General features: G+C 45.3%; 1 long non-coding RNA gene across 2 annotated transcripts; it reads left to right on the forward strand.

Annotated features, from left to right (window-relative positions):
• The first annotated feature begins 12671 nt into the window (after positions 1 to 12671).
• LOC138829930 (uncharacterized) lies at positions 12672 to 23335 on the forward strand. 2 transcript variants are annotated; one of them, XR_011372793.1, is made up of 6 exons: positions 12672 to 12754; positions 13166 to 13390; positions 17185 to 18252; positions 18679 to 18794; positions 21637 to 21790; positions 23241 to 23335. It is a non-coding gene; the product is annotated as an uncharacterized lncRNA (long non-coding RNA). The 2 variants fall into 2 exon arrangements; XR_011372792.1 differs by lacking the exons at positions 12672 to 12754; positions 13166 to 13390 and having other exon boundaries at positions 16905 to 18252.
• Positions 23336 to 72089: the final 48754 nt, after the last annotated feature.

The raw sequence follows: 72089 nt of genomic DNA on the forward strand, positions 1-72089 counted from the left end.
CCCATCTTTGCAAATTTCTTACAAAAGACTTTTGCAAGATGCAGCTGGATGTTTCTGTTTCTGCATCTCCTTTCTGTAATGTCTTGTTTTGGTGAATAAGCAGTTGTGGTAAGTTTCTCTGTCTGATACAGAAATCAATAAAACATAAATATGGAAAAAAGAACTTTGCCTCTTAGTAGCCAACAGCCTAGATTAGGAATTACAGATATAAACCATCAAGTGAGTTACAAGGTAAGAGCATGTTGTTGACTCACAGGCTGAGCAGACAGTTCTCACTCATAAGGATCAAGACTCAAGGATCTCTTCATCTTCCCCTTCAAAGAGTCCTTTCTAAACTTTGTCCACTTCTTTCAGATTCAGGGGTATGATTGCCTGGAGTCTATGAGATCCTTGCATCTACCTATGACCCTTGAATTTAAAATCGATAATTACATAATTTAATTATTACATAAATTAGTGCATAATAAGTAAGAAAAAATAATATTACCTTAAAAAGAAGCATCTAAAGCCAAGAGCTATGGACTCATTCCTGCAATCCTAGCTACCCAGCAATCTGAGATCTGGATGCTAACAGTTCAAGGCCAGCTTTAGTGATGAAAAGTCAGAGGTACTGTGCCTCTCATCTAAAATAAAACCAGGCCAGAAGCATGGCTCAAATGGTAGAATGATACCCAAGCAAATACAATCAGCAAATATTAGACCCAGTACCAAATAACACAAACAAAAATAAGCTTCTAGTTAAAAAAAATATGTATAGAGAAGAGGCAATGTTCAGAGACTGGAGAATTTTAGTATTACTGTAGATGCATTTTGCATCTAATATGAAGTAAAATGCCTTTTATAGTATGTTTATCTTTGAAAGTTCTACTTTAAGTAAAAGGTTTTTTTTATTGGGGGGGCAGTCCTGGGGGCTGAACTCTGGGCCTGGGCTCTGTCCCTCAGCTCTTCAGCTCAAAGGGAGTGCTCTACCACTTGAGCCATAGCGCCACTTCAAGCTTTTTCTGCTTATGTGGGCTGAGGAATCAAACCCAAACTTTGCATTTCAGATATTCAAGTGACTGAATTAAAATATGCAAAAACAAGCTAAAATTAAGCTATTCCAAATATGACCATTTACTTTCATAAATGTAAAATAATGAAGATATAAGCTGAGTGCCGGTGGCTCACGCCTGTAATCCTAGCTACTCAGGAGGCTAACATCTGAGGATCGTGATTCAAAGCCAGCCCGGGCAAGAAAGTCCATGAAACTCTTATCTGTGATAAACCACCAGAAAATCAGAAGTGGCACTGCAGCTCAAGTGGTAGAGCTCTCGCCTTGAGCTGAAGAGCCGAGGGACAGCACTCAGGCCCAGAGTTCAAGCCCAATGACTGACCAAAAAATAAAATAAAATGCAAATATGACACTGGGGCACCTGTAGTTCATGCCTATAATCCAAGCCAATGAGGAGGCTCAGTGCGGAGGATCATGGTACAAATCCACTTTAGGCTAACAAATCCAAGAGAATCGTACCTTTAATTAAATCAATTGGACTTAATTTAATTAATTAAAATAATTAAAAGACAGATATGATGATTATTTGGCTTATTTATTCTTTCTTCAAGAATTGTCCACATTATGTAATAGCTACCAGCTGTCTGTGTGTGTGTGTATGTGTGTGCATTCCATCCTCTGTTTCCTAATTTCATTTCCAAGTTAATTTTGGAAGCTAGAAAACAGACAAATTCTTTTCTTCTAATTCAGTGTTCATGCCAATTTCTTTGAATATTTTTAGATCTACAGACATTTGGAAGAACTAATTTAGAAAACTTCTTTTTTTCAAAACATCGAACTAAAATGTTAAGAACTTTGGTACCAACTTCCTTTAGTAATGAAGTCTAGAAGTCTAGATGGAGGGACTTACCTAGTGCTCACATTTTGAATGAGGGCTGTGGCCACCAATGAAATATCTTGTGCTTTCTTTGCCTTGATACCTTTGTCATTTCTCTTCATTTGTGTCTGGAGTCACAGATTTTCTGGGTTATTTTTCACCATTTACATAAACCAAAGTTTCTAACTTCTGAGGCTTCTTTCCCCCCTCCTCCAACCTCCAACTTGGGCTTCTTTTTTAGATAAGCAAATGTTTCTATATGAACTACAAAGAATGACATGTTTCTTAAGTCCCATAAATGTTAAGACATTTTAAAAAATTCCTCAGATGAAAGCCAAGGACACTGCCATATAATGATCCTTATTACTTCCTAATGAAAGTTCTGACTTTTCTCTAAGTCTCAAGAAAGAGATCATTGTCTTTGGTCTCCTTTTTTATTTTGTTCTTTAAATGGAGAGAGGATTCTACTGGAAGAGAAGAAAGTGTTTATCAGACTTTTGATTTCTTTTTTAAAATTTATTGTGAAAACACTGTACAGAGGGGTTACAAAGGTTACAAGGTAATGAGTGCATTTCTTATCAAGCATTGTTGCCTCCTTCTTTGTTTCCCCTTCCCATCCCTCCCCATCTCCCCAGCCTCCCCACCAAAGTTGTGAAGTTCGTTTTTGACATAATGTCTTGTACATCTCATTGTTGCAATGGGTCCACCTGTATCCCTATTTAAACAATTTGGTTTTTCCGTTCCCCTCCACAAATTATACCAACATCAAATACAGTGAAAACAGGGATTATACCTTGTGGAAGGGACATACAAAGCAACAAAGAAATTATAACTATGTTAGAAACAATCTCAAGAAAGAAAAAACATTTGAATCCTTATCTTGGGGTTCATTTCGCCTAACATCAACTTATCTGACCTTTTCTGCTTGTCTCAGATATATACTAGTAATTGCAAATAAGGGAAACCATGGGACTTATGTTTCTTTGGGCTTGGCTTACTTCACTTAATAATATTTTTTCCAAGTTTTTCCATTTCCTAACAAATGGGGCAATGTCATTCTTTGTGATGGAGGCATAGAATTCCATTGGGTATACATACCACATTTTCTTGATCCATTCATCTACTGGGGGGCATCTGGGTTGGTTCCATATCTTAGCTATGGTAAATAATGCTGCAATAAACATAGTTGTGCTGATAGCTATAGTAGGGTCTTGTTTGCGATCATTTGTGTAAATGTCCAAAAGTGGGATTGCTGGGTCATAGGGGAGCTCTATGTGGAGTGTTTTCAGGAATCTCCATACTACTTTCCAAAGTGGTTGAATAAGTTTACTACAAAGTGTTATCAATAGCTTGCATCTTGAAATTATTCTGGCCCTATTTTCTCTTATCAGAGAGAGCATTTTAAACCTAAATAGTACAGTATTTATGTAGTACTGAGAAGAGGGCAAAAGTGGGAAAGAAGTGGTATCTTTATGTACAAAATGACCTGGGACAAGGGCTGCCTAATCAGCATATCTGAGATTTTAGAAATAAGGATAATGAGAAGTGGGTATCGAAAAGGAGAGTTTTGGCTAGCTGAAATATATCTTTTTGAGTAGGCTAAAAAACTACAGACCATAAAAAGTACAAAACAACAATTAAGCTCTAGAACTTGATGTCCAGTATCCCAAATGATAGATAGTCCCAGTGCAGAAAAGTTAACTTCTTATAGACAGCTGCTCAGAGGCATTAGACTTGTGAAATGTTTGTCATTAAAAAACCTAGAGACCTGAACCAATTATTAAAATGTCATTGGCAATTTCATTCGTAAATTGTGAAAAACTGGGTTTACAAAGTATGGATTTGTAGCTGAAGCTTAGGAGGTACTGTAATACAAGATGAATTTGAAAATTTGTTCAAAGATATCAGGCTTAACGGGAACATTAAAAAAAACAAAACCTAACAAGTTGGCCTATCATGAAGAGTCTTCAAAGGTGTACACATATTCGGTTTAGGTAGTATACTTTTAAGGGAAAATTCACTGCAGAAGACTTTCTAAAAATAGAATACATGGGCTGGGAAGATGGCTCAGTGGTAGAGTGCTTGCCTTGCATTCAAGAGGCCCTCGGTTTGATTCCATAAGCAGAAAAAGCTGGAGGTGTTGCTGCAGCTCAAGTGGTAAAGTGCTCGCCTTGAGCTGAAAAGCTGAGGGACAGCACCCAAGCCCAGATTTCAAGCCCCACCACTGACACCAAAAAAAAAAAAAAGGAATGCATTACTGAATGTGGATGACTGAACTAGATTCTGCTTCCAGTGCTGTCTGCCACCAGCTCCATTTCAGAGCTATGAACACATACATGGTAGTTTGTGTGTTTAGAGCAACAGAGTGTATGGGTATGAGTAGTAAAATGTTTCAAGCAATGCAACATCTTGCATGTTTTTGACAGAGAGGTATTACCCTTTACATGTTTGAATCCTAATCAGAAAATGTAAATTCTAGATTTAAACACTAAAAGGAAAATAGAAAATGTTAAGTATTCAGGTCAACTAACACAGGTTCCTTATATTCTATCATTAGCCATGGTATTTAGGTTCTATCTTGCCAAAAGAAACAATATGTAGACTAATAAAACTACAATATTAGACCAGAAAATAAAATAATTGTGCTGATATTATATTTGTTAAATGAAAGGGTGAGTAAATTCATACAGCAATGTTATTAGTATTTTGATTAGTTTCAAGACACATCTAAACTTTAACCTTTTCTTTCCTCTCCTTTCTCTTCTCCTCCCTTCTCTTCCTTTTCCTCTCTCTTTCCTCTCTTTCTTCCTTCCTTTTTTGCTTCCTTCCCTCCTTCCCTCTTTCCCTCCTTCCCTCCTTCCTTCCTTCCTTCCTTCTTTCCTTCCTTCTCCTTCCTCTTTTTTATTTTTTTGTGTTGTCCATATTTTTACATTTATTTATTTTAAGGAATGTTAATGGTATTTTATTTTATTTTAAAACATGATCATAGTGTATAGTATTGTCATGCCTATTATAATTATTTACTCATAATTAGAAGTTACCATAAAACCATAAAATATTTTATTGACTATTTTTAGACTTGATCATTGTACTTGTCTCTAGTTTGTCTTGATAAATTCCTATCCATAAAGTTTAGATCAAAGTATAAATATTTAAAGCCCTGAAATGTACTGAAAAGAAACCGGCCTCACTGGTTATACATTTCAGAACCTTTATATAGAGATCAAAGTATTCTTTAAAGTCACTCTTACTGAAAGTTAGTGTATATATTTTTTTAAAGTCTACAGATCTGTGTTCCAATCAATTTTATCTTATTTAACTTGCTCAGCTGTAGTTTACTGATATGGATTATTTTTTAAAAGATATTCAATATAAAGTCAGTTTTGAGAAATGAATACATTAGCATAGAACAAGAAATTGAACTTTCCTTTCAGAAATAAAAATTGGAAATATGGCATCAAATTTAACCTGAGGACAAACCAAAAGAGAATATGAATTTGTAATTAATTTACTAGTTAGTGCCAAGATGGCATTCATAAATGATTCTGTTTAAGTTTAGCACTGTTGGAGTGTTTCTGCATACTCACATATTCTTGAGATGTAAGAAGCACTGAAGTGTTTGAAATGTTGAGACTGGAACATAGAAAATGTGTGAGAACCAGCTTGACAGGTGTCAGAGATTTCCTTATGAAAATCTCACTACTTTTCCCCCAAAACTACTGCAAAGAAATAGCATATAGAACTCCTTCAGCAAGGTCAGAACAGATCCTAAGAAAGGGAAGAAAGGGGGAGCTAAAAGTGTGCAAAAAACAAGGTTAATCATTCCAAAGACATAATTTTAACATTACAGATATTTGCTTTTAGTGCTGAACAAAGGTATATGTGTGTGCTTAAGGATGGGTAGTGCGCAGGTTTTTAAGAGACTCAAGACATGATTAGTATCTCTGTCTAGTGAGCATGCCACCCTTCAAAATAGCTTGTGCTATTACTACACTATGATTAACCTGTAATGCAACAGAAAAATAGACTCACACCACATTGCTTTCTATCATTCTCTGAAATCATTTTTTAGAAAGTGCCATAAGAAAAAATTACACTTCAGCTTTGGTAGTTGGGTGGATAGTTCAGTGCGTAAGGTGCAGGTATAGATTATTCGATCTAAATTCTATTCAATACATCTATTTTATTAGTAGATTATATCTGCTTTTCATATATGATGCAATGTAAAACATTTTTTTCAAAATAACAAATGGAATTTAATTTATGTTAAACATAAAACAATGTTGGGTGTAACAATGTTTGACAAGAAATGTCCTTATTACCTTGTTTATGTAACTGTAACCCCTCTGATATCACCCTTATAATAACATAATATTAAATTTTTAAAAAGTCTCTACCTCTCATGCTAAAAAATAACATCAGACCTGAGCACTTAGAGATTTCTTACAATCATTTATAAGGCAAGCGTATATTTGTAAAAAAAAAAAAAAACCAGATTGGGGAAGGTGGAATAAACAGGCATCTTATGGTAACAGGAAAGTAATTTCATCTTTTCTTCCTTAAGAATATTAATCATAACTCTTCAGGATACTATACCATTTGCAAAGAACAGATAAAGCAATGATATAATCCATAGTCCTCAAGGGATTTATAATCTCATTAGAGCATCCAAGCATAAGCATAAACAAATATATGGCAATAAAAAGAAGCCAAGGCTCAATGCCAAGAGATTTCTGTAGACAGTAAGGTTATCTGTGGCATATCAAACAGAGTGGTGCATTTAAATATAAATGAATATTTAAATGTACCTACAGTTATATCTATTTTAAAGTTCCTTGGATAGTACAGATACATATACTGAAGATAAAATTATCTTGAGTAACAAGAAAAAAAATGAAGCTATGTCTATCCAGTGATAACTTAGAGATAGTGGTTTCAGATAAGCAGGTATTTAAGTGTTCAAACCACTCTCCAAAAATGATGTCGATTACCTTTGTATAGTAATCAGAGTGAGTTTCTAGTATCACCCAGGTAGAATCCATTTTTAAAGACTTCTGTTGGAAGTGGCACTGTGGCTCAAATGGTAGAGTGCTTGCCTTGAGCTGAAGAGCTCAGGGACACTCAGGTCCAGAGTGCAAGTTCAATGACTGACAAAAAAAGACTTTCATATATAATAACATATTTATTTCAAAACTTAGACTTGTATTAATACCACTCACCAGGAACATTGTTATAAACACCTCAATCTAAGTGTTGATTTGGATTTATTTTCTGATGCTGGTACTGGGCTTTATAAGCATGTTTGCTGAGCTTTTTCTGTTGAGGCTGATGCTGTAAAAATTGAGCCATACTTCTACTTCCCAACCTTTTAATGCTTTATATTATTGTTTGCTATTTTCATTTCTCACTCAAGTCAGTTTTTAGAAGTACTGCTATTGACAGTACTATGTAGTTGAGTTCACTTTTCCCCTTAAAGACTTTGTATCATGGCCACCAATTAATTGCTAATAATTACTACTCATTCATGCCATTCAGCATTCTTTCACATCTAGTCCTTGTTGCTTTTTACCAACCATATCATCCTCTACATTACTTGAAAATGGTTGTCTGAACAACTTTCCATGTTTGCTGTGAACGATTCTTTATGGTACCATAAATAAATACTACTATCTTTTTCTTCTTTTTTTTAATGCTAGTACTGGGGCTGAACTCAAGGCCTAGGTACTATCCCTTAGCAGCCATGTTTTCCCCCAAAGCTGGCCCTCTACCTACCATTTGAGTTACAGCTCCACTTCTGGGTTTTGGTGGTTGATTGGAAATAAAGAGTTTCATGGACTTGCTCAGGCTGGCTTTAAGCTCCAATCTTCAGATCTCAGCCTCCTAAGTAGCTAGGATTACCGTGAAGATCCATTTGTGTCTGGCTATAGTCTTTCCTCTTTCCTGTTGTCTTTAGCATTCTCATGACATTTAAGAGGGCAGTAATATGAAGTTAATTGAGTTCTTTTTTTCCTAATAGTTCACTGAGGGTTGATGATATTTTTCCTAGTCCTTTTATATACTGCATATGTGCCCAGAGTCTAAAAAGACAAATAGTTCAAATTGTTTATTGAGATAGATTTAGTGCATAATTTTTAGTCTGTTAAGGTTTTGGATATCTATAACAGAGAACCAGAAATCAGATGTTTTAACAACAAAAAAAATTACCGTCTCTGTCCAGAGACTACAAGTTCAAGGTCAAGAGGTCACCAAGTAAGGCTGGTTGCTTCTGAGGACTTGGAAGACAGTGGCTTTAGAGTATTCCTTGCTTTTATAAAGCTTTTTTGGTCTGTTGCAGGATAATTTCCATCAACGCATTTTTTTACCTTCATCTAGCTGCCTAAATTTTCTCTATTAATACTACCTTAAATATTTTATTGTAAAATTCTCCTTTGATATCTCAGCTTGAAGACTTTACTCCTCAACAGAGTCTATTTTTGGATGAGGTGAGCCCAATTCACAATGATGATGTTGATGCAATAATATAGATCAATGGCTATTGAAGAATTTAGTTTGCAGGTTATTTCCTATGTTGCTATTTTTTCTCTTCCTGAAGTGCTCCTATGACCCTATAACATGCCTATAAAATGTCTTACTTTCCTATTTTTCCATACCCCTCTTTTAGCATAGACTTAAGAAACACTTGACACCAAGTTTCAATCTTGTTTTACAAAGAGCTTGAGTGATTTGAGTCAAGAGGATCTAACAAACTACTGAAACATTTCCAAGTTTCATACTGTGTATTTGTTTATGTTCCAGTTAGCCTGGTTCATGGCTCTGAATGATTATCTAATCACATTGCTACACAATATTGCAAAGTAGACAACTGCATAAGTTTTCCTTGATCGGTCATCATGGAAAATAGAATCTTGATTCGATGTGGTTCCAGATGGTGGTTTGCTTACAATAGTTCAGATTTAATCATGGTCATTATAAAGGAAATGCAAATAAATTATACAACCTTTGTGAGAATTTTTATGTTATGTGCAACTACAGGCTTTCATTAAAGGCATTGTAGAGACAAAAGTAGATTTTCTTTAGGATTTAAAAAAATATTTCTGTTATCTTCACCGTATGAATAATTTAATTTTTAAAACCAGTACCTCATAGTTTTGATTGTTATTTACTTGCTGTTCATTGCTTTGAGCATGTCAAGATGCAATATTTTTTTCAGTGTTCTTAAACCTGCTCTCCAGAAACATGACAAGTGGGTTAAGATTATTACTAGCATTGTCAATTTTTTCTGAGAAAATATTTTTAGTATATATTAGTATAAAATCTCTGTAGTTTAAAAATTATTTATATAAATTCAGTATGCAACATTTTATGCTAGCTGTCCAGAATCCTGCTCTGTATGACTTACAGAACATTTATTTTTACCACTGAAGTCATAAAAGTTGTTTTCCATATCCTCTGTCAAACTTAACTACAGGCAAAAAGCAGTAAGAAATTACCTGTCAAGGGTATAAAGTTAACCCCCCAAAATCAATGGCTTTTCTGTATGCCAACAAAAAGTATGCCAAAGAAAAGTGTGGCTGAATTTAGGAAAGTAACTCCATTTGTAATAGCCCCACAAAAAATAAAATACCTAGGAATTAACTAAACCAAAGAAGTGAAGGACCTCTATGATGAAAACTTTAAAATCTTGAAAAAGGAAATCAAAACAGAACTTAGAAAATGGGAAAAACTCCCATGCTCCTGGATTGGAAAGATTAACATCGTGAAAATGGCAATACTTCCCAAGGCTATCTACAAATTCAATGCGATACCTATCAAAATTCCAACCTCATTCTTCAAGGAAATAGAAGAGGCAATCCAAAAATTCATATGGAACAATAAGAGACCCCGAATAGCAAAAATGCTCCTCAACGGAAAGAACACTGCTGGAAGAATATCAATACCAAATTTCAAACTCTACTATAAAGCCATAGTAATCAAAACAGCTTGGTATTGGCATAAGAACAGACCTCAGGACCAATGGAATAGAATTGAAAACCCAGAAATGAACCTACAGACCTATAGCCATCTAATCTTCGATAAGGAAGCTAAAACAATAGAATGGAAGAAAGACAGCCTCTTCAGTAAATGGTGCTGGCAAAATTAGCTAACAACTTGTAGAAAACTAAAGCTAGATCCTTATATATTACCTTGCACCAGAATCAACTACAAATGGATCAAAGACCTCGAAGGCAAAGCAGACACTCTGAAAACATTACAGGATGGAATAGGAGAAACCCTAGGTCTCCTTGGCTCAGGCCGAAATTTTCTGAATAGAGACTCTGAAACACAACAAATCAAAGAAAGGTTGGACAAATGGGATTGCATAAAGTTGCAGAGCTTCTGCAAGGCAAAGGACATAGCTAGCAAGATCAATAGAAAGCCCACCGATTGGGCGAAGATCTTTAATAGCCATACAACAGACAAGGGTCTCATATCTAGAATATACCTGGAACTCAAAAAATTAAATCCCCCAACAACAAATCTTCAAAGAAACAACTGCCCAATAAATAAGTGGACTAAAGACTTACAGAGAAACTTCTCTGAAGAAGAAAGAAGGATGGCCAATAGACACATGAAGAAATGCTCAACCTCCCTAGCCATAACAGAAATGCAAATCAAAACAACATTGAGATACCACCTCTCCCCAGTTAGAATGGCTAAAATCAAGAACTCTAATAACAACAGATGCTGGAGGGGATGAGGACAGAATGGAACCTTATTGCATTGTTGGTGGGAGTGTAAACTTGTTCAACCAGTTTGGAAAGCAGTATGGAGGTTCCTCAAAAGACTCCACATAGAGCTCCCCTATGACCCAGCAATCCCACTTTTGGGCATTTACCCAAATGTTTACAAACAAGACCACACTAAAGCTACCAGCGCGACTATGTTTATTGCAGAATCATTTACTATAGCTAAGATATGGAACCAACCCAAATGCCCCTCAGTAGATGAATGGATCAAGAAAATGTTGTGTATATATATATACACAATGGAATTCTATGCCTCCATCAGAAAGAATGGCATTGCCCCATTTGTTAGGGAATGGAAAGGCTTGGAAAAAATTATATTAAGTGAAATAAACCAGGCCCAAAGAAACATAGGTCCCATGGTTTCCCTTATTTGCAATATCTAGTATATGTCTGAGTCAAGCAGAAAAGGTCAGATAAGGTGATGTTAGGGAAATGAACCCTAAGATATGTATTCAATTTTTTTTCTTTCATGCAATTGTTTCTAACACATTTATAAGATGATTTCTTTGTTGCTTTGTATGTCCCTCCCCCACAGTATAACCCCTGCTTTCACTGTATTTGATGTTGGTATAATTTGTAGAGGTGAAGGGGAAAAACAAATCATTTAACTAGGGATACAGGTGGAACCATTGCAACAATGAGATATACAAGTAGTTGTGTCCAAAACGAACTTGACAACTTTGGTGCCGGGGGGGGGGGGGTGGGAGGGAGGATGAGCAGGGATGGAGGATGAGAAGGGATGGGAAGGGGAAACAAAGGCTACAATGCTTGATAAGAAATGTACTCATTATCTTGCCCATGTAATTGTAACCACTCTGTACAATATTTTCATAATAAAAAAAAAAACCTGTGAGATATCTTGCCAGTGCTAGGTCATGCCTGCAATCCTAGCTACTCAAGAGACTGAGATTTGAGGATAGCAATTGAAAGAATGTCCAGACATGAAAGTCCATTAGATACTTATCTCCAATAAACCACCAAAAAACTACAAGTGGCACTGTGGCTCAAGTGGTAGTGTGCTAACCCATAGCTGAAGAACTGAGGGACAGCGCCCAGGTCCAGAGTTCAAGCTCCATGACCTATATATATATATATATATATATATATATATATATATATATATATATATATATATATATATATATATATATATATATATATATATATATATATATATATATATATATATATATATATATATATATATATATATATATACACATACATACATATATATATGTATGTATGTATGTATACATATATACATATATTTATATGTATGAATAAATGACCTCTCAAGTAGAATAAACTTCAGGTCCATAAAATCGGAGTCTGCTTCTGAGATACTTATATTTCATATATGGTTTTTATTAGAACAGTTATATTAAAATTTGACACAACTGTACTAAAGATATAAAAGCAAATTACTTTTTTTCTGACCTGTGAGGGACAAATAAAGATTGAAAAAAAAACATGAAAAAAAAGTTACAAAGAAGCACAGGAAACCATACAAACTAGGAACAGAAATGAGAATGACAGATCTGGATAAAACTATCATTTAATCCTGGGTGTCTGGTCTCTTCTCATTTAGAAGCTGAGTTGAGTCATTACAAAGTCTCCAATCTCAGGGTAGGTTGTAATTAGATATAGACCATGTTAAGTGAAAAGGGCAGTGTTTTCACTTCTGCCCAAGGATAGGCTCCACTGAGAGATGTCCCCACCGTGGCCATCCTAGAATGCCTAGTCTCCAAGTAGGACAAGGGCCATTGGCCAATGTCCTCGTGGTCCTCACATGGTTGCCATGGTAGCAGTAGAAGCATCTGTGGATGGGCCCAGAATTCCTTGACAATGATCCTCCTGGCCCAAGTGCATAACTGCCGGTGGGTTTGCCCTGGGCTCTGATTGGCCCATTTTCTCACTGATGTCAATGGCCTGACTTCTGATTGGTCCAGTTCCTCCTGATGTCACAGGCCATTGTGAGGTATGCCCAGCAGGATACATAAGAGGCAATTGCCCTCCAACTCTGTCAGTTACAGCACTGGGAGCTTTTCCTTGGTGACCCGCTGGACTAAGTCAGAGCTACTTGGTTGCTTTCTTTGGGTATGGGGGTTGTGTTTGTCTTGTTTGGGTTTGGGGATTTCATTTACTAGTCTGGGGGTTGTATTTACTTGTTAGTTTACCTTTTCGTAAGATTTATTAGTTGGCAACTTCATTGAGATCATCTTAGGTAATAGTTAAGCTTGATCACTTGTCATCTCAGCTGAAAGATGGTAATGTACAACAAAGTCTCCTTTAGCTCTTCCCCCAAGAAGGAGTTGATCACTGTACAACTTGACAGAGATCATCGACTATGGCTGCTATGGCTATGTCAATCTGGCCCATCACCGCCTCACAGACACCACAGTGGTGGTCAAAGTTCTCTGAAAGAAAGAGCTGGAAAGCCATGAGATAGAAAATGAGGTGGCCTTTGTGAAAACTGTACGTCACCCACACATCATCTGATTATTCCAGGTGATGGAGAATGAAGACTGTGTGTACCTTGTCACTGAGCTGGCCACTCGGGGTCATCTCTTGAGGTGGATCAAAAAATCCTCCTCCAGCTACCTTTTAGAGTTTGAAGCCAGGAGGCTATTCAAACAGATCACGAGTGCTGTTGACTACCTTCATGAGAATGGAATTGCACACCTAGACCTGAAGGCCAACAACATCCTATTGGATGCCAATCTCAATGTCAAGGTCAGTGAATTTGGGCTGAGTGACAGGGTGACCTACACAAATGTTCCTACACAAAATGTTCGATGGGTACCAGGTGGACATTTGGGACTTAGGCGTGCTATTGTATGTGATGACAATGAGAAAGTTCCCATTTGAGGGGAGTAATATGGCTGACATAGGGTTACAAGTCCTAGAGGCCAGTACACTGTTCCCCTTCACCTATCTGCAAAGAGACAAGATCTCCTTTCTAAACTGCTGACTGTGGACTTCAATCTGAGGCCTGCTATTGAGGAGATAATGGAACACCCATGGCTGGCTCTAGGTGTGGGATTTGGCCTGCTTCCTGATGAGCCACTGCCTGGCAAGCTGGATCGCATTGTCAGAGTCATGTGTGACATGGGGTACAATGTAGCTGGCATTGAAAAGGCAATCCAGGACAGAGAATTCAATGAAGCCATGGGCACCTACCTGCTCATCCAAGAAAACTTAAAAGAGAATGCCAGAATTGTGGAATCAAAACTGATGCTTTTGGATAGTCCATCTGGCACAACTCCTGAGGACAATCCCACCACAACTCTCCCTCCACAAAGGAGAGCCAGCTTTTTTGCAGGACATAACGCCTTCAGCTTGTCCTCAGAATTTCAGTTACACAATGATGATGATCAGTTACCTCTCAATAAAACCCGAAGTGCCAGTCTGCTTGTCTTTCCTCTCTACTCCCTGCAGAGCTACAGTTCCAGCTTAATGTTGGGCCAGGATTCTTTTAGCTGCTTGACAGAATGGAGCATTCACACTCAGTGGAAAATGCCCTTCCCTCTGGGCAGCCTTAGGGGGAGGCCACAGCCCCCAGGTGGAATATTAGACAGGGCTGGAGGAGGGTGGCTAACAGGATAGTCACCATATTTCGCAGAATCTGCTGCTGTGTGAAGGCCCCAAAGTAATGTCCACAGATTGAAAGTAAAGCTGTCCCAGAGAAAGTGGTGCAGAACTCTGAAACAGCACAATTGAAAACCACCAAACTCAGACTTTCAGGGTGACTCTAACTGGGTTGTGGAAAATCTGAGAGGTGTGGATTTGAAGAGCTGCAGGAGGAGAAGGAGTCATGCAGAAAGTTCACACTGCAGAAGTCTCTGGCCAGCATGGCCAGGTTGTGTGACAAGTGCTAGGGGATTCTCCAGCTGGGATTCCTTCCCAAGAAAGGACACTGCACTGGCTTTCCAATGCTAAAAGATAAGCTGAAAGGTGATCTCAAGCTGCCTGTACTTTCTGAGCTGGCTAATTCCACATCGATCCCTTACTTGAGTATTGTCACTTCATTGAACAACCTTTCACATTTGTCCCTTGAACACTAAAGATGCTTTTGTCCCAAATGCTGCAGCAGGTCATCATCTCACCTTTTATGTATGTTGCTTGTCTGCCTATTTACTTTCTAGTTCATTTATTTAGGTTTAAAGTGAGACCCTTGATGCTATAGGAGCCCATGGATCTGAGGGGCAAGAGGCATCCTGGACTCTGCTTCTCTTTCAGCAGTCTTCAGGTGAAAGGGTACAACTCCTGAGCACACTAGGTACACTGGCTGGGTTGGAACATAAGAGCAAATCTTCACTGGGAATGGAGAGGGACCTGTCTCCATTCACCCCATACACTGTCAGTGGTTTCTGCCCCAACTTTCCTCCTATTCAATGCAGTTTTCTGTGGGTGTGATTTCTATCTAAACCTCATCATTATCCCAACATAATACCATCATCCAAGAATCCCTTATTTCAGACTTGTTTATTTGCTCACAGTCAAAGAGACCCTATTACCTAGACAGGTTGTTTGATTTGCAACTTCTCCCCCTCCCCAGGAGCCCCCATTTTCTTTAAGGGGAACCAGAATGTTGGGTTAGCTGTGTTTCAAATAAGAGAACAGTCTGAACAACCAGAGTTCCTGTTAGACTGGCAAAATATATGAAGTAGAATGATACCCCTTCCTTCAAGGTAGAGGTGAAGAAACCTGTGAAGGAGCAGGATTCCTGAGAAAGTATGGAGATACAGTGGTGCCTGTGGATGGATGCCTGGGTGGGCTTTGCTAGTGGGTGGACCTTGGCTGGGCTGACTGTTTCTGAGCATGAGCAGAAACTCGGTAAGATTGGATGTGGCCCTCGACCACTGCGTTATATGTGTTGGCTCAGCTACCGGGGGGGGGGGGGTTTAACAAGGGAGTGATGGGGAGCAGTTGGGCACACGTGGCCTTTGCTATTTGTGCTCTGAGTCAATAGGCTGAACCTGCAGAGCACACATGACATTTGTGGAAGGAAGTGAGCTGGAGCTCCTGGTAAATCAGATTCAGCTCAGGGCCATTTGGGAAGCAAATCTCCCCTCAAAGAATGAGATGGGATTCTGGTGGGCCAAAAGGAGGGGCCAAAGGACAGCCCAAGGAGGGCCAAAAGAGGGTAAAGGATGGGCACCTTATTGAAAGACAGGACTGACACTGATGCTGTATTACAACTCAGAGGAGGATGGCCAGGAAAGGAACTGAGGAATCCTGAACTCCACATGGACCAGTGTTTAGTGAAGAGGGTGGGTGGGGAGGGAAGTACTGTGAATTTCCTTGATTTCTCAATGCTTTTTCTTTTCTCTCCATGTTTGTTTGTTGTGTGTTTGTGTCTGTGCACCTGTACTGGCTCTGGGACTTGAACTCAGTGCTTTTCTCTCTGTCTCCTTTACTCTCTCTCCTTATCTTCCCCTTCTCAGCTCTCCACCCCATTCCATCTACCTTCCCTACTTTTCTTTCTCCCTCTTACATTCCTCGTATTCTTCCCCTTTCATTCTTCCCTCTCCTCTTCTCTTCCTATTTCCTCCTCCTGAAATCTTCCTGTTCCATTCGGTCTCCCTCTCTTCCTGCTCTTGAATCAGTCTCTGACAATGTTTGTTTCTCTGTCTCTCCTCTCTCTGTCTCTCTCTTTCTCTCTTTCAGTTTGTATGGTCATAGCTGGTTCTCTACCACTTGAGTCATACCTCCCGGCTTTCATTTCTCTAGTTAATTGAAGATGGAATTTCCTAGAATTGCTGTATCTGTAATCTTACAGGTGAACTTGTGGGATAGCTAGGATTACAGGCAAAAGCCTCCAGCATCAGGCAAACACATTAGACTTTGTTAGTTTGGTGTAGCAGAGGTTGTTTTCTCAGTTATTATGAAAGGGATTTGTGTACTTATGTAAGGGACAGCTGTGTGAGGGACACCTTACAAATGGTTGTGGAAGGAAGGGGGTGGTGGCATAGTGTGCAAATGGACAGGGAGGAAGGGACATGTGCACTGCACAAAGGGTCAGCGCTGAATGTTCTATTTTGGTAGAGATTCTGGGAGTCTCCTGAGAGGCCCCCAGCTGACACCCGCTTCCCCAGAGCACAAGGTTGTGGGCATGATGCTTCCTTTCCCCTGGCAGTTCCAAGGGGAAGTGTCTAGGCCTCATGGAAGAGTAGACCCTAATTTTTCTGCTGAGGAAACTGGCATGCTGGGGGAGCTGATGTTCAAATATTCAACTATTCTTTTTTTGTGGGGGGGGTCCGGTCGTGGGGCCTGAACTCAGGCCTAGGCACTTTCTCTCAGCTCTTCAGCTCAAGGCTAGTGCTCCACCACTTGAGCCACAGCACCACTTCCGGCTTTTTTCTTTTTGCTGAGGAATCGAACCCAGGGCCTCATGCATGCAAGGCAAGCGTTCTACCACTGAGCCACCTTCCCAGCACAAATATTCAACTATTCTAAATGTCACATCTCCATTTTAGGAATCACAAAGTGAATGAATTAAAATAAATTCCCTTCCTTTCACCTAGAGGTGGTGAAGGAACAGGAGACCTGAGAAAGCATGCCTATATAATGGTGCCTGTTGATGGACCCTGTCTGAGCTGACTGCCTTCCCACATGAACAGAAATCCGGTGAGAGTGGATGTGAGCCTTCATCACTGTGATGTTTGTTTTGGTTCAGCCAGGGCACTATATTTGCACAGAGAGTCAGTGCTGAGGGCCCATGCTGCCCTTGGGTGACAATGTGGGATGGGGAGGACTTGGGCACAGCAGGCCTTTGCTATGAGGGGACTGGACTCAGAGGGCTGAGCCTGCACTGCATAATGATGAGATTTGCAGAAGGAAGGCTGTGGCTCCTTGTAGACCAGTGGTGCCGCTCAGGGGTATTTAGGGAACAGAACTCTTCTCAAAGAATGAGATGGGTTTCTGGTGAGAGAAGCAGTGAGGCCAGAGTGGTCATATAGCAGGCATCTTGGTGATAGACAGTGTTGACATTGATGCTGAAGGAGAGCTGAGAGGAGGAAGCTAAGGACTCTTGTACTCTGGATGGAACCATCTTCAGTGAAGAGGAGGGTGGGCAGGGAAGTAATGTTGATTTCCATCTTGTCTCAGTCCTTTTGTTTTATTTACTTTCTTTTTGTTTGTTGTATGCATGTGTTTGTGAGTGTGTGCTGGTACTGGCACTTGAACTCAGTGATTTTCTCTTTCTCTGTCTCCTTTGCTGTCTCTTTTTTCTTTCCATTGCCTGTCTCTCTCCCCTTTTCCAGCTAACTTCCCTCCAGGTCATTCATCTTCTCCTCTTCTTCCCCTTTCCCTCTTCTCTTGTTCTGTTTCCTCTCTCTTCCTCTGCCTCAAATCTTTTTCTCTCCTACCCCTCTATATCTTTCTCTTTGAGTTTGCATGTTCATAGCTGGTGCTCTACCACTTGAGTCACTTGAGTCCAAGCCAACATTTTTCTTCTTAATTGAAAATGGAGTATGCCCAGGATGGCTTTAACTGTGATCTTCTGAGCATCAGCTTCTGGGAGAACTATGATTACAGGCATGATCCACCATCAGCAGCAATGCTTCTGACCTCGTTAACCTGGTGTTGCACAGGTTTGTTTCTCTGATTGAGAAAAGGGATTTAGGTACTTATCTGAGGGCTGTCCATCAAGGTGTAAGAGACAGCTTGAAAATGGTAGGGGAAGGAAAGGGTTGATGGATTTTGGGGCAGAATGGACAGGGAGAAAAAAACGTGCATGGTGCAAGTATGTCAGCACAGAGAGAAGTCAGAGGTTTTGTAGAGAACCTATGCATCCGCAGAGTCCTCCCACTGACACCCCCTTCTCCAGAACACCAGGCTTTGATCAGTTCTTATTTGAGGTCTTTAGGCCTCATGGAAGAATACCAGAGCCCAATTTTTTTCCTTAGCGAATCATCTTGCTAGGAGAACAGAGTTTCAAGTCTGAGAACATTCTGAACATCCAGAGCCCATTCTGAATGACAAAAATGTATGAATTAAATACTTTTCCTCCTTGTCAGCAAGAGGTGGAGAAACCTGTGAATGAGCAAGAGACCTAAGGAAGTATGAAGATATAGTGGTGCCTGTGGATGGACCCTGCCTGAGATGACTGCATCTGGACGTGAGGGAAAATTCGGTAAGATTGGATATGTCCTTCCAGCACTGGGTTATTTGTATTGGTTTAGCCAGGGCCATGAGATTTCCACAGAGAAGGTTTGGTGCAAGCTCCTGCTGTCTGCCCTTGGGTGACAAGTGTGTGATAGAGAGGATTTGGGCACACCTGGCTTTTGCTATGTGTGCACTGATGTGAGGAGGCTGAGCCTGTAGAGAAAACTGATGAGATTTTCAGCAGGAGGTGGACGGGAGCTCCTGTTGGATCAGTGGTCCAGCTCAGGGCTATTCGAGTGCATATCTCCCCTGAAATAGCAAAATGGGATTCTGGTGAGAGACCAAATAAGGGCTCCATGAGGGAAAAGATGCGTACAGGGTAAATGACTGGGTGGACACTAAATGTAAAGGAGAAGTGACAGGAGGCAGGTTAAGAAGGGAGCTGAGGAATCCTGAATTCCACATGGGCCGTTCTTCAGTGAAGAAGGTGGGTGGGAAGGAATTACTGTTGATTTGTAAGATGGCTTTAATTTTTTCCTTTTGTATGTTTGTTGTGTGTATGTGTTTGTGAGTGTGTGCTGCTACATCTCAGTGCTTTTATTCTTATGCTGTTTCCTTTCCCTTCTCTGTCCTCTCTCCACTTTTCTCACCTTCCCCCTGCCTTGCCCCGCCATCTCCCTTCCCTTGTTTTCATTCCTCCCATACCTACTCCTATTCTACTTCTCCTGTCCCTCTACTTGTTCTCCTACCCTCTACCATTTCCTCTCCCTCTCTTCCTGCTCTTAAATCTGTCTCACTCTCTTTCCCTCCCCCTCCCTCACTCCTTCTCTCTCTACACATCTCTCCCTCTTTCCCTTTCTCCTTCTCTGTCTTTCTCTTTCTTCTCTCAGTTTTCATGGATATGTCTGGTTCTCTTCTGTTTGAGTCACGCTTCCAGGCTTGCATTTCTCTAGTTACTTGAAGATGGTATCTTCCCAGCCTTGCTGTAAATGCAGTCTTCAAGTTGTCAACTTGGGAGATAGGTAGGATTACAGACAAGAGCCTACAGCATCAGGGAATGCAATTGACTTTGTTAATCTGGTGTGGCAAAGGTTGGTTTCTCTATTTTGAAAGGGTATTTGTGTATTTATGTGAGGGACAACTGTGTATGGTTCACCTTACAAATGGTTGTGGAAGGAAGGCAGTGATGGGTTGGTGTAAATGGACAGGGAAGGATGACTTTTTTGGAATCACAAAGTGATTAAAACATACTCCCCTCTTTTCAGCTAGAGGTGATCAAGGAACAGGAGACCTGAGGAATTATAGAGATAAACTGGGGCCTATGGAAGGACATAGCCTGGATGGACTTTGGTTGTGGATGGACCACACCCATGGATGGACCCTGCATGGGATGACTGCCTTCCCACAAGAAAAAAAATTGTTAAGATTGAATATGAGCCTTCACACTACAATATTTGTATTGGTTCACCTAGGGCATTTAGAATTGCACACAGAGGCAGTGCTGAGGACTGATGTTGCCTTTGGGTAACAAGTGTTTGATGGGGAGGAGTTGGGAAAATCTGGCCTTTTCTATGTGTACAATAGGTCAGGAGGCTGAACCTGCAGAGGAGACTAATGAGTTTAGCAGCAAGAGGAGGGCTGGGGCTCCTGGTGGATCAGTGGTACTGCTCAGGGCTCTTTGGGGAGAGCAGATCTCCCATGAAAGAACAAAATGGGATTCTGGTGAAAAATTCAATGAGTGCCACAAGAGGGAAAAGATGGGTACATGAGAAATGACAGGGTGGACACTAAATGTAAAGGAGAAATGACAGGAGCTGAGGAATCCTGAATTCCACATGGACCATTCTTCAGTGAAGAAGTGGGGTGGGAGAGAATTACCATTGATTTCCATGATTTCTCAATCCATTTTCTTTTATTTTTTCAGTTTTGTTTGTTGTGTATATGTGTTTGTGAGTGTGTGCTGGTACATCCATGCTTTTTTCTTATGCTCTGTTTCCTTTCCTTCTCTGTACTCTCTCCACTTTTCTCACCTTCCCCCTTCTGCCCTCTCTCTTAACCTTGTTTTTATGCCCCCCATAACTACTCCTACTCTATTTCCCCTGTCCCTCTTCTTATTCTTCTCATGCCCTCATTCTCATTCCCTCTTCTCATGCCCTCTTCTCATTCCCTCACCTTCTCTTCCTGCTCTCTGGTGTTCCTTATCTCTCCCCTTCTCCCTCTCTGTCTTTCTCCCTTTTTTTCTTTCTCTTTCAGTTTTCATGGTCATGTCTGATTCACTGCTTGAGTCACACTTCCAGGTTTGCATTTCTCTACTTAATTTTCCCAGACTTGCTGTAAATGCAGTCTTCTAGGTGGCAATTTGTGGGATAGGTAAGATCACAGGCAAGAGCCTACAGCATCAGAGAATGCATTGGGCTTTGTTAGTCTGGTACGGCAAAGGTTTCGTTCTCTCATATGAAAGGGATTTGTGTACTTTTCTGAGGAACCACTGTGTGAGGGTTACCTTACAAATCGTTTTGGGAGGAAGAGGATGGTGGGTTGGTGTAAATGGACAAGGAAGGTTAACTTGTGCACTGTACAAGTGCATTGAAAGGTGTTAGAGTCTTAGTAGAGATTCTATGAGTCCCCAGAGAGGCCCACAGATGACTCCCCATTTCCCAAAACAGCAGGCTTTGGGCATGGTTCTTCCTTTCCCCTGGCAGTTCCCAGTTAAAGACTAAGCCACATAGAGGAATTCAGAGCCCAGTTCTTCCCCTTACAGAACCAAAGATCTAACTTAGCCAAGTTTTAATATTTGAACATTCTGAAATCAAGAGTTCAATTTTGGAATGACCGAGTGTTTGAATTAAAATACATTCCCTTCCTTTCAGGTAGAGGTGGTCAAGGAACAGTTCAACTGAGGAAGCATGGTGATCTACTGTGCATGTGGATGGATGGGGCTGGATGGACTGGGGTTGTGGATAGATCACACCTGTGGATGGACCCTGCGTAGGATGGCTGGCTTCCCACAAGAACAGAAATTCAGTAAGATTGAATATGAGCCTTCACTACTAGGATATTTGTATTAGGTCAGCCAGGGCATTAGATTTGCACACAGAGGCAGTGCTGAGGAGTGATGCTGCCTTTGGGTGACAAGTGTGTGATGGGGAGGGGTTGGACACACTTGGTGTTTTATATGTGTACACTGGGTCAGGAGGCTGAGACTGCAGAGCAGACTGATGAGATTAACATCAAGAAGGAGGGTTGGGGTTCCTGGTGGATCAGTGGAAATGCTCAGGGGTATTTGTGGAACAGAACTCTTCGAAAAGAATGAGATGGGTTTCTGGTGAGAGAAAAAATAAGGGCCAAAATAGGCCAAATAATGGGTACCTGGTGCAAGACAGGGTTGATACTGATGCTGCAGGAGAGCTGAGAGCAGGAATGTAAGGAATCCAGAACTCCTCACCAATCAGTTTTCAGTGAAGGGTGGGTGGGGAGGGAAGTACTGTTATGTCCATTATTTTTCCATACTTTTTATTGTCTTTCTTTTAGTTTATCATGTGTATGCATTTGGGAGTGTGCTGGAAGTAAGGCTTGAAGTTTGTTCTTTTCTCTTTCTGTCTCCTTTCCCTCTGTGTCCTTTCCTTGCAGCCTCCTTCTACTGTCTGTCATCTCTCTTATGCCCACATTCCTTGACTTCCCCTACTCTCCTCCTTCTAATCATTTTTTCTCCATTTTCCATTCCTTCTAACGAGCTCCTTTCTCCTGAATCTGTTTCTCTGTCTTTATGTATGTGTGTATGTATGTATTTTTCTCTGTTATTCTCTCTGTTCATTTGAGTTCTCTTTCTCCATCCCTCTCTCTCCCTCCCTCAGTTTCTCTCTCTTGGCCATGGGCATGTTTCTCTCTAGTATTCTCCCAGTGGAGTCACACCTCTAGGTCTGATATTTCTACTGCGTTGGACATGGAGTCTGCCCAAGCTGGCTTTATCTGAAATCTTCTCAGTGTCAGCATGTGAAATAATTAGGGTTACACACATGAGCCTTCAGCCTTCAGTTGGTTTCTTTGTTTTTACAAAGGAATTTGTGTACTTGTGTGAGGGACAACTTACAAATGTTTGGGGAAGGAAAGGGTGTTGGTTTGGGCTGCAAGTGGAGAATGGACAGGTAGAGAATTACATTTTCACAGTGCTAGGGGGTCAGCCCTGAGAGGTGTCTGATCTTAGTAGAGATCCTGTGAGTCCCCAGAGAGGCCCTCAGCTGACACCCCCTTCCCAGAGCACCAGGCTTTGGGCATGGTGCTTCCTTTCCCCTGGCAGTTCCCAGGGGAAGCCTATAGGTCTCATGGAAGACTAGTAGGGCATGATTTTTGTCCTCATGGAACCACAGTGGGGAGAAAACTGAGTTTCAAATATTAGAACACTCTAAACTTGCAAAGGTGATGTCTGACATTACAAAGTATACAAAATAAAACATTTTTTCTTCCATTCAACTAGAGGAGAGAAGCCTTGGAAGGAAGCAAGACACCTGAGAAACCATGGAGTTACAATGGTACCTGTGGATGGACCCTTCCTAGGACATAGAGAAATTTGGTAAGACTGAATATGACCCTTTGCCCCAGGATTATTTTGCTGATTCATCCACAGGCATCAGACTTTCCACACAGAGGTACTGCTGAGGGCTGATGCTACCCTTGGGAGACAAGGGTGTGATGGGGAGGAGTTGGGCACACCTGGTCTTTGCTATGTGTGCACTGGGGTCAGGAGGCTGAGCTAGCAAAGCCAACTGAGGAGGAATTCACGAGGAGATGGGCTACAGCTCTCGTCAAATCAATGGCCCAGCTCAGGGGTATTTGAGGAGAAGAGCTCAGATCAAAGAATGAGATGGGTTTCTGGTGAGGGAAGCAATGTAGGCCACATTGGGCAAAGGATGGGCAGCTTGCTGATAGACAGAGATGGCAGTGATACAGAAGGAGAGATTTGCGGAGGAAGCTAAGGAATCCCGAAGTCCTTAAGGAGCAGTGTTCAGTGAAGAGGCTGGGTGGGGATGGAAATATTGTTGATTTTCATAATGTCTCAGTGTTCTTTCTTTTCCTTTTTCCTTTTTGTGTGTTTTTCTGAGTATGTGCTGGTACTGGGCTGGCTATCAGTGCTTTTTTTCTCGTCTTTCTGTTCCTTCTCCTTCTCTTTCATCTCTTCCCTTTTCCCATTGTTTCTTGCTTTACCATCTCTCTTCCATCCTCTTCTTCCACCACATACCATCTCCTACTGCACTTCCCCTTCCCTTCTTCCCCTCACCTCCTGCTTCCATTTCCTCTCCCTCTCCATCTGGTCTTGAGTCAGTCTCTAACCCTGTCATTTTCTCTGTCTCTCCTCTTTGTCACTCTATTATTCTCCTTTTTGTGCTTTATTTATTTGATTATTTATTTGATTAGTATTTATTTTTGGTCATGGGGCTTGATGTCTGGGTCTGAGCACTGTCCCTGAGCTCTTCAGCTCAAGGTAAATGGGTCTACAACTTGAGCCATAGCACCGCTCTGGATTTCTGGTGGTTAATTAGAGATAAGTATCTCATGGACTTTCCTGCCAGGGCTGGCTTTAAACCTTGATCCTCAGATCTCAGCCTCCTGAGTAGGTAGGATTATAGGTGTGAGTCACCTGCACCTGGTGAGTCACCATGAACATGATGTACAGAGGGGTTATATAAAAGAGTGCATTTCTCTCTGGGTGCTGGTGCATCCTAGTTACTCAGCCTTAGGATCATAATTCCAAGCCAGCCCAGGCACAAAAGTCCTTATAAGACTCTTATCTCCAATATCCACTCAAAAATTTAAAGGAATCATGGCTCAAGTAGTAGAACAGTAGCCTTGAGCCATAGAGGATCAGGGACAGTGGCCAAGCCCTGAGTTCAAGCCCCACAACTGACAAAAAAAAGAGTGTATTTGTTTTTAAAGATTGTTATCCCTTCCCTCGCTCTGTCATTGCCACTCAAAAGTTGTATTGTTCATTTTCACCATAGGGTCTAGTAAGTAGTGCTGATCTAATCCATTATTCTGATTTATACCCCTTCCTCTTCACCCTATCACTTTCCCTCTCCCTGTTCCACGCTCCCATGCTTCTTTTTACTTTCATGATCTTTTTAAACTGTCCTTTGTTTTCTTTTTTTCTAATTTATATAGTGAGAGAGTATTTGCTTTTGTGAGACTAGATTATTTCATTTAACAAGATAACCTTTCATTCGATCTATTTTCTAGCAAAGGAAGAGAATTCTACTCTGTTTATGGCTAAGTAATACTCTGTTGCCTATATAATATTTGATATAATGTCTATAAGTATGTTATACTAATGTATTTAGTATATTTCTTTAAGGGGGGATCTGGTCGTGGGGCCTGACTCTGGGCCTGGGCGCTGTCCCTCAGCTTTTCAGCTCAAAGCTAGCACTCTACCACTTGAGCCACAGCTCTACTTCCGGCTTTTTTCTTTTTGCTTATCGGGTACTGAGGAATCGAATCTAGGGCCTCATGCATGCAAGGCAAGCGCTCTACCACTGAGCCACTATCCCAGCCCCTGTATTTAATATCTTTATGTTTATTTATCCTTGTGATGATGGTCATTGAGGCTATATTCATGATTTGATTGTTGTGTACAATGCTAATATAGTTGTGAGTACAAAAATAGCTCTGTGGTAAGTTCTTATTAGTATGTAGCCATCGTATGGCTGTATTGTATGGAAAATTTCATTTCATGAGGCATTTCCCTGCTGATTTCCATTGTCATGAACAAATACATTCCTACCAGTATCCTGGCTACATTTATTATCTCTTTTCTGGAGATAGAATGTCTATACTCATATATTCCTTCATGCAATATTTTTCTGTTGTTGTACAAAATTATGTGGTTTATTATGACACTTCTACACACACACACACACACACACACACACACACACACACACACACACACACAGAACATTTTGATCCTATTGTCCCCTCATCACCTTCCCTTGTCTCCACTTCATACTTATCTGATTCTTCCTCCACAAAATGGTCTCTCAATTAGGTTCCTATCTTTTCATTGAACTTATCAATCTAGATTCTACATAGGAGAAAAATATGTGATATTTTCTGTCTGCCTTACTTTAACATGATGATAGCCAGTTTAATTCATTTTCCTGCATATGTCATATAATTTCATACATATTTATGGCTGAAGTAATACTCCATTGTATTAGCATGCACCTTTTTTTATCCATTCATCTGTTGATGGGCACTTAGGCTGACGTACAACAACTCTTCACAAAGGGACAAAGGCCAAGCACACCTTTTGGTGGGGAGATGCAAAATCCACTCTTGAAGATAAGTGGGCTTTTGGGTTTTTTCCTTGTTGTTAGTATTGGGGCTTGAAGTCAGAGCACCTTGTGTGTTTTGTTGTTGTTGTTATTGTTAGTACTAGGGCTTGAACTCAGAGCTTGGTGCTCTTTCTTACCCTATACCCACTCAATACTGGTGCTCTATCACTGCAGCCACACCTCTATTTCTAGCTTTCTACTGATTGATAAGAATTAATACATCCCTTTGATTTGTCGACGTAGGCAGGCTTTGAACCTCAATCTTCAGATCTCAGTCTCCTGAGTACCTAGATTATAGGTGTGAGCAACCAGTATCAGGCTCACGAGAATGTGTGTTTATGGGTTTATTTATTTTTATGTAGTTGTGTAAAGGAGTTTCAATTCCACAAGGTAGATTATGAATGTAATGCATCATGATCAAAGTCACCTTTCCATCCTTCTATGCTGTCTTTCCCCATGATGTGAGTTTTGTGATCAGATAATATCCTTTTACTTTTCAGCAAAAGGCTTTTAGGGAGGATGGCTTATGCCCTGTCTTTTGACAATGCTTATTCCTTGATTCCTTGTCTTTTGTACTGTCCTTTTATAAACAGAAGAATTAGGTTGTCTCTCGCTATCCTCTGAAATTTGTCACAAGTATTGAAATTCTCTGGTTTACAGAGAATTCACCCACTTTGTCCCTTTACCCACTTTGTCTCTCAGTCTTGTAAGTTCATGGTACCCCAAATAGTTCATCCAGCTTCCCTGAACTTCAGACCTATAGAACTAAAGTTCTTTTTTAGGCCTGTGATCGAAATAATTTCTCACATTTTCTTAAAAGAAATGTTCTCATTTCCTGCCTTATGAAATGATAATCCCTCTGTACAACACTTTAAAATTCAATGTGTGACACACACACACACACACACACACACACACACACACACACACATTCCTGAGAGAAAATAATATTTCTGGTGCCACCATAGGCCTGTAAGTATACCTGTTGGTAAAAGAGAAAATACTAGGTTACTAGGACTACCCTTGGTACAAGAATCCACTTCTGCACTAATTCTCCTCACTTGGAAACTCCTCACTTGGCCACTGCATAGGTTAAAGGATCTGGCCTTCACTATGATATGTATGGGATTATCTCTGGTTTCTGTTTTAACCTCACAAGAATTTGGCAGTAGTCACAACTTGCAGAGTGCTGAATTTGAGGAACAGAAATGTGAAACCAAACTTTAAGCTTCTCTTTCCATCAGCAGAGCCATTTCCAGGAATCAAAATGTCTGGAAGGCACATTGGCAAAGTTTGCCTGTGCATTTGTGATTGGTGAGAAGACGAGATGGCAACCCAGGTAGGGGTGCATCTTCTCAGTGACTAAAGAAGTCGCTTCAACTAGAGCATGGCTTTAGGCAGACCCCGTACTTTATACCCACGATTCATGTCTTGCCCACCTCTCAGCAGCTCCCTTCTTCTGTTCATCCTGAGCTGTCCCACACATTGCCCCATACAGAGACTTAGTGTCTCCCCCTCCCACCCCTTCTAACCACAATCCTCAGATTTCAGGCCCCTGTGTAGTGTCTGGCCTCATATAAGATATATCTCCTATTAAACACCAAGAAATGAAAAAAAGCCAAAAGCTGATTTGTGGAGCCTAGCCTTGAGCAAAATATCTCAGGGATATTAACTGGGCCCTGAATTCAAGCCCTATGACCAGCACCAAACAACAAAAAAAGCTCAAGTGGTTGAGCTGTGGCTCAACGTGTGAAGCCCGCTTGCCTGTTTAAAAACAAGAACCCTCAAGGAGAGACACTAGGACTTTAAGAATGAGATATGAATCCTGCACTGAAAAAATGAAACAAACAAAAGACCCAGAATAAATGAAAATGCAGGCAAGAAAAAGAGCCAATTAAAGGTTTTGAAACTAGCACCAGCATGAAAGTCCATGAGACTTGTTTGAATGTGTGCCAGTCATGCACTTGAACTGGAGTGTTTTGCTCCTGGCTAGGAGTCTACTACTCCTAGTAGTTAATTGGAGATGAGTCTTATGGACTTGCCTGCCCGAGCTGGCCTCGAACAGCAATCCTCAGGCTTCAAGCTTCTGTGTAGTGCCTTTGGCTTCCCATAGGACTCTTATCTCTTCTTAAGGACCAGAAAATAGACAAACAGAAAAAGTCATGGGGGGAAATGTCAAATTGTAGGAGCTGCAAACCTTGAGGAAGAAAAACAACTAAACTGTTAAGAAGTGAAGGAGAAAGGATGGAAATAGACCAGACTCAATCTTCCACGGGCAATGACTATTAATTGAGATAGAGCAGCGAGGAACAGCCTTCCCACAGGCTTGGAGACTGTGTGTCAGAGCTGGGACAGGAGCTAGGTTTTATGAAGTCTGAGCAAGGAGGCAGCTAATGAAATAGCCACTAGGTCAAAGGCGGGGTGGGTAGGCCCACAGTGGTGGAATGCTCACAGCTGGGCTTAGAGTGATTGTCCTGCTGGAGTCAGGCAGTCGGCACTTATCTTTGGTGGGTTGCTGGTATCTGTATGCACCTGGGAAAATAGGGGGGGAATCAATCCTTCATATTCCATCTTTGGATACATAAAAAGAATTGTGCTGAGAAGGGAGCAACATGTTATAGCAAGAACAAAGCAGAGTCTTATCACAAACAAAAATAGTGGGCAGGAAGTGAGTTCAAGCCCTGGGGCCAGCACCATAAAAATAAAAAAGGCAGAATTTCACCTGTGGCTAAAGCTGTAAATCCAGTAACCTTGAGGGGTAAAAAATTAGTACAAATTGCAGGCCATGATTCCAAACCCTAGCACTAGCTCCTAAAATTTTAACATTTTTAAAAAGTCAAAATTTCTGCTTTGGCTTAAATTGTAGATTCTGCTATTCTTGAATTTAAAAAAAAAACTTAAAAATGAATAGGATGGTCAGGCCCTCACTTCAAGCCCTGCAAGTGACAAAGTGGCAGAGCAGAAGTCACTCCATCTGAGCATGAGTAATGAGCTCCCTCTTTAAGACAAGGAATGTCTTACATAAGGTCTTAAACCCCTTTACAATCTCAGCATGTCGGATTGTGGCAGGCAAGACCTGGTCTTGAGTGCAAACTTATGGTGATTCAGAAGTAGAAAGAAGTCCACTGGCCACACAGGCTGGTTGTTTTACTTTTTCAGTGCAGGTTTTATGTCTTATTCTTAAAGGCCTGGTGTCTCTCCTTGAGGGTTGTTGTTTTTCAACAGACAAGCAGGCTTCACACGTTGAGCCACAGCTCAACCACTTGAGCTTTTTTTTTGTTGTTTGATGCTGGCCATATGTCATGCTGTTGAAAACTATGGAGAAAGGGGGATATTGACATAGTGATGGGACCATAGATGGCCTCAAATACACTCAGCTGGGGGGAAGGGAGTAGAGAGACCCAGATGTACTTACCCTACTTCCTGTGAGCTCTGTCTCACTCTCTGATCTCAAAGGTGCCATTTCTATACTCTACATGCTTATGAGCCTCAGGTCCATACCCTGTGTGAACCTCTGGCCCCTTATTGGTAACATACACACATTCATAACACACACACATATACACACAAACCTCTTCCTAAGAACAAGCCTGTCAAATTAACAACCCTAGCAATCTACTGGTAGGAAACCTAATTGAGCAACGGTGAAAGGTCAGTTTCAACATGCAAGCTTGAGTTTTTTGAATATATCTCCTTTCTTTGTGTGAGCAACTTTGTAGCCAGTTGAAACAGAAAGCAGGCATTTTCATGTGGATAAAGGTGTTAGCAGGAGAGGGAGGAAATACTGTTTGTTTTCCTAAACTGTTGTGGAATGTGTGAGAATTGAAGTCTTCACTTATTAAAGTGTGAAGAATTTCTCTCATACAACCTGTTTATTATTATTATCATTATTTTTATATTCCCTGCTTGTCCTGGGGATTAAACTCAGGGCCTGAACACTGTCCCTGAGCTTCTTCTTTATCATCAAGGCTAACGAATCTATCACTTGAGCCACAGCTGTTAAATGGCTTTTTTGCTGGTTAATTTACAAATTTTTCTTCCATCCAGGGCTGGCTTCAAGCTGCAATCCTCAGATCTCAGGATACTGAGTAGCCAGGATTACAGGCTTGTTATAATTCTAAAAAAAAAAAAAAAAAAAAAAAAAGGATTACAGGCTTGAGCAACTAGCCCCCAGCTTCAGAGCCTGATTTTTATAGAATCTTGGAGCCTGGAGATCACTGAAGAGTATTTGAAGGCAAGGTGGCAATGTATTCCCTGGTGGGAGGAATAATGAGGATCAGTGTTGGTCCCTTAAAATATTTCATAATCCCTGGAACTCTACAGGGATTCAGTAACATGGAAAAAAGAGATTTGGTGGACGTGAATATATTAAAAGGAAACTTTATCACATTATCTACGGTGGGCCTCATGATATGCTACTCAGGGTCTTTTTTATTTAAGAGAGGAATGTCTCAGGTAATGAGATGTGACAGCAGAAACAGAGTTTGGAGAGGTGCTGCTAGGAGCCAAGGAATATGGGCAGACTATGTAGACATTGGAAGAGGCTCTGCTTTATATCCTCCCAAAAGGAGACTGCTCTTCGCACACCTTGATTTCCTCTGAGAGCCCATAAGAACCCTGTGGGATCCATTTTGAATTTGTCATTTCCAGAACTTGGAAATGTTGTTGTCTGGTTGTTTTATGCCACTAAATTGGTAGTCATTTGTGACAATAGCAACAAGACACTGACACATCCATCCTTGGATCTTGCATTCCTACAATTTACTCCAGAAAACCACTAGAACCATTCCTTAGTGGCATTTGTGGAGAAGAGATGCTCTTTAATGTAAGAACATTTTAGAGACCTACTATACATTGTACTTGAAGTAAGAATTACACCTGTTACTCCTCATAACAACTCTGTACTCCAGTAACACTACTACCTACACCATCAGTTCTCTATTCCTGTGTAACAAATGCTTGCAAACACTAAGCATTTATTCTCACTCAGTTTCTGAGAGTCAGGAATCCAAGAGAAGCTTAGCATGGGGGTTCTGAGTGAGGGGCTTAGGAGACAAGTGTGAAAGTTTCCACTGGGGCTAGGGTCATCTGCAGGCATGACTGCTTCCTGCTCATGTACTCCAGTCATCAACTGGAAGTTGCAGCTCCCTGTCCTAGGGCCTTCTCCATATACTGCTCACACATGCAATTGTTTCACCCAGAGCAAAGGGTGAAAGAGAGACAAAGAGATCTCACTGTGAGAGTAGGAGCCACTTATATGGCAATCTCAGAACTGATAGCTCTCATTTTTACCGTATTCTGCTCACTAGAACCACGAACTAGATCTGGCCACATCTGAAAAATGAAAGTGCAGATGATTATTACAGTTGGTGCAGTTTTGACCTGGGACATACTTTGGAGTGTGTTCCTAAAGGGGACCTGTTCAGCTAATGGCTCATGGGTCTTGAAATGAAGGGACAATCTACACCTCATCTATGCTCTGTCATAACCAGTGTCTGAATGAGTCTGTGCTCAAGATACATGGTTTCAGAGAGGGTTGGGTGTGCCTGGCATAGTCTGGAACCGCCCGAAGGCTAAGGGTCACTGAGTGGGACAGGAAAAAGAAGAGCACAAGAGAAAGGTAAGGGCCCATTATTCTACCACATTGAGAATTTGGCAGTCAATAAAGAATGCTGAGGCAGGAAGATCATAAATTCCAGTACAGCTTAGGCTACATCACCCAATTCTATCTCAAAAAGGAAGGGAGGGCAAGACAAAGGGAGGAAAAATGCAATGAAGGGAAAGAAAAGGAGGAACTAGAAAAGAAAAAGAAGGGGTAAACCCAGGAAAGAAGGGAAGGAATTAAAAGAATCAATAATAGGGGAAAAGTATATGTTAGGATGTGTAAATAATCCTCAAGAATGAACCAACTATGATAAATGACAGCAACTAATTATGGAGAGTTTTAAAAGAGAAAGAAGTAGTAGGTGACAATAATTGAGAAAATGAAGTAGGGTTATGGAGGAACAGCTCCCTGAGATTCTTCTGTGAGTAAAATTACTGTTCTTGGGGGAGAAGGAGAGATTTTTTTTAACTAAGTCTTGCTATGTAGCCCAGGTTAGACTGGAACTCACTATACAGGCCAAGTTGGCCTCACTCCCTAAACCTCCTGCCTCTGCCTTCTGCATCTGTGTGAATATAGTTTTATTTGAGTGTCTCATTTTAATGCTGTTGCTGTTGCCAGTCCTGGGATCAGGACACAGGATGTGGGTGCTATCTCTGAGCTTTTTTCTTTTTTTTTTTTTTTCTTGTTTAAGGCTAGCCCTGTCCCACTTTGAAACTTGGGGCTACTTGTGGTTTTCTGGTGATTAATTGTCAAGAAGAGTCTCATGAACTTGCCTGTCAAGGCTGCCTTGAAACCCAGATCCTCAGATCTCAGTCTCTACAGTAGGTAAAATTATAGGTGTAAACCACCAGTGCCCAACCCATTATTTTTCTTACAAAGACCTGTCAAGTAGAATGAGCTGTAAGCCCATAAACTATGGGTTGTCCTCTGGGAAAGACTTAGTATTTTATGCTTGGCCAACAGAGCTATATAAAAACTGTCATCTATATATACCCACTTGCATGCTGTATTATATGATTTATCATTTATTTGATTTATCATTTATCAATGTCTACCATGGAGCAAAATCTTCAGCTAGACATTTTTGTGGTGGTGTTATTGGTCATAAGGCTTGAACTCATCCTGGGCGCTCTCCCTGCGCTCTTTGACTCAAGGCTAGCATTCTACCACTTTGAGCCACAGTGCCACTTCTGGTTGTCTGGTTGTTAATTGGAGGTAAGAGTCTCACAGACTTCCCTACCCAGGCTGGCTTTAAATCACAATCCGCAGATCTCAGCCTCTTAAGTAGCTAGGAATGCAGGCATTTTCTAGCACCCCTGGCTAGAAAATATTTATACCTATGCTAAAACTGCATGTTGGTGGCTCACATCTGTAATCCAACTACTCAGGAGGCTACAATTGATCTGAGAATTGCAGTTCAAAGCCAGTCTGTGTAGGAAAGTTTGTGAGAATCTTATCTCCAGTTTACAATCAAAATGTCTTCAGCAAACATGGTCCAGGTGGTAAAATGGTAAGAGTGTCAGCTTTGAGCAAAAAGGCCAAGGGAGAGAATGAGGCTCTGAGTTCAAGCCCCAATACTGGCACAAAATTCAAAAACAAAAGAGACAAGTGCCAGTGTCTTATGCCTATAATCCTAGCTACTCAGGAGTCTGAGATCTGAGGATCAATGTTAAGACAGTCCAGGCAAAAAAGTCTACAAGACTCTAGTGTACAATAAACTATTCAGAAAACGATGAAAGTGGCGCTGTGGCTCAAATGGTAGAGCCCTAGCCTTGGGAACAGAGTCTAGAGACAGTGGCCAGGACCTGAGTTCAAGCCACAGGACTGACAATAAAGAGGAAAAAGAAAAAGAAAGTTGAGCAAAATGAGTAATAAGGGGCTGGGAAGGTGGCTCAGTGATAGAGTGCTTGCATTGCATGCATGAGGCCCTGGGTTGGATTCCTCAGCACCGCATAAGCACAAAAAGCTGCAAGTAGCATTGTGACTTAAGTGGTAGAGTGCTAGCCTTAAGCTGAAGAGCTGAGGGACAGCGCTCAGCCCAAAGTTCAGGCCCCCTGACTGCCCCCCCAAAAAAAGAGTAATAATAGTAATTAATAGGTGTTAATATATACCACAGTAATCAATTATCAATGATCAAAATTGAAAGAAAAATATTCACTTGGTATGTATATTATTCTCTACATATGTGTGTATATTTATATACACATATATAAACTCACATATATGTAAGTTTACATCCTTGTATATAAGCAGTTAGGTTTTTCTATATGTACATGGATGTACTTAACTATAGACAATTGTTCTTGTGTAAATATATGCATATATGTAAACATATATACATATGTAAATATATGCATATACACATATACAAGCATCTTACTAGGAAAGAATCCTAACTGATCAAAGTCCCAGAATGTTTATTTACTAAAAGGTTTTGAGAGAAAAGAACTGACATATCGCCTTAAAAATAACTTGACTTGGGCTTGGAAGTTAGCTCAGTGGTAGGGTGCTTGCCTTGCATGCATGAGCCTCTGGGTTCAATTGTTCAGCACCACACAAGCAGAAAAAAGCTGAAAGTGGCACTGTAACTCAAGTGGTAGTGCACTAGACTTGAGCTGAAGAACTGAGGGACAGCACCCAGACTCAGTATTCAGCCCCCATGACTGATAAAAAAAAAGAAATAAAATAAAATAATTTGACTTTTTAAATCTGTCACCTCTTGCTGTGTTGTTGTCTAAGAGTGTAGGCACGCAGACTGCACACATGCTATGTTTGGTGGTGACCCCAGGACTTTTGCAGTTTGGATTGCTCAGGTTGTGGCTGGAGGCAGATAGCTCTGCTTCTCAGTTGTCACTTTTGTTGGCTTCATCAATTCAGAAGTGGTCAAGAACTTCAGTTCCTCATGTGAATTTCCTATTATTCTTGTTATTTTTTTATTGTGAAAATACTGTACGGAGGGTTTACAATTACATGGGCAAGGTAATGAGAACATTTCTTATCATTTCTTCATAGCATTGTTGCCTCCTCCTTTGTTTCCCCTTCCCATCCCTTCCATGTCTCACCCCCCTCCCTTCTGCCCCCGGGCAAAGTTGTAAAGTTCGTTTTTTTACCTAACCACTTGTGCATCTCATTGTTGCAATGGGTCCACTTGTATCCCTATTTGAACGATTTGTTTTTTTCCCATCCCCTCCACAAATTATACCAACATCAAATACAGTGAAAACAGAGGTTATACCATGGGAGAGGGAATACAAAGAAACTAAGAAATCATCTTATAAATATGTTAGAAACAATTGCAAGAAAGAACAAACATTTGAATCCTTATCTTGGGGTTTGTTTAGCCTAATATCAACTTATCTGACCTTTTCTGCTTGTCTCAGACATATACTAGTTATTGCATATAATGGAAATCATGGGACCTATGTTTCCTTGGGCTTGGCTTACTTCACTTAATTTAATTGTTTCCAAATCTTTCTATTTCCTAACAAATGGGGCAGTGTCATTCTTTCTGATGGAGGCATAGAATTGCATTGTGTATATATGCTACATTTTCTTGATCCATCTACTGAGGGACATCTTGCTTGGTTCCATATTTTTTGTTGTTGTTGTTGTTCCATATCTTTTCTATGGTAAATAATGCTGCAATAAACATAGTTGTGTGGTAGCTTTAGTATGGTCTTGTTTGGGATCATTTGGGTAAATGCCCAAAAGTGGATTGCTGGGTCATAGGGGAGCTCTATATGGAGTCTTTTGAGGAACGTCCATACTATTTTCCAAAGTAGTTGACCAAGTTTACATTCCCACCAACGTGCAGTAAGGTTCCCTTCTGTCCACATCCCCTCCAGCATCTGTTGTTATTAGAGTTCTTGGTTATAGCCATTCTAACTGGGTTGAGGTAGAATCTCAATGTTGTTTTGATTTGCATTTATTTTATGGCTAGAGAGATTGAGCATTTCTTCATGTGTCTATTGCCCATCTTTCTTTCCTCTTCAGAGAAGTTTCTCTGTAAGTCTTTACCCCACTTATTTATTGGGCAGCTGTTTGTTTGAGGATTTGTTGTTGGGGGATTTAATTTTTGAGCTCCAGGTATATTTTAGGTATAAGAACATTGTCGGTTGTACTAATGAGAATTTTTTGAGTGTGTGTCTGTGTGTCTGTGTATTTGTCTGTAGAATCCCAGCATGTTAGTTTGGGTTCAGATCCAGGAATGTCATGTTTAAATGAGGGAGGAAGAGGGTAAAATGTCTTTGCTTCCTTGTGGAGAAGGTTGTTGTGAAATGGCACTATGTGTGACAGAGGTGCTGGTTATTACTCTGTAATGACTAATGCTGATTGAAGGACTGCTTACCCTTTCCATCTTGACCACTTCAGCACCAGGCAGGCACATTTATTCTCTGTGAATGATGTGTTTTTCTGGTCTCTACAAGAGACTGCATTGCTATCCCCAGAGTGTTTTGTGAGACCATTGTAATGCAGACAGTTCTTTCAAGATTTCCACAAGCATCTGATCATTGCATAGCCCTGAAACAGTCTCAGAGAGAGAGAGGTAGCATGGTGCCTTATCTTCTTCTTTTGTTGTTGTTCTTGTTTTGTCAGTGGCAGGGGAGGATGTTGAACTCTGGGCCTGGGTTCTGTTCCTGAGCACCACAATTCCATTGCCAACTTCCATTTGGTCAAGTGGAGATAAGCATCTCCAGGACTTTCCTGCCCAGGCTGGTTTTGAACTGCGATCCTCAGATCTTAGTCTCCTGAGTAGCTGGGATGACAGGCGGGAGCCACTGTCTGACACCCAGCCTGGTATTCATTCTTTTTTTTTTTGAGACAGACTCTCACTACCTCTGCCTTGGCTGGTTCCGACCTGGAAGTACAGATACGTGGCAAAAGGCCCTGAAGTGGTCCTGAAGGTCGTAAATCGTATGACTGGGGTTAATTTGTAACTCTTCCCAACTAAGAATTAATGAGAGTTGGAAATAAAACAACAACAAAAAATAACCCAAAAGCTCTTCCCTAGCATTCTTATGTCCCATGTTTCTTTCTCTCTCCTTCTCCCCACCCCCTTCATGAATTCTTTTGTTCATCCACAGGAGGAACTAAATCAGGGCAGGAAACCATGACAGAATAAAGGGAAGTTCTATTGTGTCTCCCCTCGTATCCCCACCAAAGCACTGGCAGGCACGCAGCCCAGCAGCCCAGCTACCAAGGAAAAGATCTGAGAATTACGGTTCAAAGCCAGCCTGGGACAGAGAAATCCATGCAACTCTTATCTCTAGTAAACCAACAAAAAGCCAGAAGTTGTGGTATGGCTTGAATGGTGGAGCTGTGTCCTTGAGCCAAAAGAAACTGAGTGAAAGCTCAAAGCCCTGAGCTCAAGCCCCAGAACACAAGTGTGTATGTGTGCACAAGATTGAGTACCAAGCAGTAGGTTTTACATCGAAGAATATAGTACTGGGCCTAGAAATTAGCCAGGTGCCCATGGCTCACACCTGTCATCCCAGATACTTAGGAGGCTTAGATGTGAGGATTGCAGTTCAAAGCCAGCCTGGGCAGGAAAGTCCATGAGAGTCTCATCTCCAATGAACCACCAGAGAACCGGAAGTGGTGCTGTGGTTCAAGTGGTAGAGTGCCAGCCTTGAGCTGAAGAGCTCAGGGACAGCGCCCAGGCCCTGAGTTCAATCCCCATGACTGACCAAAGAAACAACAACAACAACAAAAAAAAAAACACTCGAGTCTCACTGGACACTCTGTGGGAAATGTGGGTGGAGATGGGAGGGAGAGAGCGAGGGAAGGGGGACCCTGTCCAGAAAGATGTCACTGTCACCCCTCTGCATGTCACCTTTATCATAACTAAAAATAAAATCCAAAAACAAAAAAACTAAAGTAACAGGAAAGCAAAGAACAACAACCACTAAAGTCTCATTGCAAAAGCCGAAACCTAGCGGCCAGAGTAGGTTAAAAGCAGATTGGGAGATGGCGCTGAAGCCAGTCAGAAAAATTGCAAGCGCTGGGCCTTTGGGTAGAATCAAAGGAAAGGGAGAAACAGCCGGGGGCAGGGGAGGGGGGTCCTCCCTCTCTCCCCCTCTGTCTCTTTCCTTTGCTCTTTCTCTCTTCCTCTGTCTCTCTCCTCTCCTCCCCACGTTTCTCTCTCTCTGCTTCCTGGCCACCATGATAAGAGATACTCTTCCTTTCGACATTCTACCCACTGCAGTTGATAGAAATCTCTGCAAGGAGTCAGGATAAGTCCTTCTTCCCCTGGAGTCATTCCCATCCAGCGTTCCATCAGAAAGACAAGTGCCCATGAATACAATGACTGGCTGTCCAGCGGAGTTTCTAGAAGGTGAGCAAGAGGCTGTGACCAGGGGATACCTAGGTGCCGCCCCAGCCACGGACTCTTTGGGAGGGGGGAGGTAAGGGTTGAAGCTGCTCCTCCCACCCAGACTTTCTGTCTTTTCCAAGTGTTAGCCGGACTCAGAGCTGCCTCGAATAAATGTGACACTTCCTCCTGTTCCTGGAGACTTCTCGAGAGGTGGAATATTGCTTTGAGAAGAACAAGACCAGCCCCACATCAGTCCACTCTGTATCCTGATGGATAGAATGAGGACACCCCATCCAGAGCTTTGTTAAACATCTTAGGAAGACTGGGCCTTGGTGTTCACACTTGTCATCCCCACTACTCAGGAGGCTGAGATCTGAGGATCATGGTTCAAAGCCAGCCTGGGGAAGCAAAGGCCATGAGACCTTATCTCCAGTGAGCCACCACCACACTGGATGTGAAGCTATGGATCAAGTGGAAGAGCGCCAGCCTTGAGTGAAAAAGCTCAGGGACAGCACCCAGGCCCTGAGTTCAAGCCACCGCAGAACTGACACCAAAAACAAAACAAAGGAGGAAGGACGCAGTACTTTGATGAGATCCAGCTTCGCCAAACCTCCACCCCTGGCCTCTACCCACCTCAGCTTCTGCTCTGGAATTTTGCTTCCTGGGATGTTGATCTCTGAACCTCCTTTTTACCACCCTGGCTCCTGACTTTAGCCCATCTCTAGACTCCAACTCTTCCTCCCCACCCCCAAACTCCAGGTGAGGCTCTTCTCTGTTTCCAGTGAATCTTCTGGGGAGGGGGGTGTTCTTTTTGGAGAGGAGGAACACCCATTTTGTCTTAGCTACTTCCCTTGAGTTGTGTTTTTTGGGGGAAGGGCAGAGCCTCTGGCTGGCTCTGCATAGATTTTTTGTTCTCTTTTACAGCCAGGGGCCAACTCATTCCTAGGAAGGGTGTAGCAGCAGGGGCTAACTTTGGAATCAGGACTTTCTGATGTATTACTTACTTACAAGGTTCAAAAATATAAATAAAATAAGGAAAAAATTAAAGAAGAAATTACATGGGCTAACCATCCACCAGCTAGATGTGTCTTACAATGCAGTGTTCCCAACCAAGGCTCTGGGGGAGGAAAAGGATTTGGGAAAGCAAATTAACAAGTTATTCAGGCTTGGAAACTCCCTCCTTCCTTTCCTCCCTCCCTCCCTCTCTCCCTCCCTTACCCTCCCTGCTACCATCCCCACTCTCCTCTTTCTCTTTCCCTCCCTCCCTCCCTCCCTCCCTCCCTCATTCCCTCATTCCCTCTCTCTCTCCCTTCCTTCCTTCCTTCCTTCCAACTTCCCTCCCTCCCTTCTATGACATTGAGACTTGAACTCAGGACCACATGCTCTGACTTGGGTTTTTGACTCAAGGCTGGCACTCTACCACTTGATCCACACCACTCCTTCCAGCTTTTTGGTGGTTCCTTGGAGACAAGAGTCTCATGGACTTTCCTGCCCTGCCTGGCTTTGAACCAGGATCCACAGCTCTCAGCTTCCTGGGTAGCTGGGATGATGGGCATGAGCTGCCGTGTGCCCGACTGTCCTGCTTGGTTTATAAAATACTTCCAGTGCCTTAGGTGGGGGCCAGCACCCCAATCCCAGTTCTCCTGTCCCCTCCTTCTCCTGATCCTTGCCCATCCCCTTCCATTCCCAGACCTGTCCAAACCCAGACCCAAGGAAAGGGTTAATGAGGCCTGCTGACCAACTGCCTTTCTCATTGGTTAGCATGCATACCAGTCACTCTGGGGTGGGGCCTTGGCTCCCAGTGGACTGCTAGCCTGGTCCTCAAGGGCTGCAGCAAAGCCTCCCCTCCCCCTCCCTGCCCCTCCCCCTCCTGCTCCCCTCCATGGTCCCAGTTAGTGATTCTTGTGTGGTCGGCTGTGGAAACTCTGTAGATTTTGACTCTGTGCAGAAAAGCTGAAGTTTGGGCAGATGAAAGCAGGGAGATGCAGTGGCACCAGCCTCTGTGCTTCCCGCTCCATTCCTTTCTTTGATTTTTTTCCCTTTTTTTATTTGTCAGTCCTGGGCCTTGAACTCAAGGCCTGGGCGCTGTCCCTGAGCCACAGAACCAGATTCATTGGAGATGAGAGTCTCACAGACTTTGCTGCCTGGGCTGGCCTTGAAATGCAATCCTCTAGATCTCAGCCTCCTGAGCAGCTGGGATGACAGGCGGGAGCCCCAGTGGGGGAGAGGGGGGTGGACACTGACCCCGGGGGTTGGGGGGCCACTCTAGGCAGGACTGGGGACAACTCTGCAAGCCCAGGGCTGAGCCACCTGGAAATCTTGGGGATTACAAGCCCCAGCTGGGGTCCTGGGAGGAGGCCCTGAGCTGGAGGGGTGGAGGCTGGTGGGGCGGAGATGGAGGCCAAGTACACTCCTTCCTCTTCCACTTCCTCCTCTCTTGCTTCCTGCTTCTCCTTCCTCCTAGCCCCTCCTCCTCCTTTTCCTTCCTCCTCCTCCCTCTTCCTTTCCTTCCTCCTCTACCCTCTCCTCCTCCTTCTCCCCCCTCCTCCTTTCCACCCCTCCCTTTCCTTCCACTTCTTCCTCTTTCTCCCCCTCCTTTTCCTCTAGCTCCTCCTTCTCCCTTCCCCCTCCTCCTCCCCTGTGGTGGGGGGAGGGGAGGGGCAGGGCTGGAGAGAGAAGAGGGGGCAGGGTCATTGCAAAAGAAAGCCCAAGGATCAGCAAGTCTGGCCACCATGATCAAATCCGCTCCCCCTCACCCCAACCTCAGTTCCCCCATCTGTAAAATGGGTGCAAAGGGGTCGCGGCCACAGAGAATCAGAAATAAAAAGGAATCGCAGCCACAGAGAATTAGAAGCAAAAAGGAATAAGAGAAAGACACACAGGAATCCCTTTCTCAGGGACAAAAGCACCCCTTCATCCTCCGCTGGGGTGGTGGATTGCAAAAGGCAAAGCTGGGGCCCTGGTTGGAGAGGGGAAGGGAGGTGCGCCCACCCTGTGGGGTTGCCATGGTGATGGCAGGGATGCAGGAAAGATGGAGATACTCCAGGCCAGCTGGTGGTGAGTTACTTTGAGGGAAAAACAACAAACTTGACAGGACTGCAAGCTGGCAGAAGGCAGAGACAGGGCCCTGGGGAGAGCAGGGGTCACCCCAATGAGGGACAGGATCAGAGGGCCCAGGATGGAGTCACAGAGCCTGGGATGGGGTCACCCCAGTAAGGGACTGGGTCCCAGGTGCTGGGCCCAGCCCTGCCTACCACAAAGTAAGGAAGAAACCAACTCTCCCAATCTCCATTTTCCATATCTCTAAAATGGGGTCGATCACCCAAATCCAGAGATTCAAGAGGAATGATGTCGATTAAGGTGGGAAATGTTAGCCAAGCACCCATGGCTCACATCTGTCCTCCCAGCTACCCCAGAGGCCGAAGCCAGCCCGAGCAAGAAAGTCCATGAGACTTCTATCTCCAATGAGCCGGCAAAAAGCCAGAAGTGGAGCTGTGGCTCAAGTGGTAGAGCGCCAGCCTGGAGCACAAAAGCTCAAACAGAGCCTACACCCCAAGTTCAAGCCCCAGGAGATACACACTCTCATGCACACTTGCGTGCACACACGCATATTACAAAAAGATGATGTGAAATTTTTAGTGTGTTTATCTGAAGCTCAGACTTAATCTTCTCAGGATCACTGTGATTTTCAGTTCACTGGGTCTTCACGTGGAGAGACTGTTCCACAAACTCAACAGAGGCCCTGGCAGGGTGCACGGCTGCCCAGGCCTACTGGTTAACGGAAAGAACTTCCTTAATAAGTTGCACAATGAGCAACAACCGGAACCGTGCCTGTAGCCAATTGAGCCTCAAAGTCACACCTAAGCAAACACGTTTCTGGTTGTCTGTTCAGAGACCTGTCCACTGCCCACTGCCCACGGATGGTACACAGAATGAAACAGTGTGGAACCCCTTTCCTCTCCCCCAGGGCATCTCTGAACCCCTAGAAACCTTCCTTCCCGGCCAAAGCCTGGGGAAGGTTGACCAGCTCCATGGCTCCTCCTGTCCCCCCACAGGCTCAGGTCTTGAGAAACCCTGCAATCTGGAAAATTCGTGTGTGTGTGTGCACGCTTGTGCACTGGTCCTGGGGCGTGCATGCCGGGGCTGGCTGGGCGTCGTCTCTGAGCATTTCACTCAAGGCTGGTGCTCTACCTCTTGAGCAGCAGCTCCACTTTTGAATTTTTTTTTCTTTTTGCTGGTTTGCTGGAGATAAGAGTCTCTGGAACTTTCCTGGCTTCGAAACGCGATGCTCCAGATCTCGCGATGCTCCAGATCTCAGCCTCCTGAGCTGCTGGGATGATGGGTGTGAGCCTTGGGCAGTGTGGCCTGGCTTCTAAACATGAGTGAACACTTTGGAGGGAGGGAAAGGACGCCGGCCTCCACCTGGCCTCTCCCCTGTCCGGGGCTGACCTGGACGTTGTCCACAGCTTCTAGGGTGGAGGGCGAGGGCAGAGGGCGGAGGGCAGGCTGCTGCTGTTTTGGGCCCACCTTGGCCTCAGGATGTGGTCAGAGTGGACTGGGGCCAACCTTGTGATCACACCTGGGACTGAGGCCCAGTGGGGCCTCCCAGGTGTGGTGGAGGCTGGGAGGGTCCCACTGGGGTGGTGTCCCACCCCCACAGTGTGTCTTTGTGGACCAAGGGTTGTTTGTGGGTGTGTGGTGAGGGTAGGGCCCCTCCACTCTCCTCTCCCCCTGAGGGGTGGGGAGGGAGGCAGCTGCAGGGCTGGGTGTGCAAGGTTGTGCAACAGTCAGACAAGGGTGTGTATGGGTGGTGAGAAAGGCTGGGGCTGTTCTCCAAGCCCCAGGGGCCTGTCGCACACACAGAACCCACAGAGCACCCCCTCCCCTCCACCAGCAGGCCAGCCCTCCCCCAGCCTGGAGGGCCCAGCCCCAGGGTTGCCCTCTCTCCTGACAAGGGCAGTCAGGGGTGGGTGCAGTGGTCTCCTGGCCTGGATCTTGACTGGGGGCCGGGCCTCCGTCTCTCCTCCTCCTCCCCTGGCCTCTGTGAGGCGAGGCTCCAGACCTGATCTTCCAGCCGGCTCTGCTGCTCCAGGAAATAGCTTGAGGCTCCAGCCTGCTTGGCCCTAGGCCCTACTTCTCCATTCGCACAGACAAATACAAACAATACAATGGAACACAAACATAAATAACCACCAGGAGAATCCAGTCCCTGTTTTCCCTCCCACCAACCCCACCCTAGGAGGGGTGGAGGGAGGGAGAGAGGGAGGGAGGGAAAGAGGGAGGGAAGAGGGCTGGGACACAAACCCACTCAACCTCTGGCTATTGTTCTCCAGCTCAGAAACCGACTCAAACTTCCCAGAACTGGATCTGGTGACTGTTGTGTTGGTTTCAACCTTTTGTGGTGAGGGCCTTTAGCGCCTCCCAGGGCCTGGCCCTCCCACCTGCTCCCACCCTCCCCACCCCGCCCCAGTTTACTGTTTATTTATTTATTTATTTTGCCCCTCTTGGCCCAAGGCTCCCCCATCCCCCACCCTAGCCCCACCACACAGACCCTCCAATTCCTTCTTTCTTCTTTTAAATGGGCTTAGGTTGCAAACTTGGTGCTTTTGTTGTATTCACCATGGAGTTTGGTTTTGCTCAAAGGATATAGTACCCCAAAAGTCTTTATGGGGGGGCTTGAGGGGTTGATTAAGGAGCTTAAACTCAGCGCCTGGGCACAGTCACTGAGCTTTTGGGCTCAAGGCTGGCCCTCCACCATTTGATCCGTAGCTCCACTTCGGCTTTTTGGTGGTTTCCTAGAGATAATAGTTTTTACAGACTTTCCTGCCTGACCGGGCAGGAAAGTCCATGAGACTCTAATTTCCAGGGAACCACCAGAAAACTGAAAGTGGAACTGTGGCTCAAGTGGTAAAGCACCAGCCTTGAGTGAAAGAGCTCAGGGACAGCACCCAGGCCCTGAGTTCAAGACCCAGGACGGGCACAAAAACAGAATGGAGAAAAAGACCTGGAGGGGTTGAAGGGAGGGGGCTTACACTGCACATTTATTTCTCTTCTGCAACTGTACTTAGGAGCCCAGATACCTGTGGCTTCGCAGGATGGGGGTGGGGCCAGGGCAGGAACATTCCGATCTTTGGGCAGTGGGGCAGAGGCCAGACATGGTGGAAGATGGCCTGCTTCATCTCCAGATGAAGGGGAGGGGGAGGAGGAGGAGGAGGAGCAGGAGGAGGAAGAGGTAGTGGTGGAGGAGGTAGAGGAGGAGGGGGGAGGAGGAAGAGGGAGGAGGTGGAGGAGGAGGTGGAGGAGGAAGTAGAAGAGAATGAGAGGAGGAGAAGAGGATGAAGAAGAGGAAAGGAGATGGAGGAAAAAAGAGGAGAAGGAGGAGAGGAGGAAGAGGAGGGAAGGAGGAGATGGAGGTGAAGAGGAGGAAGAAGAGGAAGAGGAGATGGAGGAGGAGGAGGGGAAGAATGGAGGAAGAGGAGGGGGTAAGTGGAGGTGGTGGAGGAGGAGGGGAGGAGGAGGAGAGGAGGAGGAGAGGAAGGAAGGAGGGGAGGAAGGGGAGGAGGAGGGGAGGAGGAGGACTATTTCAGGATGAGTGTTTTCACTTTGAGGTCTGCTGTCAGCGGAGTGGAGCTGGCATGGCTGGCCACCTGTGGCCCTGAGGCCTCTCGGCTCCCTCTGCTGGCCGGTCCATGAGAGACAAGGCTCCCAGCCTCTGAGTACTTGGATTATTTCCCACCCATCGTTGCCCAAAGGCCCCGAGGTGAGGTTGGGTTGCTAGGGTCTGGGCCCAGGAACAGGCGTGGGGTTAAACTATCGCTGAAACTAGGAGAGGTTCGCCCTAAAGATCAGCACCCTGAAGATCAGCACCGAGAAGAAAGCAACAACCAAGAACTGTGGTTTCTGCTCTGTGAACCAACAAACAAAATCCAGAGTGAGCTTGCTCGCTTAAACATTGAATTTCCAAGAAGCCTTAAGGAAGCCCTGGGGGAGGGGTGTGGCAGTGGATCCCCAAATCTACTTTCATAGGAGGTGAGTCCTGTCACTGCTGGGGCTCAGAGATTCCAGATTCTGCTGGTCCTCAGTGGCTCACGCCAGTCATTCCAGCTACTCAGGAGGCTGAGATCTGAGGATTGCGGTTCAAAGCCAGCCCAGGCAGGAAAGTCTGTGAGACACTGATCTCCAGTGAACCACCAGAAAACTGGAAGTGGCACTGTGGCTCAAGTGGTAGAGTGTCAGCCTTGAATGAAAGAGCTCAGGGACAGTGCCCAGGCCCTGAGTTCAACCTCCCCCCCAACAAAAGGTCCTTTCTTCTTGGCTAAATGGTGATTGTGGTTGTGTTAACCACCTCTTGGCACTATACCTGGCAAAAATAACAAGTAAGCAGGGAGTATTTGTTGGGCAGACCAGTGAAACTGAAATCCCAGTTCTCTGGCTCCACTGCAGATTCCTCCAGACCACGTGACCATGGCATGGTCTCCCCTTCCTCTCCCGCGCCACCGCCCCCTGCACCCCCCCACTCCTCACCATGATTAGATCTGGGTCCTCATTTGTCTGCCCGCAGGGTGGAGTACATCCTTGTGTTTTATCCCCTAAAACAACGATCACTTAATTCTCTTTTCTCAGCAGTAGTCTTTGAAATAAGCCTGCACCCTGTTTCTGAATTCCTTTATGTGTGTGTGCACATGTATGCATGCACATGTGCATGTACCCATGCACACACATATTGGTGCTATCCTTGGGGATTAAACTCAGGGCCTGATGCTGTCCCTGTGCTCTGTCTGCTCAAGGCAGCCGAGTGCTCTACCATTTGGGCCACAACTCCACTTTTGGTTTGTGTGTTTGCTTAATTTGAGATGGTAATTTCACAGACTTTCCTGCCCAGGGCTGGCTTCCAACAGCCCATGCTCAGATCTTGGTCCCCTGACTAGCTGGGATTACAGGCACCATTCACAGGTGCCTGGGCCCTGATTCTGAATTCAGTTCTGGCCAACCTTCGCTGATGTTTTCCTGCCTCCTCCCGCTGCCCAGAGACAGCTTTTTTTTTTTTTTATTGTAAAAATACTGCACAGAGGGGTTACATGGGCAAGATAATGAGTACATTTCTTATCAAGAATTGTAACCTCCTCCTTTGTTTCCCTTCCCATCCCTTCCCATCCTCCCTCCGCCCCCCCCCATCCAATCCTCCCCTCTTCCCCCTCCCCCCCACCAAAGTTGTAAAGTTCGTTTTCGACATAACGACTTGTACATCTCATTGTTGCAATGGGTCCACCTGTTTCCCTATTTAAATGATTTGTTTTTCCCCTTCCCCTCCACAAATTATACCGACATCAAATACAGTGAAAGCAGGGGTTATACTGTGGGGGAGGGACATACAAAGCAACAAAGAAATCATCTTATAAATGTGTTAGAAACAATTGCATAAAAGAAAAAAAATTGAATACATATCTTAGGGTTCATTTCCCTAACATCACCTTATCTGACCTTTTCTGCTTGACTCAGACATATACTAGATATTGCAAATAAGGGAAACCATGTGACCTATGTTTCTTTGGGCCTGGTTTATTTCACTTGATATAATTTTTTCCAAGTATTTCCATTTCCTAACAAATGGGGCAATGTCATTCTTTCTGATGGAGGCATAGGGGCTGGGAAGGTGGCTCAGTGGTAGATCGCTTGCCTGATGGAGGCATAGAATTGCACTGTGTATATATACCACATTTTCTTGATCCATTCATCTACTGAGGGGCATCTGGGTTGGTTCCATATCTTAGCTATAGTAAATAGTGCTGCAATAAACATAGTCGTGCTGGTAGCTTTAGTGTGGTTTTGTTTGTGAACATTTGGGTAAATGCCCAAAAATGGGATTGCTGGGTCATAGGGAATCTCTATGTGGAGTCTTTTGAGGAACCTCCATACTGCTTTCCAAACTGGTTGAACAAGTTTACACTCCCACCAACAATGCAGTAAGGTTCCATTCTGTCCACATGCCCTCCAGCATCTGTTGTTGTTAGAGTTCTTGATTTTAGCCATTCTAACTGGGGAGAGGTGGTATCTCAATGTTGTTTTGATTTGCATTTCTGTTATGGCTAGGGAGGTTGAGCATTTCTTCATGTGTCTATTGGCCATCCTTCTTTCTTCTTTGGAGAAGTTTCTCTTCAAGTCTTTTGCCCACTTATTTATTGGGCAGTTGTTTCTTTGAGGATTTGTTGTTGGGGGATTTAATTTTTTGAGTTCCAAGTATATTTTAGATATGAGACCTTTGTCCATTGTATGGCTAGTGAAGATCTTCTCCCAAGCCTTAGGCTTTCTATTGATCTTGCTAGCTATGTCCTTTGCCATGCAGAAGCCCAGAGACAGCTTTGTAGAGACAAAGGCTTAAAAGTTCTAGACAGACAGGCACCAGTGGCTCACACCTGAAATACCAGCTCCTCTCAAGGCTGAGATCTGATGATTGCGGTTTGAAGGCAGCCCAGGGCAGGAAAGTCCTTTAGGCTCTGATTTATAATTAACTTTCAAAAAAGAAAAAGAAAAGCTGGGAGTGCAGTTGTGGCTCAAGTGGTGGAGCGCCAGCCTTGTGTGAAAAAGCTCAGGGACAGCGTCTAGGCCCTGAGTTCAAGTCCCAGTCCCAGGACTGGCACACACACACACACACACACACACACACACACACACACACACACACACAGGAAACCCCACAGTCTCTGCCACCATAGCACAGCAGTAACCAAAGGGAATGATTCTTCCTAGAAACAACCCAGGCCTGGGGGGGGGCTTCCCTCTCTCTCCCCTCCTCTTCGTCCCTCCCTCTCCCTCCCCTCCTTCTATCTGCCCCTTCCTCTCCCCTCACCCCATCAGGCCTAGAGGGCCCTGGGGCTGTGATGTAATGCTGAGAATAGGGAGTCACCCAAAATCGAGAGGAGTGAGTCCTCTCTCCTCCTCCAAGAGCCCTGCTTTTTTCTTCCCTCTCCCCCTTCCCCTGCCTATTCTCCTCCCTCCTGGTCCTCCCCCCTCCCCCCACAGCTAGGATGCTGTGATTGACTGTGGGAAGGATGGGGTGGGAAGCTTCCAGAAGGAATGTAGACAAGGGAGGCTGGGACAAACTCTGCTAACCGTTTCCTGCTACCACCAAGTGCCCAAGTGCTTCCTGCTTGCTCACTAGCCTCAATTCTACTATTCAGAGATGCCTGACCTGACCCTCCATGACCCTTGACCTCCTAGGCCTGGTGATCTGTCTCCACTCCCAGCCCCACGGCTGCAGGGATTCCTGCCTGGCCGCATTCCTCTGAACCTGTTTGTCCAGTCAGATCACCCCAGTCAAAGTTGGTTTAACTCCTTCAATGGTAGGAGGAGCCTGCTCATGCCTGTCACCCCAGCTACTCAGGAGGCTGAGATCTGAGGATCCTGCTTCAAAGCCAGTCCAGGCAGGGAAGCCTGTGAGACTCTTACCACAAAAGAACCAGCAAAAAGCTGGAAGTGGCACTGTGGCTCAAGTGGTAGAGCACTCGCCTTGAGCTGAATTGCTGAGGGACAGTGCCCAGGCCCTGAGTTCAAGCCCCATGACCTATCAAAATAATAAAATAAAAAAAAACTGTTGACTGTGAGTGGACTCATGTCTGCCCAAAAACTTGCGGCCTCAAATGCACTTAACACGGTGAGGCAACTGAATCACAGAGGGAGGCAGAATAAAGGAAGAACAGGAAAACCATTCCAACAAAGCAGATCAACTCCAGTGGAGAGAGGGGAGGGACGCCATGGGGGCCTGGTACAGGGGGCCTGGGATGGATAGCCTGGGACCTGGGTAGGGAGGGAGCTGGGACAGGGTGTCTGGTGCAGTGGCGCTGAGCTGGTCCAGGCCTAAACGGGGTGGAGGCTGGGATATGGGGGGTCCCAGGGAGATGGAAAGCCTCGGGGATCAGGGTATGGGACTGGGGGACCAGCGCCTGGGAACAGCTTTCACCTTCCTCCACCAAGGACACAGGATGACTCCAGTCAGACCCAGGAAAGGTCCTCTGGTGCCTGGACACCTCTGTGCACCGAACCCCACATCCAAGATTCCTGGACACCTCTGCACCCCACATACAAGGCCCCTGGACACCTCTGCACCTAACCCCATATCCAAGGCGCCCAAGACCCACCCGCAGCCGCCTGGGGCTCTGAACCCAAGAACTGGGCGATTGCTTCCTATCTTTAGACAAACCAGCTTCAAGCGAAGTGTGTCCTCCTCCTGTCTGTCCTACTGTCCATCCTCCTTCTGCCGGTCCTCCTCCTGTCAGTCCTCCTGTCCGTCCTTCTCCTGTTCATCCTCATGTTGGTACTCCTATTGGTCCTGCTGTCGGTCCTTCTCCTATCAGTCCTCCTCCTGTTCATCCTCCTGTTGGTCCTCCTACTGTCGGTCCTGCTGTTGGTCCTCCTCCTGCTGGTCCTCCTTTTGGTCCTCCCCACACAGAAGCACTGCTGTCTCCACTTAAAGCAGTCTTCTGGCCATCTCCACCCTGCCAGCATGGGGTCTTCTGTTCCTGTCTGTGCACAGGGCCTGCGGTTACATCCAGGGCCTGGTGAGGTGCAGCAAGGTCCCTGGCCCTCATTTGTTGGAGGGCTGGGATGAATCCTTCGCTGGAATTTACTGGAAAATGCCAGGAAGTGCATCTAGCTATGGTTTAGGAGAGCCAGGGACAGGCCTGGCTGTAAGCTGGCTGGCGAGTGATCAGCCTGGCCTCACATCAGCTTGGTTGAATTTGGGTGGGCGATTGATGGGCCTGAGTGCACATCGGCTGGCAATTGATCGGCCTGGCTGCATATTGGCCAGCGATTGATCAGCCTCAGTGCACATCAGCCAGTGATTGATCGGCCTGGGTGCATATTGGCCAGCTATTGATCAGCCTGGTCTCACATCAGCCGGCAATTGATCAGCCTGGTCACCCTTTTTCACCGGTTTTGAAGGAAGCCGATGGGATGGACAGGGCAGGACCCAGGAAGGAGCTGGATGTCTGCACAGAAAGCAGGCGGGGGTCTCTCCTGCGCATGAGAACACGAGTTCGCAGCCTGCAGAGAGCATGCAGCAAATGGACCCTGGTGTAGACAATGGAGGGTCTGCACTGCCAACCCAGCTGGGGCAGGAAGGCAAGGATGGCTCGACCCCGAACCAAGGCCCGCACCGTGGAGTGCTGCGGCTGTGCGCATGCGTGCCCACAGCCCGGGGAAGTGAGGCAGGATGGAAAAACGCATGCGTGCCTGCGGCCTGGGCAGTGAGGCAGGAATGCGCATGTGTGTCGTCGGCCAGGTGGAGAGACAGGAGGGGAATGCGCATGCGTGCCCATGGCCAGGGCTGTGCTTGTTCATCTGAATCAAGAGGCAGGAAAGGAACACACATGTGTGGCCTGGGAAGGCAGAGTTAAGAAAAACCCTTATACCTAAAATCAGTTCCCAAAGGAAGCAAAGGGTATACACCATGTCTGTCCTTACACGTCTGAGATACAGTGTGTGTGAAAAGAAAATGCACTTCTTTGAAGATAGCAGGAAAGAGGGGGGCAGGGGGAGGTCTGAGTGGAACATACTGGGGCTTCTTTCTTTCTTTTTGTCAATACTGGGGTATGAACTCAGGGCCTGGTTGCTGTCCCTGATCTCTTTCATTCAAGGCTGGAGTGAACAGCTCCACTTCCAGTTTTCTGGGTTCACTGGAGATTAGAGTCTCACAGACTTTCCTGCCCAGGCTGGCTTTGAACTCTGATCCTCAGATCTCAGCCTTTTGAATCACTGGGATGACAGGTGTGAGCACTGTCTGGCTCGTTGGCCATTTTTGAGGTAGACTCTCACTTTATGTCCAGGCCAGCAGGGACTGTGATCCTCCTGTCATCCTGTCTCCCTCTGCTCACTGCCCCCAGCCATGCACTTCCCCCTAGCTGGAACAGCACACACCACCAAGCCCCCCCCCATAAGGTTAAGATGGTGTCTTGAGACCCTGTTCTCTTCCCTGGGCTGGCCTTGAACCATAACTTTCTCCAATCTTTGTCTCCCAAGTAGCTAGGATTATAGGCTTGAGCCACCACATCTACTCCAGCTCCTTTTGATGTTTTTTGAGACATGGTTTCACTACAGAGCCTGGGTTGTCTTTAAAACTACAACTTGAAAGCCTGAGATGTGGGTTGAGTGTGAGAACAACCTCCTCGCAAGTGGGAGGCCCTGCGTTCAGATCTGAGCGTAGAGAATCCCGAAGAAGAAAGGAAGGAGGAATGGAAGGGGGTTCAAGAGAGACACAGAAAGACAGAGAGAACATATTGAACTGGAGGCATTGGCTCAAGTGGCAGAAATCACCAAAACCACCTTCATGGAAATATAGAATTTCTTGACAATAATTTAGCTTCTGCACTTGACATCATTATTTAGGACTTGTTATGCTTTAAAAAGTTATTTCAAAGCTGGGTGCCAGTGGCTCACGCCTGTCATCCCAGTTTCTCAGGAGCCTGAGATCTGAAGATCGAGGTTCAAAGCCAGCCCAGGCTGGAAAGTCTATGAGACTCTGATCTCCAATGAACCACCAGAAAACCGGAAGTGGAGCTGTGTCTTAAGTGGTAGAGCACCAGCCTTGAGCTGAAGAGCTGAGGGACAGCACCCAGTCCCAGAGTTCAAAACCCAGGAGCAGCACACACACACACACACACACACACAAACACACACGTGTGCACGCACGCACACACATACACACATGCAGAGTTACCTCCATTTAGGAAGTTCATTGTGTCAGTGGTAGTGGTGAAAACTTTGAGGAAAGTATCCATCAGTGGTGCTTTAGCTTAACCATGCTGCCCCCTGCTGGGCACTCCAGAGCACTGTGGATTCTAAAGCCCTGAGATGATAAGGTTCTTGGGGTGCAGATCCCGATAGCTGTGGGGCGCATGCTTGCTGACTGCACCTAAGAAGTACCCCCCACCATCCTGTGACTCCTCAGCCCAGGCTTTGCCACCCACCCTCGCTGGCAGTTGATGGGTTGAAGTTTTTCTCATGTTCCTCCCTAGCTCTTGGGAGTCACTAGTCCCATTCCAAAAACGTTCCTTTTTTAAAAATTATTATTTTTATTTTTTGTGAACATACTGTACAGAGGGGTTACAATTACATGGGCAAGATAATGAGTACATTTCTTATCAAGCATTGCAGCCTCCTCCTTTGTTTACCCTTCACATCCCTTCCCAGCCTCCCTCCCCCCCCCCCCCGCTCCCCCACCCAATCCCCCCCCACACACACCAGAGTTGGAAAGTTCATCCAAAAACTTTTCTTTATAGTATGTCTGAGTGCCTTCGATGGGATCCCAGGGATTAAAGTTAAACATTAGAGCCCAGTGTCCCTGGTTCGTACCTGTCATCCCTGCCACTCAGGAGGCTGAGATCTGAGGATCACAGTTCAAAGGCAGCCTGGGCAGGAAAGTGCATGAAACTCTTATCTCCAGTGAACCACCAGAAAACTGGAAGTGGTGGTGTGGCTCAAGTGGTAGAGTGCCAGCCTTGAGTGAAAGAGCTCAGGGAAAACACCCAGTCCCAGAGTTTAAGACCCAGGAGCAACACACCCACACCCACACCCACACCCACACCCACACCCACCCACCCACCCACACACACACACACACACACACACACACACACACACACACTTAAACCTTAGGACACAGAAAGGGTTTAGGGAGAGGTAAGGTAGTGATTTGGTATATAACTTATGTATGTATATATGTATGTATGTGCTTATTTATTTAGTTGATCATGGACTTGAACTCAGGGCCTGGGGGTTGTCCCTGAGCTCTTTTACTCAAGGCTGGTACTCTACTACTTGAACCACAGCTCCAAGTCTGGTTTTCTGGTGGTTCATTGGAGATAAGAGTCCTGCCCTAGGCTGGCTTTGAACCTTGACCCTCAGATCTCAGCCTCCTGAGTAGCTAGGCTGATGAGCATGTGCCTGGCAGGCATTATAATTTTCTTCTTTTTTTTTTTTGGGGTCCGGTTGTGGGGCCTGAACTCTGGGCCTGGGTGCTGACCCTCAGCTCTTCCGCTCAAGGCTAGCAGTCTACCACTTGAGCCACAGCGCCACTTCCGGCTTTTTTCTTTTTGCTTATGTGGTGCTGAGGAATCAAACCCAGGGCCTCAGGCATGCAAGGTAAGCGCTCTACCTCTGAGCCACCTTCCCAGCCCGAGGCATTATAACTTTCAAGGCCTCATGTTGAGGGGTAGAGCACAGCTAGAGGTGGGGTGTATAGCAGATCACTCTCCTCCACAGGCCCATGGCTTTTCAGGGCCCATATTTGGTCACTTTGGGGTTATACAGAACATTCTCTGTGCTTTACCATCTCTGCGTTTCCACACTATTTATCTATCTCTTTTCATGGGTCTGACTTCCAACCCAGACTGAAACTCAGAGGTTAGGAACTGAGTCTCCATTGTGTGTGTCAGTCCTGGGGCATGAACTCAGGACCTGGGCACTGTCCCTGAGCTTCTTTGGCTCAGTGCTAGTGCTCTACCACTTGAGCCACAGCACCACTTCCAGCTTTTTTGTAATTTATTGGAGACAAGGGTCTTACGGGCTTTCCTGCCTGGGCTGGCTTTGAACCATGATCCTCAGATCTCAGCCTCCTGAGTAGCTGGGATGACAGGTGTGATCCATGGTACCCGGCTCAAGAGCTCGGTTTTCTAATCTCTGTATCCCCAAGACCTGGCAGTGTTGAGTGCAGGGGCGGCCTTCCCTGAGAGAGGCCTTTAGGTTAGAATTTGTTCACAGTGAGCTTCCGCTCTTTCTTCTCCATGGTGAGGAGCCTTAACTCAGGACAGCACTGTGGGCATTTGGTGGCTGCTGCTGAGGTGCGGATGACATCTCATTTCCATGGCAACAGGCCTATATACTGACAGTGTTCCTTGGAGGGTGGGGGTGGGGGGATATATATATAGATAGATAGATAGATAGATAGATAGATAGATAGATAGATAGATAGATAGATAGATAGATAGATAGATGCTTCCTCCCACACTGGAAGAACATCTGTTGTATTTTGGCATTTCTAGTCACCTATTTGCCCCCTCTAAATGTATTTATTCTGAGTTGTCTGTGTACTGTGGTCTGGGGTGGGGAGATGAAATGGATTCAGACAGGAAGAGAAGCAGAGATCAGGTAAAAAATAAATAGGGCTGGGAAGGTGACTCAGTGGTAGAGTGCTTACCTTGCATGCATGAGGCCCTGCGTTTGATTCCTTAGCACCACATAAGCTGAAAAAGCCAGTAGTTCTGTGGCTCAAGTGGTAGAGCACTAGGCTTGAGCTAAAGAGCTGAGGGACAGTGTCCAGGCCGAGTTCAAGCCCCATGACTGACAATAAATAAATAAATTCAATAAATAAATTATTAAATAAAAAATTAAACAGAAAGGACACCAGGCACTGGTGGCTCATGTCTGTCACCCTACTACCAGGAAGCTGAGATCTGAGGATGGAGGTTCAAAGCCAGTCCAGGCAGCAAAGTCCACGAGATGCTTATCTCCAGTGAGCCAGCAAAACCTGGAAGTGGAGCTGTGGCTCAGGTGGTAGAGTACCAGCCTTGAGTGAAAAAAGAAGCTCAGGGTGAGCATTCAGGTGCTCAGGTCAAGCCCTAGGACTGAGGAGAAAAAAAAATCAAATAGAAGATAATTAATAAGGAAAAATGAAGGTCCCCCTAAGAAAAAGGTGTCAGATGAAATTCAGAGGTACAGACAGCCATAGTCTAATACAAGGGAGGGGGGGAAGTGGGGGAAAGGACAGGAAGGATGAGAGGGAGAAGGAGGGAGGGAGGAAGGGAAGGAAAGTGAGGGAGCAAAGAGAAGAAGAGGAGGAAGAGGAGGGAGGGATGGAAGGAGGAAGAAAAGGAAGAGATATATAGAGGTAGATGAGAGATGGATGGGTGGATGGATAGGAGCAGAATGGAGAGAGCGAAGGGAGGGAGGGATTTTTCTTGTAGGTGACCAGGTAGAGGATGCAGCCCTGGGGAGTTGTGTTAGCAGCACTGGTGCCTCTTCCTGGCCGCCATGTTCCCAGAGCTGGCGTGGTGGCCGCACAGACATGGGAAGGCCTGCGGAGGTGGGCCCACCGGCTCACCGTAGACATAACCACAGTTTGTTGTTCTTGTGAGCTAAGAAGAATAAGATTATTAGGAAATAACATGAATTACATGAATAATATGAATATGAATTATTGGAAAAGTTCAACTGAACACTTGCAGTCCATTGACTTAAAAAAATTTTATTGTGGGGCCAGGAAGGTGGCTCAGTGGTAGAGTGCTCGCCTAGCATGCATGAGGCCCTGGGTTCAATTCCTCAAGACCATATACACAGAAAAAGCTGGAGGTGGTGCTGTGGTTCACGTGTTAGAGTGCCAGTTTTGAGCAGAAGCAGCAATCCTGAGTTCAGGCCCCAGGACTGGAAACAAAACAAAACATCCAAAAATTTACTGATGATGTGACATGCAGAGGGGTGACAGTGACATCATTCAGGTCATGAGCGCATTTCTTTGTGGATCATGTCCCCCCTTCTCTCACTCTCTCCCCCAGCTTTTCCCTCCTGTCCCCACTCACAAGTGATAGAGTTCATTCTCCACATGGTGTCCAGTGAGGTCCACGGCTGCCTTGATTCCCCTTCTGTCCCCCTATTTCTATGCCTCCCTCACCCGAAGACAGAGAAACCCACACAGGAGACCAGAGATAAGCAAGCAAAAGTGAAGAAAAATCCTCTTTCCATTTCTACTCTTTTTTTTTTTTAAGTAAATGACATGCAGCTCACCAAGGTGAATAACGTGTCAAAGACACACGGAGAGCACACACCGAAGTTCAGCCAGGGAATAATGTGGGCACATCTGGACTCAGACACCATTCTCTTGCATGCATGTATGTGTGTGCATGTGCACGCATGGGTGGGCACACATCCATGCGCAATGGGCACACATGCACATTGCACACACATGCACATATGTGCATGCACAATGCACGCACACGCACACACACATGTACAGGCGGGTATTCCTGGCAGGACCGGGGTTTGGAGCCAGCCTCCGGCTTGCTCTGCAGGCACTCCACTGCCCACGCCCTCAACCCACCCTGCCTGAGTTAAGGTGTTCATTTGGTCATCAGCAAGCCGGTCACACCAAGCTGCCCCCGGTGGGTACCTTCCCGCCTGTGGCCACGAGGGGTCACCCGAGGGTCGAGACAACTCCAGGGTGGATTCCCAGAGCATGGCCAGGTGGGATTCGATCAGAAGCTCCAGGCCCCTCGTCTGCCTTCGGTGGGTGGGGCGGGAGTCGGGGGGTGGGGGCCCTCAGGGTGTGGGTCGTGCACAGGTGGCATTGATCCCCTGGCTGTGGAGGCCTAGCTGCCTCACACAGATACAGACACACAGACATAGACAGACACACACACACATGCCCAGGCATCTCTGCCCCCCCAGGCCCGGGCCCATGTTTGAAATGCAGACTGTCATGTGAGGAGGCCCGTGTGCAGTTTGTGTGCACTGCCCCTCTGCCCACGGGCACTGAGGGGCCGGCGGGTGGGCGGGGCTGGGTCCAGGAAAGACCCCCCAGAGATGGCAGTAGAAGCAAGGGGGTCTCCCTGTGTCCTTATCCCCATCGGTCCATCTACCCATCCATCATCCATTCACCCATCCATCCACCTACCATCCACCACCCATCCATCCACCCGCCATCCATCCACCCATCCATCCATCCATCCACCCACCCATCTATCCATCCATCCACCCATCTGTCTATCCACCCATCCATCCATCCATCCATCCATCTACCCCATCCATCATCCACCCATCCATCCATCTTCCATACATCCACCATCCATTTATCTATCTACTCATCTGTCCATCCATATGTATGTAGCTGTCATTTATCATTTATCCACTTTCAATCATGTATCATCTATCCATCTATCTCTTATCAATCATCTACAATTTATCCAGTCTATCAATCATATTATCTACTTCCCTCCTTCCCTCTCTCCCTTCTTCCTTTCTTTTCTTCCCTTCCTCCCTCCCTTCTGTTCTCTCCAGCTCTCACCCATCTCTTGTCTGTGTCTGTCTGTCTGTCTGTCACCTGTGGAGTTGGTTCTTGTGACTACAGAGTTTGGCAGCTGGGATCCTGCCAGTGGCAGTGGGGTCGGTGGTTGTGGTGGGTGTTGTGTCTGGAGGCTGGGGGGTGGTCTGCTGCCCCCTGCTGGCCTCCCTGCCTCGGTGGATCCGGTTCTCCTCCCAGCTGTAGTGACTTGCAACCCCTGTGTGGCATGATGCTGTGGCTGCACTGGGCTGTGAATGAAGAACTCATCTTCTGTGAAAGTGCTTCCCACATGGACTCTGGGCATGACCAGGCCCCTTGACACTGACATACCAGCAGAGCTGGGCGTGTGCACAGCAAACCCTCCGTCTCCCTGCCCAGAAAGCCATGAGTGGCCACGTGGTTCTGAATAAATCTGTGACACGCTTGCACTTGAGTATTGTAAAAGTCAAGAATTCGGCCCTGTGTCCCTTCTGGAGGCCTTGGACAGGGAAGGCAATGAAGAAAGTACACATGATGTGAAATACGGAAGCATCAAGTATTGTTTATTACCAGTACTGGAATTTGAACCAAGAACCCTGTGTTTGCTAGGCAGACGCCCCACAAACTTGAGCCCCACTTCCCATCTCCTTTCACAACAGTGTTGTGAAAGCCCCACACCTCCACTCCTAGCCAGCCTCAGGCCTCCTTCTTCCTCACTCAAGACTTCTGTCTGGCTGAGATTATAGATGTTAACCACCATACTTGTATTCTCTGTAATTTTTTGTTTTTTGGGCCCAGGATGGCTTTGAACTATAATCTTCCCAACTGCCCAGAACCGGATTTGTTTGGACGTCTTCGTGTTACGGAGCAATGGAGATTCAAGAGGATGACGTGAGTGTCCTTAGGAGGAGGCAGGGGGCACAGTGCTCGTGTGGGGTGTGTGGGGCCTTACACGAATCTCGGTTCATGCAAGAAGTGGCCAGGGTGAAGGCAAGCAGATGGCGGAAGCTCAGAGCAGGCCTTCGGGAAGGAAGTGGCGCTGTGGCTCAAGGGGTAGAGCACCAGCCTTTGGCCGAAAGAGCTCAGGGACAGCGCCTAGGCCCCAAGTTCAAGCCCCAGGACTGGCACAGAAAAAGAAAAAAAGGAAAATTAAAAAAGAAATAACGAAGCTAAATCACAGCAAAGACGTGCCACGAGGCATAACAACATCTGCCTCGTGTTATTTCTGTCACGGAAGCCATAAGGAAGCTTTGAAATTTCCTTTTGCTCCCTTTTCCTTTATTTTTTCCTTTTCCTTAAACAAACAAGGCACCTGCCTCCCCACAGCCAGCGCCACCTGCCCCGCGCTCAGCTCTGCAGAGGACATGGTCGGAGAAGTGAAGGAAGGCACACGTGGTGTGGGGTTGGTGGCTGCCCTCTCTACATTAGCAGTGTTTTGGGGATCACTCGGGTGATCCAAGTCAGATCGGTCTACCTGGGCTGGCTTTGAACCTCAGTCCTCAGATCTCAACCTCCTGAGTAGCTGGGATGACAGGTGTGAGCCACAGCAACCCACTTCCTCTCTCTCTCTCTCTCTCTCTCTCTCTCTCTCTCTCTCTCTCTCTCTCTCTCTCTCTCTCTCTCTCCCTCCCTCCCTCTTTTCCTTGGGCTTGAACTCTGGGCACTGTCCCTGAGCTCCTTTTTTGCCCAAGGCTGACGTTCTACCACTTGAGTCACAGCAAACACGCCTAGTTTTTTTTTGGCGTAGTTTACTGAAGATCAGAATCTCTCAGACTTTCCTGCCCGGGGATGGCTTTGAACCTCGATCATTGGATCTCAGCCTCCTGAGTAGCTGGGATGGCAGGCGTGAGCCACTGCGCCCCGCCTGCTTCATCTTGTTTTGGATGCAGAATCCAGGCACTGTTGGCTGGTGGTGCATCTAAGCGAACCCTGGCTAGGTTTCTCCCTCCCTGCATTTTCTCCTTCACCTCTGTGCCAGTCCCTGGGATCTGGAATTATCCTGCCACAGAACCTCTTCATCTGTTCCTCAGTCATCTGCCTCCCCAGCCTGCCTTCAGTGCCCATTCCCTGGCTCTGCTCCACTGGAGTTTGTGGTGATATCATCTTCCTCCTCCTCCAGCTTTGGGCCCCACCACACCCCAAGCACTGAACTCCTGGATGCTGAGCTCTGCCACGAACCCTTCCTTCATCCTCCAGCCTCTGCCGACTTCATTTGATTCTTGCCACACCGTTGGTAATTCTCTATCTGAAATCGCTTCCAGTCTCGCAGATCTTTGCAAAGATCCTTCTGGAATAACATGTGGTTAAATGGCCACTTCATTTTGGTTTCATTTCTCCACTTGGCTTAACAACAACAACAACAAAGGCCAGTCCTAGGGGCTCACGCCTGTCATCCCAACCACTCAGGAGGCTGAGATCTGAGGATTGCGGTTCAAAGCCAGCCTGGGCAGCAAAGTCATGAGACTCTCATCTCCAATGGACAACCAGAAAACTGGAAATGGAGCTGTGGCTCAAGTGGTAGAGCACCCAGGTCCTGAGTTCAAGCCCCAAGATAGGTATACTGTACACACACACACACACACACACACACACACACACACACACAGATGAGATTTCAGCCCTCATGGAGTGGCAGTGTCTGCTCCTGCCAGTTAACACCATCGTTTTCCCTTTTGTCTCGGATGATGGTGTTTTGCACATGGCACCATTAGACCAGGGGTGAGCTGGAATTGTCCTCTCACCGGCCAGCCCCGGCACCTTGCAGTGGATGTTCTATGGACTCCTTCCTGTGTGTTCTGGTGCCTTCTTGAACAACTCCTTGAAAGACCTCCCACGGTATTTGTCAGCTCCGGTCAACCACCTCTGCAGGCCAGGTCAGCCAGTGGACCAAACCTTTCTCCTCCAAGGAGAGAGAAGTAAAACGTCAGAACACTACATATTGCTCACAGGGTGGGAATATTAAAAAAAAAATTAGGTTATCATAGACTGTCCTTGGAAAATTCTGTAGCCCCAATTCTGACCTGAGCCAAACCATCGGGAAAAAACACTTCTCTACACGATCTTCCTCCCTGGACATGGCCCGTATCATACATACCGTATCATACACAATATATAGTATATATTACATATACTGTGTACTATTTAATATAAGTTATTTAAGTATAACACATGTATAATGTATAGTATGTATATATTATATAATATATAAACAGTATATTTAAATAACATTTAGACTATAACATATTTAAATATATATATATATTTAAATTATATATTATTTAAATATGTATATATTTAAATATATTATATTTACTATATTAAATATAATCATATATATGCATATATACATATATGTGTATATATATATAGACCTATATCTATATAGATATCTATATTTATGTCTATATCTAATATCTACAGATCTAGATCTATCTATCTATCCATCTATCTATCTTCTATCTATCTATCTATCTATCTATCTATCTATCTATCTATCTATCTATCTATCTATCTATCTTCTGTTTATCTATCTATCTATCTACAAGTCTTTGCTCACTTGGGCTTGAATCTTTGTATCCTCTGGAAGGTTCTGGAGCTTTCCAGATGTCTGAGGAGAGGCTGATGTGGGATTGGCCCCATGTGTGGATGGAGTTGGGGTGTGGAGAAGTGCAGTGGCCCCTGGTCCCACAGCAGCACACACCGGGGTCTTCTGCCTGGGAATAGCCCCTGGGTGGATGGGGATGCATGTGCATGTGCACACACACAAACACACACACACACACACACACACACACACACACACACACACACACACACGGCTCCTCAGAGAGCGTTCTCCAGTTCCTGGTAGACTTTAGGAAGGCGTCCATTGGTCTCCACGTGTAGAATGTTGTTTGACTTAAAAGCGTGTGTTCTCCTTTGCATCTCTCCCGCTGTCCTCCAACCAACCAGGTGTAAGGCAGGGCACTCAGAGCAGTCAGCTGCCTGCACACGGGCCCTGGTTAAAGCCCAGCAAACTCACCATCAGGAGAATGGAGGCAAGGCAGCCTCGCCATGGCTGTGAAGCTTGTTTGTATAGTGCATGTCAAAAATGACCTGGAGGATGAGGTCTTAAATGCAAAAGCTTTATGGGTGCTTGGGGGCAAAATAACAATAAGAATAACAATAACAATAGCACAAATATAATAATACTAATAACAACAACAATAATAATTATAATAAATGAAATAACACTCCCCCAAATGAGACCGTGAGATGTTCAAATGCTACTTATATCTTTTGCTTTATGCACTCTCCAAATGTAATTTGAGAAAATATGCCATTATTCTCTTTTTTTAAATCTTTGGTTGGTTGTGGGTCTTGAACTCAAGACCCCGGATGCTGTCCCTGAGCTTTTCTGCTCAGGGATGGAGCTCTACCACTTGAGCCACAACTCTGCTTTTGGCTTTTTGAGTGGTTCATTGGAGGGATAAGAATCTCACAGACTTTTCCTGCCTGGTCTGGCTTCTAGCCATGATCCTCAGCTCTCAGCCTCCTGAGTCGCTGGGATGACAGGCGGGAGCCACCAGCGCCTGGCTGTATACCATAATTATTTAGAAGCTACTAGAATAAAAAATGCAAGGAAAGGAATTGACTATTCTAGAAATCTCAGGTTGAGGAAAAGTGCACGCTAGGGAAGTGCTGTACACACAGCTCCTTGGGCGTTTGAAACAGGCCTTTCTGGATACCTCCGGCTGTCCTTGAACTTGATATTCCCCCGGCATGCTGGGACTACAGAGGTGTACCATGACACTTGGCAAACAACATCTGTATTTAACAACCTAGTCGTCAGCCTGAGCTCTAACTAGGGCTGTTTTCTCTAGTGAAGCCGCTCTTAACTCCCTCCTTCCCTTCCTCTACTACCACCACCATCACGTGTGAGAGCCATGTTCTTCAGTAAGACAAGAATTGTGTCCTCCTAAAAAGAGTCCTTTGTTGGGGCTGCTACCATCATCACCGCAAATGGTACATATACGTCACAAAGTTCCTAGAGAGAGAGATTGGGTCACGCAGCCCATGAATGGACACAGAATTTAAGTGTCCGGCTGCCAGCCTTCAAAAAAGCCAAGTGAGGGCATTCGAGGCTCTGGGTTCAAATCCTGATACTCACTCTCGTACACACACACACACACACACACACACACACACTAACACACACACAACTTAGAGAAGAACATAGGTTGAAGATGACCTCATATGTGACAATGATTCATTTTCTTTGCAGATTTCCATGCGCATCTATAGACTAGCAGTAGCAAAAGCAAACAAAACAACAAAACAGAACTATGGTGGCCCTCTCAAATTGAAAAAATGAAAAACAAAGCCAAATTAAGCCCATGGTTCTGTCAGCTTCAGGCCTCCCACCAGGCAGAGAAAGTCGTTAAATAACACGAGGAGAATGCTCTAGAACCAATATACACACTGTGCCGAACAATCCGGTACTTGAGACATTGAAATGATAATTGTCCATTTGGTGACAATCATACAGATTAAGGTTAATTTCTGTGATTCTCAGCCACTCAGGAGGCTGAGATGTGAGGATCGTGATTGGAAGCCAGCCTTGTCAGGAAAATTGATAAGGCTCTCATCTCCAGTGAACCACCAAAAAGCTGGAAGTAGAGCTGTGGCCCAAACGATAGAGCACCAGCCTTGAGCACAAATTGCTCAGGGACAGTGCCCAGGCCTTGTGATTAAGTCCTAGGCTTGACACACACGTGTATTTTTGTTGGTCATGGTACTTGGACTCAGGGCCTGGGCGCTGTCCCTGAGCTCTTCAGCTCAAGACTAGCGCTCTACCAGTTGAGCCACAGTGCCACTTCTGGTTTTCTTGTGGGTTATTGAAGATAAGAGTCTCAAGGACTTTCGTGCCCTGGCTGGCTTTGAACTGCGATCCTCCCTCCTCCCCCCACCCAATTATACCCCCCTCCCCCCCCACACCGACATTGTAAAGTTGGTTTTGACATGACATTTTGTACTTCTCATTGTTGCAACAGGTCCACCTGAATCCTTAAACGACTTGTTTGTCCCCATCTCCTCCACATGTTATACTGACATCAAATATAGTGAAAGTGGGGGTTACACTGTGGGGGAGGAACATACAAAGCAACAAAGAAATAATCTTATAAATGCGTTAGAAACACATGCATGAAAGAAACGAAAACATTAAAATACATATTTAAGGGTTCATTTTCCTAACATCACATTATCTGACCTTTTCTGCTTGACTCATACCTATACTAGATATTGCAAATAAGGGAAACCATAGGACCTATGCTTCTTTGGGCCTGGCTTACTTCCTTCCCTCCTCCCTGTCTTCCTTCCTTCTTCCCTCCTTTCCTTCCTTCTTCCCTCCTCCCTATCTTCTTTTCTTCCTCCCTCCCTCCTCCGTCTTCCTTCCCTCCTTCTATCTTCCTTTTCCTTCCCTCCCCCTTCCTTCTCTCCCTCCCTCCATCTTTCCTTCCTTCTTCCCTCCTCCCTGTATTCCTTTCTTCCCTCCCTTCTTCCTTCCTTCCGCCTTCCCTTTTTTCTTCACTCCTCCCTGTATTCCTTCCTTCCCCCTTCTTCCTTCCTTCCTCCCTCCCTTCTTCCTTCCCTTCCTTCTTTCCTCCTGTCTTCCCTCCTGTCTTTTCTTTCCTCCCCCCGTCTTCCTTCTTCCTTCCTCCCTATCTTCCTTTCCTCCTCCCTGTCTGCCTGCTTGCCTTCCTTCCTTCCTTCCTTCCTTCCCTCCCTCCATTGTTGTGTCCCCTGGGATGAGGAGCTAAGGTACAGAGAACTGGCACACAGACTGGGCTGAGCTGTGTAAGCCTTGGGGTTGGTTTGTGGGAGATTCTTAGGAAAGTCTGGGGGTTGGGGTGGGGCTGGGACTGCTGATGACAGGGCATGGCTGGGGGGCAGACCAGAGGGCTGGTGATGAGAGTTTTGAGGTTCACCTTTGGTGCTGACAACAGGTGGGGTAGTGCGTGGTACAGTATCTGCCCCAGAAGCATTTTCCTTGTGCCAGAGGTTGGTTATCATGTGTGTGTGTGTGTGTGTGTGTGTGTGTGTGTGTGTGTGTGTGTGTGTGTGTGCATATGGTGTTTTCTTTTTCCAGTGCTGGAGTTTGAACCTGGGGCTTCATGCTTATTAGGCAAGTGCAGTACCACTGAGCTATAGCCCAGGTACTGTTATATGTATATGATGTTGTTGACCTTTTATTTTTGATGCCAGTCCTGGGACTTGAACTCAGGGCCTGGGTGCTGTCCCTCAGCTCTTCAGCTCAAGGTTGGCACTCTACCCCTTGAGCCACAGCCCCACTTCTGCTTTTCTCATGGTTTATTGGAGATAAGAGTCTCACAGACTTTCCTGCCCAGGCTGGCTTTGAACTATGATCCTCAGATCTCAGCCTTCTGAATCTCTGGGATGTCAGGCAGATGCCTGGCTACTTCCTTGCTTTTTAAGTTCCCGATTAAGAAGACAGATGTCAGCATCTGCTTCCCACCTAGGCAGAGCCGAAGACTGATCATTAGGGAAATTTAAACTTCATTAATTACCCCATGTTCATAAGAGGCTCGGAGAGAACAGGAGTGCTGCTTAAGTAAATATGTTCTCCTCCCCAGGTGACGGCTCCCCTGCCATTCAGACACAGGCATCAGGGTTGGCTTTTTTGCCATTTAATTTTAATTTTAGTGGGTTGGGCCATTAAAAAACATTTGGGTTACCGAGCATTTGATCAGCTTCTTCCAGCAGGTTCTCTCGCAGAAACTGCTCTGTGCAATTTTGAAGCTACAAGCGATGTCTAAATCTAAAGTGGTTTATTTTATGTTACGTGTTTATTTTTACTTTAAAAAATTGTTATTATAAAGGTGATGTACAGAGGGATTACAGTTCTATAAGTCAGATAAAAAGTACATTTCTTTTTGGACAATGTTTATCTTGTGTGTGTGTGTGTGTGTGTGTGTGTGTGTGTGTGTGTGTGTGTGTGTGTGTGTGTGTGCTGGTCATGGGGCTTGAACTCAGGGCCTGGGTGCTGTTCCTGAGCCTTTGGATTTAAGGCTAATGCTCTACCACTTGAGCCACAGAGCCACTTGTGGCATTTTTGGTGGTTCACTGGAGGTAAGAATCTCATGGACTTTCCTGCCCAGGCTGGCTTTGAACTGAGATCCTCATATCTCAGCTTCCTGAGTAGCTAGAATGACAGGCGTGAGCCACTGGCGCCTGGCTCTAAGTTTGCTTATTTATTTTTTATTAGCACAGAGCATTCCATCTGTGAATAGCTGCAGCCGCCATCTTCTGGTTCCTTTACCCGGGAGTCCATGAATGCTTAAAGATTTTTCTTGTCAATTGTAGCCCAGGTTTAAGGGGACAGAGAAATGTCAGTTGATAAGTGAATGTTTCATGCTGAATTGTCCCATGTCAAGATTTCTTGACCTCCCATTACCCCACCCCTCACCTCCCAATCTCCGAGACGCTGAATAAAAATTGTGGTTATGTGTGTTGCTGTTTGATTGTCTCTTGCTTTAAAATTTAAATATTTTCCTTAAAATTTAAATACTTTGTTCATTCTGAGTCTCAAAAAGTGATTTCAAGCCAAGCACCAGTGGCTCACGCCTGTCATCCCAGCTACTCAGGAGGCTGAGATCTGAGGATTGTGGTTCAAAGCCAGCTCGGGCAGGAAAGTCCATGAGACTCTTATCTCCAATGAACCACCAGAAAATCGGAAGTGGAGCTGTGGCTCATGTGGTAGAGTGTCAGTCTTGAGTGAAAGGCTCAGGGACAGTGCCCAGGCCCTGAGGTCCAGCCCCAGGACTAATAAAAAATAAAAAAATAAATCTCACAGTTTTATTTCCTCTCCTTTTTCCTCCCCTCTCCTTGATAACTCAGGCTTCTCATTTGTGAGTAAGCTGAAATACAAATTCCTAAAGACTCCCTTAAAAAAACTGTCTTCCTCAAAACCTCTCCTTTGCAAGTTGTTATAACTGATTGTGACCGTCTGTTTGCACGGCTCTCACTATTTTTCCTTTTCACAAATCTGACCACCTTAGAAGCTGAGATCATTCTTGAGTTATTTTGGTCCATCAGTTGCCTGGTGAAATTTAAAAAAAAAACCCACATACAACCCAGTAAACACTCAATAAAGACTGTATAAATAAGTAAGTCTTCCCCTTGGAGATCTTTCATGGACCTTTCTCTCTTCCTCATTTGGTACCTTAATTATGTCAATTACTGTAAGTGTTCCGTTCCTGATTGCTGCAAGAATTCAACCCATTTACCCTCGAAGAATGGTTCTTATGAGAAGCAAGCAAGCCGGACATCAATGTCAGGAAAAGGACATCATATCACCACATATCTGATGCATCTGGGTCCAGGATTTCTTCGTTCTGTCACAGCAGGGGTCATGTTTTCCCTGAGGGGGTCACTGCCATGACTCTCAGGGGCTTTAAACATTGCTTGTGGTCCAGTCCCACACACACAGAAGAGTCATGAGGTCAGACTTCACTGATAAACCTTACATGACTTCCCCAAACCAAAGACAGCCAGCCTTCCATATTCACCTGGGCCACATCTATGGGTCCAACCAATGGTAGACAGAAAATCTCTGCATCACCGGCCACCAGTGACTCATGCCTGTAATCCCAGCTATGCAAGGAGGCTCATGGTTCCAGGCCAGCTTTTGCAAAAAGTTAGTGAGACTGCCTGCCCCACCCCCCACCTCAATAGAAAGAGCATGGTGGCACATGTCTATAATCTCAGCTATATGGGAGGTGTAGGTAGGAGGATCAAGGTTTGAGGCAGGCCCAGGCAAAAGCATGATGCCCTTTCTGGAAAAAAAATAGAACCTAAGGAAAAAAGTATTTGAACTTATGTTTCAAATGGTAGTGCTTCTGCCTTGGAAGAATGAGGCTCTAGATTCAAATCTTGGTGCGAGCCCCAGAAAAATCTTTTGGTGTTCTATTTCTCTCCAATCCTCTTTCCCACATCAGCCTCTAACTGGCTCCCTGTACCCCAAGTCGTCCCATCCCACATTGCATTGCAGACCGCAAGTGAGCTGTGCATTTCCACTGTTGAACTACGGTTTCCTCAAGCACGATTGTCATCAGAAAGCTAGCACTGGAAATAGGGCTGATTCTCATTTTTTGGACTTTTTTTTTTGTCCTTGCACCCCCCCCCACCATGGTTTTAATTCACTCGGTTCGCAGCCGGGAAGCTTAGCCCAGCAGTACGGAGCTGGTGCCACTGCCTTGCTCATATGTCATATGAGCATCAGTGGCTCATGCCTGTCTTCCCAGCTACTCAAGAGGCTGAGATCTAAGGATCACTGCCCAGGAGAACTCAGTGGACAGTTCCCATGCAGGAAAGAAACATAAAGATGAGGGTGAGCAGAACCTCCATTTTGCTGAGTTTAGAAGCTTTGTCCCTCAAGGAAGAGGAAGAGAACAGTTGAATGAATGAACCTGCCAATTACCAATGAATGAATGAATGACCAGCAACTACTAACCAACTAACCAATCACCAATGAATGAATGAATGAGCCATCAAGTACTAACTAACCAACTAAACAATCACCAGTGAGTGAATGAATGAACTATCAACTACTAACCAGCCAACCAACCAAACAATCACTAATGAATGAGCCATCAACTACTAAGCAACCAACTGACTAGATAAACATCCAACCAGCTAACCAATAACCAATGAAAGAATAAACATCCAACTAACCAACCATCAACAAATAAATGAGCATCAACTACTAACCAACCAACTGACCAGCCAAAACTAACCCAAAAAACATCCAACCAACTAACCAATAACCAATGAAAGAATAAACATCCAACTACCAACCAACCAACAACAAATGAATGAGCCATGAACTACTAACCAACCAGCCAACTAGCTAAAACTAACCAAAAACATCTAACCATCAAGCTACTTACCCACTGCCAACAAATGAGTGAATAAACCAATTACTAACCAGCTAACCAACTCACCAAACATCCAATCACCAACAAACCAATCACCAATGAATGCGTGAATGAATGAACCAACTGCCAACCAACCAATGAATTAACCAGCCAAAAAGCCAACCATCAACCAACCAAGCAGGCAGGCAAACACTGAATAAGCCAGCCAGTCCACGGCTGCCCACTCCAGTCCACGCAGCTCTCTGTGGTCCGGGATCTGCAAGGGCCACCTGGAAGCCTGGAGCATGGAAGCCAGGCTGCCCAGATGGTGTGGGAGGTAGGGGAGGCAGTGGGGAGGAAGGAGTAGGGAGCAGACAGTTGGGACAGGAGCAAAGAAGTAGCAGAGAAGCTTACTGAACCACACCCAGGCATGCTCCTGTGGCTGCTCCTGGTGTCTTGTCTGTGTCATGTGTGATCCAGGTAGAGCCCTGTGGTTCTGACTCTGCCTGCCCGTGGCTGGGTGAGATCTCCATCCAGGCCTTGGGCTGTGAAGTGGGGTAACATGACAACAGATGAAGCAGGTCCTCCGGGTTCTCAGTCCTGGGTCTCCACTTGAGGTTTCATGAGGCACCAACCATGCACGCAGAATGCTAAGGCCCAGCCACCGGTGGCTTTCTCTTATCCAGCTACCTCTACGGGTGGCATTCTCTGGCTATAGCTAACCAGAACAGAGTGAAGCAACAGGAAATATATATCATATGAGCGTCAGTGGCTCATGTCTGTCTTCCCAGCTACTCAAGAGGGTGAGATCTGAGGATCACAGTTTGAGGCTAGCCCAGGTTGGGAAAGTCCATGAGACTCTTAGCTCCACTGGACTGCAAAATGCTGGATGCAGGGTTGTGGTTCAAGTGGTAGAGCGCCAGCCTTGAGCATAAAACAAAAAGCCAAGGGACAGTGTCCCAGGCCCTGAGTTTTATTTCTTCCAAGGTGGCTGTGAACCTGGCACATTTCCACTGTTTCAAAACCATTTCCTCTTTGCACTGACCACACAGAGGAGGCAGCTCGTCCAATTGCTTGTGCCATGGGCGAAATAAAAGACCCTGGCTTGCTTTGGCTTTTAAGCACATTTTCTTTTGCACATGCTTTCTTGTCCCTCCCAAATGGAGCCATCCAATTACTCTCCTCTTTGGTCTTTTAATTTCACATTTTTTTTCCTTTTTCTTTTTTGTATACTTGGAGACTGCACTGAATTCGCAAGCAAAGCACCCAAAGAGCATTTAGATGAAAAGAAATGTATTTTACCTTGTAGCCACGTCACCTGGACTAGCCCTTGTGTTAAACCAAGTGAAGAAAACAAGGTTCTTATCACTATTATTATTATTACTTGCTCATTGTGGGGCTTGAACTCAGGGCCTGGACACTGTCCCTAAGCTTTTTTTTTTCCCCTCAAGGCTAGCACCCTAGCATATTAAGTCACAGTCTTTTGGGCAGCTAACTGGAGATGAGAATCTCACAGACTTTCCTTGCCAGGTCTGGCTTTGGACTGTGATCCTCAGATCTCAGCTTCCTGAGTAGCTGGGATGACAGGCATGAGCTACCAAGCACCAGCCACCTTCAACTTTTCTTGAGACTCCTCCCCTCCAACACCACAGTCCCCTCTTCTGCAGTTTCCTCGCTTAAACCTGGGGTGCTGGCCATTCCTTGTAGGCCTTTCATCCCCTGCCTCACCATTCCACCAGAACATGCGAGTGGGTACAACCTCCCTCCCCAAATCTGGGAGACATGAGTCTCAGCTTCGCCTGCTCTGAGAATAATGATGAGGCCTTTGCTGAATTCTGAAGGTCATGGCCGGGTGGGAAGGTGGAGTTGCAGTCTCTTTCCTGTGCCATCTGTTCCCCGTGGATCTCGATGCTTCTAGGTACAGCATGTCTGAAATCCCCCATCATCTTTTCCAAGTGGGTGCTGGGCCTTGCTGGTGCGTTGGGGTCTGGGTTGGCCACAGTCGTGGTTGACACTGAGCGCTTGTGGTGCCTTGTGTGACTGGGTGATTTGTGTGTGTGTGTGTGTGTGTGTGTGTGTGTGTGATTTTTTGGAGAAGGCATGGCATGGGGTGTTAGAACAAGTGGGGGAGGGGAAGAGAGAATGCTGGACATCTTTTCTGAGCAGAGACACAACGAGGAGGGGAGTGGTTTCCTAGGAGATGGAGCTCTTCTTTATTTAAAGTTTTCCCAAAGAAAGATTTCTGTGCTGGCTTCTGTTCAGTTACTAGATGAGGGGGAGACAGCCTGGGAGGCCCCACTCAGCTCTGCTCTCCGTCAGGAGCCATTGTGGGTCAGCTGAGTCCCCCCCCCACCCCACCCCTTGTCCTCCCTGCTTCCCTTTCCTACAGCGATCCTACCGAAGGCAGTGGGGCTTGGCTTCCCAGGACTGAGAATCAGTACCTTGTTGGAGAGGGAGGAGGACTCTGTTTGCCTGAGTGCTTGTGATAAGTGTCTCGGCCAGTGGAAGGTGATAGGAGTCAAAACATGGGTGAAAGCACACGACGGCTACCACCCTGCCCCAGGCCCCTGATTTCAGCATCTTCCTCAGCTCAAGGGGCGACCAGTCTTCCTCAAGGTTGAGCGAGGTTGATGCGGACAGCACTGGGATATTGCACAGTGCTGGCTTGGGCTCCTGGTGTGGATCTGGGGAGATCTGAGGGCCTGATGCTGAGATCTGAGGATCAGGGTTCAAAGCCTGCCTGAGCAGGAAAGTCCGTGAGACTTTACTGCCAATGAGCCACCAGAAAACCAGAAGTGGCACTGTGGCTCAAGTGGTAGAGTGCCAGCCTTGAGCTGAAGAGCTCAGGGACAGTGCCTAGGCCCTGAGTTCAAGATCTATGACTGGCACACACACACACACACACACACACTCACAGAGTGGAATGGCTCAAGTCTCTAGAGCTCTAAGTTCACACAGGAGTGTAGGGTCGGAACACGTCTTGTCACTTGGTCCCACAAGCATGTCAATACTGTAAGACAGCTATTCTCTCTGTTTTTTTGGTGGTCATGGGTCTTGAACTCAGGGCCTGGGCACTATCTCTGAGCTCTTTTGCTCAAAGCAGGCCCTCTACCAACTTAAGCCACAGTGCAACTTCTGGTTTTTTGGTAGTTTATTGGAGTCAAGACTCTTATGGACTTTCCTGCCCTGGCTGGCTTTGAACTGTGATCCTCAGATTTCAGCCTCCTGAGTAGCTGGGATGACAGGCGCCTGGCTTGTAGAATTCTTGCAAGGGCAGTGAAGAGCCGGGCAGCTGGCAGGGTCTGATCAGCACAGCCAATGACACCCGCAGCGATCACCCATCTTTGCTCCCATCCTCAACCAATCAGTCGCTGTAGGCCTATTTAATTAAATCTACCAGTTGATCTGATCACAGGAAGGTTTCCTTTCTTATGGACATAGACACTTTAACCACTGGGAAGATATGCCCTACATTTAACATGATGAATTGCCATTTTGATTCATATTAAGTCTCTGGTGAATCTGTGTAGTGTAGGTCAGCTCTCCTGGATTCCTCCCACTCCACAGGGATCCAAAAACTCAATTAGTTGTCTTCATTAGTTACTATCTCTTCTTCTCATTAACTAATGGCATGGGTCTCTTTCTGGGCCACCCAACATGTTATTTAACATTATTCTGTCTCAGATTCATACAAGGCTTCAAAAGGTAGACAGGAGCTGTGGACAGGAACCGTGGACAGGAGCTGTGGACAGAATACATAGCTCAGCTACTCTCAGGGTTGATTCCAAATCGTTCTATGTTGATACAAGTGTCAAAAAGGCAGATGGGCAGGGGCAGAGGGAAGATACCTGCAGTTTCGGTTATCCGTTTTCTATTGTTGCTTTAAGAAATCATCACAGCCTATTGCTGGTGGCTCCCGCCTGTCATCCTAGCTACTCTGGAGGCTCAGATCTGTGGATCAAGGTTTGAGGCCAGCCTGAGCCAGGGAAGATCATGAGACTCTTATCTGCAAGGAACCACCAAATTAAATAAATAAATAAGGGCAGATAGAGAGTTGTGGCTCAAGTGGTAGAGCGCCAGCCTTGGGCAGAAGAGCTCAGGGAAGTGCCCAGGCCCTGAGTTCAAGCCCCACAATCG

The sequence above is a fragment of the Dipodomys merriami genome, unplaced genomic scaffold (assembly GCF_024711535.1).
Source record: "Dipodomys merriami isolate MVZ:Mamm:240054 unplaced genomic scaffold, mDipMer1.0.p SCAF_1793, whole genome shotgun sequence".
In the NCBI taxonomy this organism is placed as follows: Eukaryota; Metazoa; Chordata; class Mammalia; order Rodentia; family Heteromyidae; genus Dipodomys; species Dipodomys merriami.